Source organism: Lepisma saccharinum, chromosome 3, assembly GCF_977018435.1.
Source record: "Lepisma saccharinum chromosome 3, izLepSacc3.1, whole genome shotgun sequence".
Lineage (NCBI taxonomy): Eukaryota > Metazoa > Arthropoda > Insecta > Zygentoma > Lepismatidae > Lepisma > Lepisma saccharinum.
Window position 1 is genome coordinate 37,358,122 of NC_139231.1, and position 60,948 is coordinate 37,419,069.

Below are 60,948 nucleotides of genomic sequence, written 5' to 3' on the forward strand. Positions count from 1 at the left end.
TTAAGTGTTCACCTGGCTCTAAACAGAAGAAGCTAATGATGACTCTAGAGCCAAAACAGGATTATGTCATATATTACAAAAACCTCCAGTTCCTGATGAATCATGGTGTTCAAGTGACCAAAGTTGGCAAAGTTTTGAGGTTCAGGCACTCAAGATGGTTGACACACAGAGCTTCGAACATCTGCAATGAGCCAATTTGATAAGACCTTGTTCAAATTGATGGTAAATTCAGTGTATGGCAAAACCATAGAAAATGTCAGAAAACATACTGATGTTAAATTAATTACTGACCCCAGCCTGAGCAAAAAATTGATTGCAAAGCCTAATTTCAACTACAGAAGAATTTATGATGAAAATATGGCACTCTTCAACATGAAAAAAACAAAGATTAAGTTTGATAAGCCTATTTATGTAGGGGCTGTGATATTGGAATTGGCCAAATTACACATGCTGGAGCTCTATTATGATGTGCTGAAGCCTTTTTATGGTGATTGTGTAAAACTGATGTACATGGACACAGATAGTTTTATTCTTGATATTCAGACAGAAGATGTTTATCAAGATATGTCACAGCCTGCATTGCTTGAATATTTTGATACCAGTGAACATTCAAAGATTCAGCCCCACAACAAAAAGGTGCCTGGCAAGTTAAAAGATGAGACACTTGGTGATGTTATTGTGGCATTTGCTGGGTTAAGGGCCAAGATGTACAGTTTTGAAGCATGTGGTGGTGCTGTTGTCAAAAAGGCCAAGGGCATTGGCAGAGTAACTGTGGACAAAGAGCTCCAATTTAAAGATTACAAAAATTGTCTCAAATCATGTAGCACAATCAGAACATCAGAATGCAGAATTCAGAGTGAGGATCACTTGTTGACTACAAATATTGTAAGAAAAGTGGCTCTGGACCCACATGATGATAAGAGATGCATTTTATCATGTGGCATACATACTCTACCATGGGGGCATTGTGATTTGAAAAGTGGGAATCAATGCGCAATTACAGAACATGATTTGAAATAAATAAACATGCCTATGAACTTATTTGGGTTCAAAAAAACAGGCTATTATGGAGCTGCCAACACCATCACCCTCTTCTGATATACAATCTGTAATATCTAAACTAAGTGGTTTGTTAATTATTCATCTGAACAGCATACTTACAGATGTTGATGATGAAACAGGTAAAACATTGTACATATTTAACAATAATTTAAATCATTACCAATTACCTGTAGGTGGTCAATTACAATTTATTACAACTCCCGAGGGTGATGTCAAGGTTTCAATAGGGAGAAATATTTATAGAATTAAGCACTCAAACATGATTTCTGGCACTGTATATACTGTTTCTGCTGGTGACTGCTTATATATTGAGGTCCCAGGATCCTATGACAAGCTTATACCATTTTTTATAGAATTAAGAATTAGATATTTTATAATAAATAACCACTAAAACAAAAATGCCTAATGATATATTTGGCCATACAAGACATGAAGATCACAGTGATGAGATTCTGATGCTTGATCAGAGTCAAAAAATTAAGAAGTGATTTACAAGCTTTACAAACCACACTGAATGCCAGTCTTCAACTAGAAATTACAAATTTACAATCACAATGCATGGACCCTCTTCTTAAAATTGACTCAGAACTCAAATTGCTTAATAGTTTTTCTTGTATGTACGCATTGCTTGCATTATAGAATTATTTTCCTGTAGTTTACGGTTATTACAAGCATAAGAAAACAGTTTTTCTTTGTGACGTTTCAGGAGAACACACGCTCCTTTCATCAGACATTTATTTTCATTTTGACTAAAGATACAGTTATAACAATGGTTAGTAATTTTTAAACAAAAAGAATCTGTTATATAATGGATGTTGTCAATGTTACATTGTTGTAATATAGCAACTTAACTGAAAAAAACAGTCTGTTTTATTTTTATTTAAATTATGAATCCAAAATATCATCAGGCAATTCAAATTCATCATTGTTTTCACAAATTGCTGCTTCAAAAATATACTGACTTTGCAACATTGGATAATTTTCAAAGTTTAGAGGAAGCTGTAGCAGTTCTTCAAGCCAAATTTAAGACCCAGGCCACCAACTCTGAGCAATTGAAACAACAATTGGAAGAACAGATTAATAATGTCCAGACACAGCTCCAAACAATTGTCAAAAGCATAAAGTCACAAGAAGATTTTGATCTAGTGATTTCCACTCTAAAGGAACAGATTCAATCACTACAGATACCTAATCTGGACCCCTTGAACAATGCCATAGCCGAGGTTAAAGAAAAAATTGAGACACTTGAAAATTTTATGAACAACTTGCCATCTTCTGATGCTTTGAGTGCTATAACTCGTAGTGTTGCCAACATCAAACTGCAACTTGAAACATATGAAGATTTTGGAAAAATTCAGAGTACCATAACCCATCTTGAAGGTACCATAGCAGCAGTGCAAAGTGATCTGACAAATGTACAAGAATCTCTAGAATCCCGCTTGCCTGGTATTGTAGACACCCTTGTCAGTGTCCAGCAACAGATCACAAAACTTGAAAACCTCAACACTGAATCTGAGCTATCTCATTTTCATCACTTGATCGATGATATAATAAATAAAACTTGAAATTTTACAACAATCAACACCTACTCAGGCAGACATAACCCTGCTCCAAGATGCTATGCAAAGTGTGGCTGATGCTTCTGAATTAAATAATGTGAAATTGGCACTTGAATCTTTGCAGAATACTGTATCAAATCTGCCTACATCACAGGAACTTAAAAATATTAAGAGAGCTGTGAATCGCATATTGAAATCAGAAGATATCAAGAATATCCAGACAGAGATCAAACAACTTACTCAGACAGTGGCCACTCTACCAACTAATCAACATATTAATGAACTGCATGCCCTGTTTGAGGATATCAGAAGACAAGTCCATGATCTTACTGCTCAAAATTCAAAATTGGCAATTGTTGAAAATTTACAAGAAATTATAACTAATATCAAGCAACAGCTAGGGACCATGGAATCCAACCAAGCAAATGCCCTGTCTGTTTTTGCCACCCAGCTTCAAGAAATTGTGCAACAATACAAGAAACTTGTTGTGGACATAAAGATCAAGCCAGGCCATGATGATGTTGTTAGGACTATCAATGAGCATCTTGAATCTGTAACAAGTAGATTGCTTACAGCAGAAAAAGAAATAACTGGCATAATCGAGAATCCTAAACATACAGTAATTCTTGAATTGTACAGTATCCCCAACAAAGAATATGATTCACCATTTACACCAGGAGGCAAAATATATATGCTGTCGCCTGCACAATTTTATTACCAGTTTTTTGTTGGGGGCACACTGAGACCAATCAAGATCAAATATTGGCTACAACCACAGGCACACCACTACCCTACCTTATCAATAACAAATGCTGACAACAAACCAAAAATCACCAGTGTAGAGTTAGAAGATTTTACAGATCCCAATACATTAGAGACATCTTATGCTGAAGATGATGGCTCTCTGGAATTTAATATACAAATAGGAGACAAACTGTATTTAGAAAATCCTGTAGTATCAGCTGCTGAACACCCTATAGTTGCAATATTCTTGTTTACATACTATGTCTAGACAAATTATTGTTGATGAATTACACAGCAAAGCCAGACATAATTATAAGAGACTGCCAGTGGTTACAAAAGGCATAGATGATTTATGGCAGTGTGACTTGGTTGAGATGGCAAGTGGACAGCTGAAAAACTTAGACAAGATCAACAAGGGCTACAAGTATTTACTCACTGTCATAGATACATTTTCAAAATTTGCCTGGGCTGTGCCACTCAAATCCAAGACTGGAAAATGTGTTACAGAAGCCTTCAGGACAATCATCAATCAGAGTGGAAGATCACCGCGCTATCTGCAAACAGATAATGGCAAAGAATTCTATAATTCGGTGTTCCAACAATTTATTAAAAGCCAGTCAATACAACATTACTCGAGTTACAGTGATCTCAAGGCCTCTATTGTAGAGAGATTCAACAAAACCCTAAAAAATCATATGTATAAACAATTTACCCTCCAAGGTAATTATAAATGGCTCACAATCCTACCAGAACTTCTACATAAATATAACAACTCGGTCCATTCCACAATCAACATGAAGCCCTCTGAGGTAACTTCATCTGATGAGCAAAAATTGATCAGTACTGTTTATTATCCTAGATACCAGCCAACAACAAAAAAAGCCAAATACAAGATAGGTGATCAAGTAAGAATCAGCAAATATAAGCACTTATTCAAAAGAGGCTTTACCAGAAACTGGAGCACTGAATTATTTACAGTGGTTCAAGTTAAACCTGGGACCCGATACACATATATAATAAAAGACCACCGAGGAGAAATTCTCAAAGGCAGGTTCTATGAAGAAGAACTCAGCAAAACTAAGCAGCCTGACACATATCTCATAGAAAAAATCATCCGTAGAAAAGGCAACAAGATACTTGTCAAATGGCTAGGACTCCCAGAACACAGCTGGATCGAGGCAGACAAAGTGATACTATGAACACCTGGGATGTTATAAAGAGACTGCCAGAGCCTGAACAGCAGAATAAGAGAAATGGAAAGCTGCTGCCTGATAATATTAGATGTCTTATTGTTGGGCCATCGGCTTGTGGTAAAACTACACTAATGATTGATAATTTTTTATTGGCACCCAACTGGTTAGACTGGAAAAACAGGCACTTGTATGTCTTCTCTAAGAGCTTGGAACAATTAAAATATCAGCAGCTGATGAAGCTATATGATGGACTGGATATAGCCACTTTTGAATCAGATGTTAAGCCACTCCATGAATGTCTGGATAACTCTGTTGTTGTGTTTGATGACATTATACTGGATAATCAAAACAAGGTTAGAAATTTTTTTTACACAGGGGCGGCACAAAAACATAGATTGCTTCTACCTGGCACAGACTTTTTCTAAAATACCGAAGCAGCTGATCCGAGACAACAGCAATTTTATATGTGTGTTTCATCAAGATCATACCAACCTCAAACACATACATGATGAATATGTAGGTGGTGACTTGAGCTACAATGATTTTTCCAAGTTTTGCAGTAGGTGCTGGAACCAGGACAGCTATGGGTTTGTCACAATTGATATGACAAGGAAACCCAATAGTGGCAAATACAGAAATAAAATTAACAATTTTCTAGACATTGAAACATATATAAATAACCATGAAAAGGCCAATCATTGATGATCTTAAATTAAGAGATTATCTTGTAAAAAGATTTAAGGGATGGAAATCAGAGAACCGAGGAATCTATGAACAACACAAGTAAACAGAACAGCCTATTATTGATGCTATTAGTGAATTAGGTAAAAATATCAAAACTGTTACAGAGCAAAATCAAAATTTGATCACAGAGCTTGTACCTGTAGCTGCTAGGAACATATTAGATTATCCAATCACCCCACTTTCTAGTATTCATACACCTAGTCCTGTTGCTCCTCGAAGAATTGAAGCTACTCAGGATCCTATTGAATTGGGACTTATTGCTCAAAAATATTTAAGCACACCTAAAGACAACAAAGATGAGGTCTTTGGCTTATATGCTGACACAGAGCGTGATGGTAGCATCATATATAGAATTGGCAATTTCAGAGTAACATTTATGGGAGATGATCTGATTGTATATTCAGAATCTCATCTTGGAGAAAGGGGTGGTTTTGTTAAGTATCCTGGCACACCTGGATTGTGGGAACTGATGACTAGGAAGAGGCCTGGCAGCTATACAGATCAAGATTATGAGCATTACAAAGAAATATTAATAAAATCAGATGCTCTATACCAGAACAATGATCCCACACAAAAAATAGTCAAGTCTAGCAGTGGAGCAAAATACAACAACTTAATCAAGCCCATATGGTCACAGATCAAGACAGGTAGTGGAATCAAACAATACAACACCCTGCCTAAAGAATTTGTGTGGGTTGATGATGTCAGGAAACTTGTAGATAGGTTGCTGGTGATAGCTGGGGAGGAAAATGCTGGCAACCACAATTTTTACAATGAAAAGGTTGGAATTATAGACATGATAAGCACAAAATTGTCTAATTTTATAGTGAATGACACTAAGGGGATTGGATATCTTATAAAAATTATTAATACTCTACCACCTAAATTTTGGAATATCTCTGAGGGTCGGGGGCTGGTTAATGACATCATAAACAAGCTGCCATTTGAACTACACATTCCAGGCTATCAGTATTGTGGTCCCGGTACAAAATTGGACCATAGATTAAACAGAGGTGATCCTGGTGTTAATCCCCTAGATGCTGCTTGTAGAGACCATGACATAGCATACAACACACATTCTGATCTTGATAGGCGACATGTTGCAGACAAGAAATTAGAAGAGGCTGCATTTGGTAGATTTGTAAGCAAAGATGCTTCTTTGAGTGAGAGAATAGCAGCATTGGGGACCACCATAGCTATGAACACCAAACAAAAACTGGGGTGGGGGTTGTGAATATATATATAATAAACCTACAATGAAGGCCAAGGGTGTTATGTATCAGATACCTTATGCAGGTCTTAAATCTCTTAAAACTATTGATAGTCTTTTAACCAAAAAGCAGCGCAAGAAGAAAAGTTCTTGTCTTGCCAAGGGCCATGGTATGAAATTATTACTTAGTACCCCTCAATTAAAAAAATTACAGCAATCTAGAAAAAAATTGCATACAGGTGGCTTCATATTTACTATCCCGGCCATCTTAGCAGCACTTGGGGCTGTGGGGAGCTTGGCTGGGGGATCAGCTGCTATAGCAAAAACAGTAATAGATGCCAAGAAGAATAAGGCAGAATTAGATGAATTGAAGCGCCATAATCTGGCTATGGAAAAACAAGGCAAAGGTGTTAAGAGAGCCATGAATAAGTTTAAAAAAAACAAGAGCCGCTTACAAACCAAGATATTGAAGATTTAATCAAGCCACTGGGCATCAAAAATTTTAGAGGTGTGTACATGTCTGATTCTTTACCAGAACAACCACTCAACAAAGAGTGTGGCATAGTTAATTTGGATAAGTACAAAAATCAGGGCACTCACTGGATCTGTTATCTTAAATATTTAAAAGATGAGGCATTTGTGTTTGATTCATTTGGAGGCATTCCACCTGAAAATTTAGTAAAATATCTAAAATCAACTAATCTTTATTACAATAACGCCCGTGTTCAAAATTTCAAAGATGTTAATTGTGGACATCTGTGTTTATCTGTTCTTAGATATCTGTCTCAAATAAATAAACCTTCAATTGAAGATTTTCAAAAGGCCCTGTGGTATCTGAAACATCATGGGAGTATTCCATCTCACCAGCCAAAATTCAATATTGAAACTTAGATTACATGATAATATAGTGTATCCCAAAACAATAGCTCTCAGAGCATTTTATGGCATGTACTTGATCCCTAATATTACACACCACAACAACACAATTGCAGTTGGTGATCAAAACATTGTCATCACTCCAGGGCAATATAATCTGTCTACTTTAAATGCTCAGTTACCTAGAGGTATAGTGTTAACTCAAAATTCTGTCACTCACAGAGTAGAGATTGTGTCTGCTACAGAAACAGTGGATCTGGGTACTATAGGAGAGCTGTTAGGCTTTGAGAACAACACAAAACTTGAACCAGCCATCAAACACACTGCTATTAATATACCTAAATTCTTAGCCATAGAAACTCTAAATATTCACTGTAATGTGGCCGAGGGTATGATCACCAAATCAAATGGCATAGGCACTCACAAACAAACTGGCATCATTGCAACATTCATACCTAACTCTGAATTTATGGAGCCGATCATCTACACTCCATCACCAACATTATATTTTCCTGTGTGCCATAATACGTAGAATAGATTACATTGAGTTGATGGTCACTAATGAAAAAGAAGAATTAGTTGATTTTGCTGGAGCCACAACAACTGCTATCATAGAGATTAATATTTAAATAAAAATACATACAAAAAAAAATGGAAAATATTGAGAGTTATAAGTTACAATCATTCCCCCCAAACAGGAGGACCTTTGCAAATTTAAATCAACCCAACACAGAGATTGAGGTTGATCTTGATGTAGGGGATGGCTTTATACACCCCCACAGAGCAGATCTATACATCAAATTTGATGTTGTAAAGCTCGATGGTACAGATTATCCGGCAAATTCAAATATAAGATTGGTAGACAATTTTGTGCCACATCTGTTCTCTGAAATTGAGATCAGAAAACATGGTGTTGTTATAAACAGAGTAGATTACCCTGGTATTACTTCTACAGCTTTGGCCACACTAAAATTATCCAAAACCGAGGCTTCTTACTACAAAATAGGTGGATTTGAGGCTGGTGATAAAATAATATCTAAGAGCCACACAGTGCTGTTTCCCATGCGCCTGTTGCCAGGATTCTTCTCAGATTACAAAGATATTATGTGGAAGCGTGGTTTAAGAATTACATTTAGAAGAGCTGCCAATGATAATAATGCTTTGATGAGGTACAGTACATTAAATTCTACAGGGGAAGCTCTGCCTAATACCCTACCTGATGAGGGCAAGTGAATTATTCAGACTATGGAGCTAAGAATTCCAGTAGTTGAATATGAAGCCAGTTATGCTCTTAAATACAAAGCAGATATCCTAAAAAATCCACAGGTTCCTTTACAATTTTATACATATCAATGTGTGCAGAAGCCTGCCACTGGTACCTATTATGAATTTGATGCTACAAACTCATTCTCCAGTATACAATATGACATTCCAGATTTTGTGGTGGTACTGTTTCAGACTGGAAGACACAACAATCAGGAAAAAAATTCAAGTAAATTTGATAACTGCAACATCAAGAACATATATCTTAAAAATGGCAGAAATGAGGTGTTCCCTAGAGAAAATTATAATTTAGACATGTCCAAGGATGATTTTCTTAAATTATATGAAGCATTTACAGCATACAAAAGGGTCACTACTGGCAATACAGACATGTATTACTCACCAGATGAATTCAAAGCACAGAGACCCATGTTTGTCATCAACACTTCAAAAAGGAAACAAGTTGTGGTTAATGACAGGACAAACATTAAAATTATCTGTGAATTCCATGATACACTCCCTGATGACACCATATGTAGTGTTATTCTTATAGGTGAAAAATCATATGTTTATGATGTAAGAAATGAGAGAGTCACAGAGCAATTCTAGAAGGCCTCTGCATATTGCATTGTCTTAGTACTAGATATGTAAGTTGAGGCTGGTGTCCAATTAAAATATTGAGCATATTCCAGGTAACATATTAACATAACAGCAACAAGTATTTAAGCATATATTACATTATACTACTGTGTAAGCAAAAGCTCTTATGAGAATTTTTGGCTTAGTTTTAAGTGTAGCCATAACAATATCAAGAATACTATATCTTTAGCAGGCTTACAGACAACAGACTGAGAGATTCAGCCTTTGCACACATGGCCAAATCTGTCTGTTGAGGCTTCTTCATTTGTACACTAGGGCTCAAGATTCTTTAGATTCAACTGTGTCCACACTTGGCCGATTGATTCATATAGACATCTTGACATTGTTTTAAGTATAGCCGAATCAATCTGTTTAATCATATGAGCTCTTCATTTGTACACTGTGTGATTCTTCATTTGTACACTAGGGCTCAAGATTCTTTAGATTCAACTGTGTCCACACTTGGCCGATTGATTCATATGGGCATCTTGACATAGTTTTAAGTATAGCCAAATCAATCTGTTTAATCATATGAGCTCTTCATTTGTATGATTTTTGTCCTCATCCTATAGCCAAACACACTACTCATGCCTCTATCACATTAACCTGTGACTAATGCCTAGTTTCAGATGCAAAATAATATAATACAGTTATTCTTAGTGGTTTCTATTCTTCCTGAGACATTTTGTCCTGGTTCCCCACAGAACTTCTTGGTATAAGCTTGAAAAACCAGGATGAAACAAAGGAAAAATAAAAACCACTAAGCATAACTGTATTATATTATTTTGCACACACAAAATGTAGTTATGCGAACCTTTAAGAACAACAAAAATACACTAGTTTCATACATTTAGGGTGTGTGAACTGAAGCCTACATCCTCACCCCCTGATCCTCTCATTGACTTCTTAGTGGTACTTCTAATTTGCAAAGAAACTTCACAACGAATTCACATTTTTATTTGTGTATAGTTTCTGGTTAGTAGCTATTCTGTATAATTAAAAATACATTAAAAGTTTTAGATCTTTATTATTTCAATGTAAATAAATAACAGCTTAAAAACCTGCCACATGGTTGCTTCTAAGCCTTTGCAGACGCGGAGTATTTACCACTCTTTTCTGTGAGCTAGAAACACTAAGAGAGTTACAGACAACTGATCGAGATTGACTCGCACAAGCACTTTGCGACTCAAACAGGTCCACATCACTTGGACAGTAAGAACTGTTATTCGTAGAACTATTTTCTTTGTGTGCATTAAATGGTCTCAGTCGAAACCACTCATCCAATTTTGGCTTCTTCGGAGACTTTGTGCTATCCAAATTTGTTTCACTAGGCTCATCATTGGATGGTTCTGAGCTGACTGTACCATTAACAGACTTTTCCACTTTGGTCGGTTCTTTCCAATGTTTAAGAACCTTTGTGGCAATAAAATCCGTGTACTCATTCATATCTTCTTCTGATATCTGCCACTTATCAGAATCAGAATCAGAGTCAGAGTCCTCATTCTTAGCTTTTTTGGATATCCGCCACTGCCGCATACGAGCAATTCGTTTTTCCTTCTGATAATCACGCCCTTCAAGCACTTCATTGTTCACAACTGAGAAGAAACAAAAGCAGAAAGGGAAAAATTAATTTCACCCAATTTATCTTGTAGTTGTTACAAGCATAAAAACAGTTTTCGTTTTGACACTTTGGGAGAACACACACTCTCTTCGTCACATTTATGTTTAGTTTGACATATATACGTGTGTGCAGATATGTACATATTAGGGCTGAGCTGACGCCATCGGAAAGTATCAGTTACATACTGCCAGATATAGTACTTTCCCAGCATTTTGGTCTTTCATTGCCACACAACACTTTTGAGGAGTCTAATTGTCCTGGAAGTTACACAAAATTCAAAGTTTCCTTTTATTTTGCACGAAGATTGTGTGAAAAACTGTATTGTGATTACATAACAGCTATTTTAATATTCTGATGTAATTCTTGAATATTTTTAGAATTTAGAATTTCTTTATTCATGGGCGAAGTTCAGCCTGTGGCTGCTCTTTCTGGCTGCCAAATTTCTGGTAAATTGATATGCAGTGGAACCCTGATTATACATTTAATCTTGATGGTCCCGACATAGCAAAATAGCATAACCTTTTCCTCGATTTTACATTTTCTCGCATTTAAAGTTGTTTTTTTTAGTTCGGTCCCTTGAAAAACATAACATCAAGATTCCACTGTATATAATTGGAGAGGAATACCCACTCACTAATATTAATCTATATTTTGAACAAGCTTTAATAGTTACAATTTTCATTCATCAGTGGGAATTAGTAAGAGTATCAACATTGGTTCAAAGTGGTACCAGCTCAGCTCTAATATCTTTATTTTTATCATTAACTCGCCAATGTCCATATTTTCTTCAGCACACTCAATCAGGATATAATGCTTTGCTAAAAATAAACACACACATGTCTTAGTAGTTACAGCAACAAAGGAGAAGTGTATTTTTTTTTCCACAAAATATTGAATTAGACCTGACAAGCATTTAGAAAGCCTCTCATATCTTGACTGAGAAGGCACCAAGATTTGAACCCTATCAAAAATCTACGGAACTACTACTCTGACCACAAAATAAGGGCTGATGTAGACTTCTAACAAATCTAGCCAAACTTAAGAGTGGCTTCACAATGATGTCACCTAAGTCAGTATACTTGCGGAGTTCAGCTGGCGAGATATATGCAAGAAAGTTCTGTTAATTTGGTGAGATTTGTCCAATGTTTATGGAAAGGAGAGGAAAAGGAGGGGAGGGGGACAGAGAGAGATATTTCTTCCTTTTCAGGACTGGGTCCACAGTTCAAGTTGGGCTCTGAACCAGTGTACAGTGTACCTCCACCAGAAATCAAGCTTGTGATCCCTTTGAAAACAAAGTGACAGAGTTAGTTAGTTACCACTGAATGTGAGAGTGAGATAGAGAGGGGAAGGAGGGATTACAAAATACTATCCTCCCAAAAAATCTTTTGAGAAATTGCCCATGTTATTGCATTTATAAAACTAAAAATAGCAGTGAAATATATATTTAGAACTTTTAATAATAATAATGAATCTCAGCATTTCAATCTTCTAAATAAAGGTCACCAGGATTAATTACTCTTTTATCCTTCCCCACCTTATCCTTTTAACCCACCTGCATTACAACATTCTTGATAAATTGATGATGTAACTTTGCTCTAACAAATAGCACAGTATGCCAGACACTGGTTCAAGTCTTAGTGAAGCCTACCTTTTTCACTGAAATTTCTGTGGTAGATCTCCTGTATGTGCAAAATCATAAGGTAATATACAGCTCTAACCTGGGAGAAACTAGGCACCATTGATGGCATTAGTGTTTCAAAGGCAAAAAATACCATTGTGGTAGCAATGGCATTCTTAATAAAATTATTTCCTTCAGGTTGTTCCTCTTGTTTTTATTAAGTATTTCTGCTAAGATTTTACTTCTACAAGGATTGTTCAACGTTGAACGAGACATTTGTGCATAAAGAAAGTTATGAATAGCTGGAAAACAATAAAATTTCCAAAGGATGTACCTTCATCCTTAGGGAGGATTGCACCTTCACCCTAATAAGTTGACGCATGTGCAGTACTGTCAGCAAAAATGGTGACTAGTAGTGTGTCTGTAGCTGTGGTTTCAAATTTCTTGTGAAGGAGATGATGAAGACTGAATTTTTGAGAAGATTGCAAGCACACTATGGGAAACAAACGGATTCAGGAGAAAGAGTGTGTGAATGATGTTACAGTTTGGCGAAGAACAACAGCTGCCGATGAATGAACAACATGGACACATTTGTCTGACTGGGATAAGCAAGGTGTTATTCATCTGAATTTTTTGGAGAAAGGGTCAGAATTAATGCTCAATATTAATGCACATTGACGAAGGTTGCCGTATGAAATGCCCTTTGCAAGAAAATATCGGGGATGTTATCTGAAAAATGTCATTCTTCACCATGACAATATTCAGCCTCATACGGTCAATTTGACAGCAACAACTCTCTCCGAAATGCCCTGGGAGGTTTTGCCCCCCCTATACAGTGCAGACTTGGACCTCAGTGATTATCAGTTTTGTTTGAGTCCCTTAAAGAGCATCTGGGAGGGAAGAAATTAAAGGCAGACGAAGCACTGACAAAAGATGCCCTACAGTAGCTATGACAGCAGCCAACTTCCTTCTATACCGAAGGAATCGGAGAGCTTCCACAATAATGGCAGTGGTGCCCGAGTATTCATGGGCAATGCTTTAAAAAAAGTAACAATTTGGTGTTCATAGGACTTTCATTTCCTTTCCTAGAAATAAAATCCTTGAATTTAACAATCCCTTCTGTTCATACTCACTTTTCATCAAATTCACTCCATTCAATATGGTCGAGACTTTGAAGGTAGGAACCTCCTTTTGCATAATTTTGCTTGCCTTCCTTCCCCAACGTGAAAATTTCTTGAAAGCTGGTCCCTCTCTTTCGTGGCCCCACACAGGATCCATACAATAGCTGCTCACACACAGTTCAGATGTTGCATCCCTTCTGCGTTCAAGCAGACGAGAACAAAACAAGTCCCCTGCTGATGTTTCTGTGAACACAAGAACCGGATTCCTTGCACAGAAGTCTGGGACCACACATGTAGAACCAATCAGACTCAAGGATGTTCTGCGCTGAATGTTCGGATCAAGCCACGATCCATGTTTCCTTGCGAAGTCAGTTGTGTCTTTCATGGAGGGTATCATAAACGGCAACGTCTTACTGACGGGAAAATCACAGCTGTTAGAAGAATCAGATGAGCTTGGATCAGAAGACCATTTGTTGATAATAATTTCAATTTCTTCAGGTTTTTGGCTCGATATACACAAAAATTCTTTATTCTCACTGCGGGTCACACAGCCATATGTTGGCACTGACTGCAGCATGTGTGTCCACCTTATATAAGGCTTCTGAGGTGAACGAGAATCCATCAGGAGCATGAGATGGTGAGTTCCAACATAGCAGAAATTGGCAACACTGCTTTTCACTGTAAGTGAAATTTCTTCACACTCTTCCAAGAAGCCAAGTTTTTTCTTACACATAATGTTCTGTACCTTCCCTTGTGGATCCTGTAACGGAAGAAAATTAATTACAAGATGTCATATATTGTGATCAACTGAAAATTGGCTTTTCATGTATGGTAATTTAATTATGAGGCCGTTTAACCAGCACACTAATGGCATGTTCATATAAATAAAAAAGGTGGGACTCTGAAGATAACCAACCTCCCCCTACATACATTCAGGAGTATGCACTTTCTACCCCGGTGGCTTTAAAATAAACCTGGGTGCAAAATTCGTAGAATTTTGGTTCTCCCCCTTTAAGCCAAATCTGGTTAATGTCTCATGAATATGGTGGATCCAAATTGTTTCAAACATCCAGGTACAAGCTTGGTTTACAGGTAAGCTCTTATTACTAGAAATTGATTAGCAGTTATGGCATCTGCATACTAATTAGTAGAGAACTAAGGTTGAAGTGTGTCCTAGCATTGTTCATGATGGCTTGAAATAAGAGGCCAGACGGTCTAGATTATATTTATATTTTAGAAGAATATTAATCCGATTTCAGTCAGTTTTGGGAATGTATCCATGTATCCTACATTTGGCGCATTTATCCTCCATATGGAATATAAATATTTCTTTGTTATATCTTTTAAGTTCTTGGTCGAATTTGCAACACCTTCCTATGTGAGCTTTTGATGGTCACAATCATTGGCTATGAATGTTGTTTTCTTTTCTCAAGGGACTGGTAATCAATGACACTTGTGTATATGGAGAAAGTTCCACAAGAAATTCACAGTTCCAGTATTTTCAAAGTAAAATCAAAAAGTACTTACCAGAATGGGCCCAGTAATGGCTCGTTACACTCTCGATTGCATCAAATATTTGTTTTAACCACCCTTTTGGGAGGTTTTCAATATTTTTTTTGTAGTGACTTGATTGATTATGCATCACGTCACCAGCCAGCATAATAATAATAATAATAAAAAAACTGGTAACATGCAATTGTAAAAAGCTGTTCCTTCTCTGCACATTCTCAACCTTGGGCATATCGGGGGTGATGTGATTAGCAATATGCTCTGGCCATCTTTAATTCCCTCCAGGGTTGTCCCCACGTACTCATTGATTAAGAGGCAGGGTGAGTCCCAGAGCCACTCTATGCAGGGACAGAAAAAAATTCCCACTAGACACTACCCATCCAGGGAAACGAACACTAGGTATTCCATGTGGAAATCAAATGCCCTAACTGGACCACCATGGTACTTAATATGCAATTGTACTGTGCTGATATTTCTTTGCTTCTAAAATTATTTTCCCCTCTCTTTCCCTTTCCATTATTATCTTTCAGTATTTCCAGTCTCCATCTGAATAAGCATGTAAATCCAACTTCTCAATCTTCTCACACTCCAGCACCTCTTTTTCCACCAATGACTTCATCTTCATTTTGGCCTTTTCCTCACTCCTTAAGCTGCGTAAGCTTTACCTGGAAGTTTTTTCTGGCCATATCCATTCAGTCTTAAAAGAAAACACCTTATCTTTGCATGATCTATGGTCATTTAGATTCACTAACACCACTCCTTTGAATAGCTTCATTCCTTATTCTGCCTTCACAAATATACTCCTTAAAGCTTTGTTTTCAAAATTTCCTTTCATTTCGAAAAACTGCCATGGTATTCCAAATTCTACTTAGAATTCCTTCTAGAGCATTCATATATTTTTAACGTGATTTACTTTCACTTTTTTGTGCCTATTAAACTACTAAACTACTATGAATATCTAGATAACAGCAAAAGCAAACTATATGGAGAATCATATGAATTATGTACTTTTTTCAGAATCTGCAATACCATGGCGGTTTTTCAACTGCAAAGGATTGATTGATTTGCTTTATTTTACTTCGTTTTTTGTGCCACTTTTGGCTAATTTGCGAATATGGTGATGAGGGATGATATGATGAATGGACACTCACAAACATCAATGCCCAGCCCGGGATTCAAACCCGGGACCCCTGGTGTCATAGCAAGATGTGTTAACCACTTTGCCACAGGGGGCGGCGACAGGAATGGAAATTTCGAAAACTGCTTCACTGGCATCAGCCAAAGGTCTAGCTGAGCCTTGAGAATTTCATTTCCACTTACTCCTATCTCTCTCCTCCATTGTCCCAGTCTCTGCTTAATACGTAATCATAGGTACATAGTATGGTTTGTTAAGAATATGAAAACCAATGTGCATTATTTTCAGAGATAGGAAACCCACCCTAGTTATCCGGCCATATTGTTTGAGTTGGTGTTTTAAGTCCACTTTATGCACAGAAAGGCTAATTGGGACTGGACCTACAGTTTAATGTGGGATCCGAACCACTATGTGACTCCACTGGGTATCGAACCCAGGACCCCGTTATTATCTGCCATATGGATTACAAATCTTTATAACATATACACATCATATTTCATATCAGATTGTCACATTCTTTCATAATTTACAGATCCTTACATTTCTAACACAATACCATAGTGTACCAGTTAAAAATTCCCATCATGCATCTCTCTCCCAAGTGCTCTAGCTTGTGCTATGGTATAGTTGAGCAAATTATTAGAAATTTCAGTTTTAAAATAACAATGCTGTAACAGGGTGACCACTCTAGGACTATGATAAAATTCAAGTGTAATTCCAGGTTTTCAAGGTGAAATTTCCAAAAATTCAAGGCTGCAAGCAGATGTTTTCTCTATTTCAACCTTATGTAATATCACCTCTCCCCACCCTCACACATACAAAGGTGAATATATTAACAATATAAAGGGTCTACGTGATCCCAATGAGTCCAAAAGTTCTAATTCAATTTAATTAAACGGTATATATTTTTAAAATATTAAATTTAAAGTGCGGAATTTACATTTGCCATTTCACATACTCAGACTCGAAATACGAGGCATATTCGTAAAGTAAGTACCGTTTGCAAATATTGCCGCTGTAGCGATGCAGTCACGACCGTGTGAGTTCTCGCTGACGTCCTTCATCTGTTAGTTAGCCACAGGCACGCGTGGGAGCAGGTCATGCTTTTTCTTCGTAGTTTTCTGAAGGTTTGAAATGTTCAAGAAAATTTGATTTGTTTTCTCAATGCAAGAATGGTTGAATTCTTGCCTACAGGACAGACCACCAACAAAGATGCCTGCTGTGACACATTAATCCGGATGAGTCGTGCAATTCAAAAGAAAAGATGTGGAATGCTTAGCGAAGGCATTGTGTTTCTTCACGACAATGCTCGTCCGCATACGGCCCAACAAACTCAAAATTTCATCACGTCAATCGGCTGGGAACAATTGTTCATCCGCCAACAGCCCTGAGTTGGCACCAAGTGACTACCATCTCTTTCTTCATCTGAAGAAGTTTCTTGCTGGTCAGAGTTTCGACGAGGATGACGACGTCGAAGCAGCAGTGCATGGATGGCTTTCGTCACAGGTGGGAACATTCTATGATGATGGGATAAAAAAAAACTAGTGCCACGCTACGAAATGCTTAAACAATGGTGGAAAATATGTAGAAAAGTAGTTTAAGGTCTGTAGAAGTCAATGCAAATAAAAAAAGATACGAAACTATTTTTTACACCCTTTCGGTACTTACTTTTCGAATATATTTGTATATCTACAAACACAAGTCACAAATGTTACGGGATATACTAATCTACGAAAAACTGTTAATTGTATAAGAATTACTCTCAAATGTTAACTAATCAACTTCTATGTTATCTTGTAATAATCTTCCGTCTGTCAGATAGACTGTTCTGCAAAGGACACTAACAAAATAAACGGATTGAGAGAATTCTGTTTTATTCTCTACACACCTTTCCTTTCATGATATAATAAAATCTAATCTGTGAAAAACCTAGCTCAGGGCATTTATAATTATGTATTAATTCAATGGTATTTTGATTAATAAAAGTTGCAATTTTTCACGTCTACAGAGAAAAACTCACGCACAATTCCCGGATCCAATAATTCATGCATAATTCCTGGAATTCAAGGAATTCTCAGTGAGTAGCCACCCTGTGTAAGTAAAGTTCATGCAAAGTACCAATCTCTGTAACAAGTGGTACCACCAAGTGCCATATAAAGAAGAAAGTGGCAGAGCAAGATATACAGTTTGACTCAGGGCAGAAATAGCGCATGATTGCAGACGACGAAGCATGGCCCAAATGCAGACATTTTCGATCCATAACGTCCCACTTATTTTTATGCATGCAGACAATGTTATTTACATTGCATAGCGAGTGTTATAAGAGTTGTTCAAAGTGGTGACCAACTGAATTCACACATTCCTGGCATCTTTTGATTGGCACGACACACTGGCTGAAGCTCACATTCCAGGTGTAATTGTTGCTTGCTTATCAGTATAGTTCTGTTCGTTTTAGCAAGATGCAGTGTAATTTCACTCTGTTTAATTTCAGCGTGCGTGTGTGGGCATTTCTCCAGTGTGATAACTCTCTCACAGATAACATACTTTACTTTCAGTGTCAATTTTTCTATATGAGCGTGTGTGTGTTTAATAACATTGTGAGATCATTGAAATGACAGCCAAAACGTTCACATTGGAACAAAGATTTTTTATGTATGACACTTATGGGTCATTCCATAAATCAACCAGTCTGACCCTTGACATCTCAGAAATTGATAATTTTTGGTACAGTGGTACTACCAGTAAAGTTGACAAAAACTGCCAAACTTCAAATTTTTGGGCTTATTGTTTTTGAGTTACTGACTTTCAAGAAAACAAAAATCCCAAAATTTGAAGACATTTTGAAATCTTTAAACAGCTGTAGATCAAAAACTATTTGACCTAGAGAGCTCAAATTGGTGTCATTCTCTTCTGCCTTTTATGAGTTTTAAATTGAAATGCAACACGACTGTGTTACTTGAATTTTGTATATTTTTCAAAAACTCGAAAAAAGTTTTTTTGAAAATCTCAAAAAGACCCCTTTTAATTATTTTTTTTAAAATTATATGTTTTGAAGACAACAATTGACTATTTGTGTGCAAAATTTCATAATGGGATTGTAATGGATTCCTATGAAAAATTTTTTGTGTTGTAAAGTGTGTGAAATTTGTTAACTCCATGTTTAAACCATAACTATAAGTTGACTGGTTGATGTTCAAGACTTCATATTAATCTATTTTATAATTTTTGGACTACAATCAATTTGAAAATGTATAATATTTATCACTTTTATTAATAATGTAATGGTACATGTTGCATAAAAATCTCATGGCATATAAACAACCTTAATATATAAATGTATGATATTATTAACATTTGAGGAGCTTTCAGACCAAAGTGACATGCAACAAGTGACACATATTGCTTGTCCCTTGCATGTAGCTCGGACTGGGTCGTTTTCTCAATAACATGCATCATGTCGCCTCGGTCTGTTGACCGCCCATGCTTAGTGAATACTTGCTTGTAGACAGAAGGGTCCGTGTTGCATTTTTGTTTGTCACTTCGGTGTGAATCCTCGCTGCCGCTTGTCACTTGCCACTTGTTGTTCCAGTCTGAAATCCCCCTTACAGGTATTTGGAGAATAAAAAGTATTTAAATCATGTCTACAAGTCTCAAAACTTTTCAACGTTTGCAGCGGCCGATGGGTTGAAGATGAGGGAGTAAGGAAGTGGAAATAGAAATTTCAGTTCTCTTTGGTGGAAGTCTCTACCTGAAACCCTTCAGGCTGTCGAAAAGGCTGCTGAGTAGCTCCTTCCAGTCTGCCAGCTTATCATAGTGGGATGAAAAGCACGTGAAAAAGAGTGTCACTGATGAAATCTGCCTTCGACAAGACAATAAATACTGCGATTAGATTACAAATGTGAGAGCAATTGATCTATCATTGCTAGACTCAGTATACATCAGTGAACATCACAAATTGTTTACTGCAATCTAGTCAGTTGTCTTTTGTGAAATGATCAGTGAAGTACTGTGTTTTATACTCTCTTTAAAATTAAATGGTATTAATTGGTATGAATTGTTATTAAAATAATGTGTGGTTGATAAAAATGGTTGTTTAGTTTATTATGAATATTATGTAGATATATATATATATATATATTTTCGATATTAAGACCTTGTATTTGTATCCTATTCTAAAATGTAAACACAAATATACCTTTTTCAATTTGCTTACCTGATATTAAAAGTGATAAATATTATAAATTTTCATATCATTTGTAGTCCAAAAATTATAAAATAGATTAATATGAAGACTTCAACATCAACAAGTCAGCTTATAGATATGATTTAAACATGGAAGTGAACAAATTAGCATTACAACACAAAAAATTTAATTTTCATAGGAACCCATTACTGTCCCATTATGAAATTTTGCACATAAATAGTCAATTATGTCTTCAAAACATATAATTTGATTTTTTCAAAAAATAAAGAGGGTGTTTTTGAGATTTTCAAAAAAACTTTTTTTTTCGAGTTTATGAAGAATTACAAAATTCAAGTAACACAGCCATGTTGCATTTCAAATTATAGCTTATTAAAAGCGAAAGAGAATGGCACCAATTTGAGCTCTCGAGGTCAAATAGTTTTTGATCTACAGCTGTTCAAAGATTTTAAAATGTCGTCAAATTTTGGGAATTTTGCTTTTTTGAAAGTCAATAACTCAAAAACTATGAGCCCAAAAAAATCTGAAATTTGCCAGTTTTCGTCCTCTTGATAGGTGCTATGAATACACAAAAAAATCTTAAAAATCTGAATCCTAAAGGTTCAAAAATATTTTTTTAATGGTTGATTTGACATGGAATAGCCCAAATCTGAAAACCAAATCATGTCAAGACGTTTGTAGGCAATTTTCACATAAATTCCCTGGCGTTGCAGCTCTAGGTGGAGAAACATTTAGGCAATTTTTTTCTGAGATTAAGAGAAACAGAACTTACAAGAATTACAAAAGAGGAACTCTTTCGTGTCAATCACTTTGACACCACTTTAGGCAACTACTGTATTTACGCGTGTATAATACGCACCCTCGTTTTTGATAGGGAAAAGTAACAAAAAAAATATATCTCGTATATAATGTGCAGTACAATTCAGGTCCCAGAAATAGCTTTCTTAGTGTCGGACTAACATATACGTATTTCATTTAAAATTAATCAGTAGATCATAAAAACGAGCTTTTCCTTGCTTTCGTAGCTGCTGCATTCACCATGCGACCTTGAACTTATGTTAGGATTTTCATAGGAGAGGAGGGAGCAAAGTTATCAACCGCACATTCAAGGTCGCAGTGCGTGATGCTTACAATAGATGGATGACATCAACGCAGCATGAACTCCCACCAAGCGGGAGGGTGAAACGTGTGTCGCTGCCGATTGTTTGTGAATGGGTTCGTGAGGCATGGAACTCCATCTCACTGTAAATGGTGATCAAAAGTTTTAAGGTAACGGGAATATTGAACAAGATGGATGGAAGTGAGGATATTTCAGACAGCTTGTATTAGTAACTGGGAGTGAATGACGAAATTAAGTGTAAACGTTATTTATTAATTTACGTGAGTGAAGCTGCAAAGTGCAGTAAATATACAGTAGTTATTTCTATTTGTTAAGTGTTGACGTAATTATTTCACCTTCATATTTGTTACACTCAACTCTCGATACAACGACCTTTCACAGTTCCCAGGGAAAAGGTAGTTATTTCGAAGGGGTCGTTATTGGAATTTGCACCAATAACGATTATCAGCAGATAATCGGGCAGAATGAATGTTGGATTTAATACGGGTCTACTAGAGCATTGTCTGTTACAAGATGAACTTGTAAGATTAGATCTCTCGGAAGATCTTACCTTTCAAGGTGTGCACAAAAAAAAAAAAGGCTGTAAATTTCGTTCTGGTTCGGCTGTGTAAAATACATCGTAAAAAAGTCACGTTTTCTTTCCTTCGACCAACTTCTAATTCACCCCCTCCCCCATTCCAGGGAGCAGTCCATACTCTTCCTCCTCTTGCATTGTAAGCCAGCCTGAAAAAGGAAACATGCAACTTGCGATCTGTTTGCACCCAATGCGTATTCTAAGACACATTGAACAGTGTCACACTCGATAATCATTTTGGTTTGGAATTGGATTTCACTAAAGTGAAGCTGTATATTTAGTCCCGATTAGCCCAAAAGCATAAAATGAACTCAAAACAAGCTTTATGAAACCTGCGCATTTTCAGATATCAAAATGGGAGATTGTTATTTACCCTCACCTTAATCGACAGCTTTGTTTATCAGAAGGTGCAGAACATGAAGTTCTTCTAACTCTTGTTTTTCTTTCTGAAGATCAAATTTCGTTATCGTCAAATCAAAACAGCTTTGCGAGCTTCAAAACAATGACTTTTGCCTTCGCGCTGGATGAGTCATTGCTGTTATCCGCAAGCGACAACTTCGCAGACCCTAGACAAAACACTGCTGCCAGTTGCGGAGTAAAAACAAGGCGACCGGCTGGAAGTTCGAGCAACAGGTGGTCGAAGGGAAAATCCTCCGTATTTCAAAGATAACGCAACTGTCGAAGACGGAACTTTTATCAGCTGCGTGAAGAAAAGAAAGAAATGACCCTTTCTTTACGTTTTACCTTGCAACAGACAATAATACGGGCAATATTTCAATAGCATTAAAAAAAGAAAAAAAATAGGACCTGAATTCTGCAATTATTGCATTGCCGTCCGTGCAGACCAGTGGCGGAGAATGAGCTTGTCCTATGGTTTTTGTTCGATTTCAAGAATGCATCCAGAACTGGTTGCCCATTTAGAAGTCAAAGGAAAGGAAGAGCCGTCCACTTCCACCCTCGCCTGTAATCAGCCTGTGTGCACACACGAGCATGAAAACAATCAGCACCCCCCCCCCCCCTAAACATTTCCTGGGAAGAAAAGCGGGAGAAGTCGCTCTGTCAACGGAACACTTTTATCAAATATTAGGACATCGGCACAGTTATGAAAATGTATGAAGTGGTAAACGGGAGTTATGATGCACATAAAATCGAAGTGAACTTTTGCGGAAACCTATGCCTATGTGGCTTTCATTATCTCTTAACACTTTTGTTTCTTTATGAAGTGTTACAAAGAACAAAGAACACGTTTTGAATGAAAGCAGTTACCGGAAGTTGTCTGCTACAAGGTCGATTTAAAATAACATCCAAGCATATTCTATATTCTATCTCTTCTCGCATATCCAAGAGCAAACAAAATCACAATGGCAAAACAAGCCAGGCATGTTGGGTAGCGGCAGTCGGCTGTGGGGTAACATTGGTGCGCTTGGGGGAGGGGAGGGCAGAGGTCAAGTGCTATTGGATAACACTGAAGTGTGGTCTGGTGTTTATTTTTAGATCAGACCCACTTGCGAGCGGTAGAGTGCTTCTGAAGGGAATGAGTGCGAATAAAATGAGTGCAAAAAATGTATTTTTCACCCGATCTCTGTTCATGACCATTTCTAAGGCGAAAACAATTTTTGTGGAAGTTATTTCTCTAACGAAAAATACCGCTTGATACGCCTCCCGTGTGGTGCCAGAACGGTGCTGCTTTTCTTGATGTCGCAAAACTTTCCAATACTAAGTGAAATCTCATGGAAAACGGCCATTTCGCTTTTAAAAGTATTTTTTTAAAATTATTATTGCTAAAGAAAGACAATCTGTAGATATATACATGTTATACGCAGTGACATAGTGAAAAAAAAAATGTATGATTTCATTTTGGCTGTCCGAATTATTCCGTGCATAATACGCACTACAGATTTGGGGGGCAAAAATTGTGGAAAAAAGTGTGCATTATACAAGCGTAAATAAGGTATTATAACACAGGTTAGTACTCGTCTTGCAATATAAATATAATTGTCTCAATGTTAAACATATGCGTGCAAAAATAAGTGAGATGTTACAGATTGAAAATACCGGCATCTGTGCCATGCTTCGTTGTCTGCAATCATGGGCTATCTCGGCTCCGAGTCAAAATGAATACACTGTATTTGCTTCCTGCAAACATCTCAATGTATTAGCACAAATGCAAGGAGTGTAAATATTGGGAGTAACTTTGACATACATACCCTCACGTCCAACAAGTTGACACAACATCTGTCAGATTCTAGCAGTAGGTTAGGATTGTCCCCAAACTGGACGCTACACCAATTGCTGGAAAATTCGCCCGTTTGAGAATATATTTTTTTGCTGCAAATAACAGAAAGCTTGAGTGAACAATTATCACACTGACTCTCCATAGTATCCAATCATTTAAGGTATTACAGATGCTCATGATGTATTTCTAACATTACCTATATTTCTGTACAGTAAAATCTTGTTAATCCGGACTAATGGGGGGATAAGTTGACAGGTTTAACGAAAGTCCAGATCAACTGAAATAACCTAAAAGAACAAGTAGGAAGTGAATTAAATCTCAATTTATAGCAACAAAACATGTTTCAAACTTCACCTTTACTGAATTGTAAGTTATATACACATACATACACAGGATTCCAGGTGTTTCCCAATACATTTCTAGATAATTCTGCAGTTTTTTTACCTTAGTTGAACTCTGTTTATACAGTGTACATCTTTTAGATTTTCATTTGTACGAAATGCCACATTTTCAAGTATTCCTTTTTTACATACGAACAACTTTATTTAACTCTAAAATACTTTGTGGGTTTTCTTTCTCAACAATATTATGCCAGACTGCCCTATCTTGTGCTTTCATTCTTCACTCACATAATTTGTATGTCTGCTTCCATTTCATCTTGCCATCTTAAGTACTAGTTTCTCCATATTTATATACTACCACGTGTCTCTTTTCCCAATTATGAATTGCCATCTTAATTTAGGTATTCCTTTTGACTTTCCATTTAGTTGTGTTGGGTCATTCTATTTCATTCAAATTCCATCAATTTGTTTTCTGCATTCATTCTGTATCAGATTACTGTCCATAAATTAGGTGTTACCAGCGGTAGACAAATACAGGGTGCCTGAATTTTCAAATTCAGTTCTAATTATCTTAAATAATGATTACAGTACAGGTTTTTTCATGTTTGTGTTTTATGTGTGGGGCACTACCTCCACATCCCCTACATGTGCCTTCATGGCATGGTGCTATATGAACAGGAAACTTTACCTTTGCCTTTATGTTTTAAGGTCAAATTTCATAACACGTAGCTTTATCTTAGTTGGAATTATGGCAATCTTAGTCCATATTTGTAAAAAAGTATATGCAGGCTAAGAAATGGGGCTGGCACCTGAATTATTTTTAATTTTGTCTATCCCTGGCTGTTACCAGTTTGAACTAATACCCATGCTGGTACTCTGATTACCACTAATACCAATGCTTGCAAACAGACCTGTACCCAGGATTTTTTGAGGGGGGAAGGGGGCACATCCATAAGCAGATCTAGAATTTTCTCTGGGGAACACAAGCATGTGCTGTAAACATCCCCTCCTGCAATACACACACACACACACACACATACAGTGTCTTTCACGGTTGAGTTGTCTGTGGAGCAAACCGGGCAGCAAGAGAGCATCTGCCGGCAAACTAGATGCAACATCCACGTTAACTGGGACCACTAGCTATGTAATGAAATAAGCTCCTACAATTACATTGACAGTTACAGCATGTACCTTGTTACAAGAAGTGTTGTCTTCCTGCTTCCACACATTTATGGATTTTTTTTAAAGGAAATTTTCACTAACACGTATCAGTCCCTCTTCTGAAATTAATTAAATTTCTATCCTGATGTTTTCTTTCAATTCTTCTAATGTATGGCTTCAGGTTTAAAAGTTTGGTAGCTCGCCACGCAGACATCATGCAAATGTCTGTTTCTTGTGAAAGGCACCGGAGGGATTCTTGAGGAGTGTGTTCCAATTGTGCTCAAACATCGTCCAGTTTCTCCTCTGTAAGTACAAGCCGTTGTTTCACCTTCGCTTCTTATCAAGAACAGACCCTGTTTTCCTAAATTTGTTCACAAGTTTTCGAACACTCTCTAACTTCTCTAAAAATAATTCATAATGACATAAGGCGTAAATAAAAATTAATTGTTTTAAATTGTACGTATAGCATGGCATTATTAGACTCCATAAAAGCACCAATAATACCCTGTGAACTAGCCACCGCTCCAAGGCCAACTCGACGGTGAAAGGCACTGTATATATTATAGGGGAGGGTGTACAGGTGTAGATAAATTACTGAAGACATTTTGTTTTACACATATTGTGTACTATATAATCTTTTGTTGACTTCTGTATGTTTATAGACAATATTAATGTACTCTTATTATGTTTTGCTAATTTCGATGGTATGAATCCTCGAAGAATAGCATTTCTAACACATGACAAAAATTCATAGTTGACACTGATGTAGTGTGATAAACTACATCACTACTTCATAGATTCCTATAGACTATAGGAATCTGTGAAGTAAATATATCTTAGAAATCTTGCATAATCTTTCTTTGAAGTTAATATCTTTTAAAAAACTTACATAATCTTCTTTCATGCAAAGGCATCATATAGCCTACAATAAGCAACATGTTGTGTGTGTGTGGTGATAGATGAGAGTTCACACCCACTTTGCAACACCAAAGTGCCTGATTTTTCCAGGTATTTTTCAATAACTTTCCAGACTATTGTATTGTGATTTAACTTCCAGCTGCCAGATATAACACTGGGCAGCAATACACAATACCGACTGATGGAAAAGGAGAGGAGGGGAAGTAAATGACAGGTGTTCAATGAAAAAGTTCTTCAGCATTTTAAAGATAAGTTTTTATTCATAATTGAAAAAAGAGAGACGCGGCCACTGAAATTAATCGAAAAATAAAAAACAGCTTCGCGCATAAAAGTGAGTACTAGTTTCTCCGTATTTATAAGTTTTTAAGTACTGTATTCAAAAGTCCTCATGAACGAAGTTGCAGAAAGCAGAAGCAATACGATTATTGCTGCATGTTTTCTTATGCTATTAATGCCACAAACACATGAGTGATATTTCCTAAGCAGATAGCTGCATCATGCGCCAGTGGCAGAATCATGAACCCCCATGAGGATGGCTTTTTTTACTTGTCACTCCATAGGTTCATTGAAGGTTTATTGCCAGTTTTAAATCCTCTGCTTAATTTTAGACGGCAAAGGAAACGAAGGGAGGTGATCATCTTTTGCTCTTACGCTAAGCGACAACTTATTGCTAGAGACATGCATATTTCGTTATTGACGAAAACACTAAATGTGAAATAACATTGTAATATTAATTTTTCATGTTTCTGAAAGGTTTGAGGTGCATTTTCCTAACCTGTTGTGTCACAAAATGATGCGAAATGAACTGCAAATGCGAAATAGACTCTTAAAACACGACATTTACCGTTTGTATACTGACATGACACTTTCTGAAGTATGAAGTATCCTGTGAGTTATGCAATTTACGGAAAATTGATTAATTCTGCTGCAAATATTTGAGAAGCAAAAATGGACCCCTTTATATAAGAATAATTTAATATTCTGGTAATGATTTAATGTGCTATTAGAAGGGATATGTTTATTTTGTGTAATAGTGCAGTTTTTATATCAAATTTCAGATTATATTCACATTTTTAAAACCAAAATGTCATTTTATATGCTGCATTTTAACCGCTATAACAGCGAAATTTCATTTTATTTACCACTTTTAAACCCAAAATTGACTCTGTTTTTGTAACGATTTTTTGCTTCTTTTATTATTTACCAAAAATATGTGCCTCTACATATTGTTTGTCCTGGGTGGGTGAAGGGGGCACTTCCATCCTTAATCTGCACATGAGCAAGAAAATCAGAGCTGAAACACTTGACACTCTTCAGTGATAATACATCAGCGATGACAAGAGAAAGCAATGAGGACTAAGCTGTCCCCAGCAAACAAGAAAAACTAATTAGACATACGCTAGTTAGTAACTTTTTCCACAAAACTTACTTGTAGAAGTTCTACGAGGCGTATTCGGAAAGTAAGTACCGAAAGGATGTAAAAAATAAAGTAAAATAGTTTCATACCTTTTTTTATTTGCATTGAATTCTACAGAAATTAAACTACTTTTCTACGTAGTTTCCACCATTGTTCAAGCATTTATCGTAGCGTGGCACAGGTTTTTGTATCCCATCATCATAGAATGTTCCCGCCTGTGACGAAAGCCATCCATGCACTGCTGCTTCGTCGTCGTCATTCTCGTCGAAACGCTGACCAGCAAGAAACTTCTTCTTCAGATGAAGAAAGAGATGGTAGTCACTTGGTGCCAAGTCAGGGCTGTTTGCGGATGAACAAATTATTCCCAGCCGAATGACATGATGAAATTTTGAGTTTGTTGGGCCGTATGCGGACGAGCATTGTTGTGAAGCAACACAATGCCTTCGCTAAGCATTCCACGTCTTTTGTTTTGAATTGCACGATGCAGCCAGATTAATGTGTCACAGCAGGCATCTTTGTTGGGGGTCTGTCATCTAGGCAAGAATTCAACCATTCTTGCCTTGAGGAAACAAATCACAGACCGGACTTCACAGACGGCGGGCCAATTGATTTTCTTGAACATTTCAAACCTTCAGAAAACTACGAAGAAAAAGCATGACCTGCTCCCACGCGTGCCTGTGGCTAACTAACGGATGAAGGACGTCAGCGAGAACTCACACGGTCGCGACTGCATCGCTACAGCAGCAATATTTGCAAACGGTACTTACTTTACGAATACGCCTCGTATTAATTTCAGTGGCCTCTACCACCAACCACTAGGGAACTTGTTGCTTCACTGCTGGGCTGGCTTCTGGTTCTTGTTGTTTCTATGCATTTCGCTAGGATCGCTAGTGTAGTCAGTTCGTCTGCTGCATGCACTGGGTTTAAGTTGTTGAAGTAGTGGGAGATACATGGTATGCGTCTGACTGCTGTCAATGTTCAGTTCATATGGGAAGTGCATAATTGTATGCATCTCTTTGATTTTGATGTCAATCAGTGTGTGCGGTGTATGTTTTTTGTGACGCTGTGTTTGTTGAACTTGAAATGCTTTGCTAGTCCAGTAGTTGGTGTGGGATTCTTTTTTGCATCAGATAAGTGCTGCTTTACATATGAATTTTTGCATAGATTTAGATGTATGCTAAATACCAGAAAATATTGCCACAACCCTTGTGCTTCCTTACTCACTATCTTATGGTGTTGTCTTGCCTAACACCAATGATTCGTGTGATCAGTGTAAAAAAATTGTTCCTGCAACTCTATGCTTAACAAAAAGCCTAGATCAATAAATAAACAATTCCCCATTGATAGGAAGAGTGTAGTTCTTATCCAATATTACAAAACCAAGGTTGCAAATTTCAGAATAACTTTTTCCCAATGTTGCCAGCATGGAGAAAGAAAAAGTTTTCACATACCTCACCCACCAACACCACATTCAATGTTTTTATTGTGTGTAATTGGTGCATTATTCTGATATTTTGTCACTATCCTCATAAACATGATGGTAAAATTCATGTAGCCTTTTTGAATCTCTTAATGAACATTTTTTTAAAACTTGAAACTTATCAGTCGTGGCAAATGAAATGATTTAGTCCTGGCTCTTCTTGACAAAATCTTTGCCTATTCTATCACATCAGGATATAATGTAATCAGTTTTGACACTATGTTCAGATTTGGGTAAAAAAAATGTCAGATGTGTATGGTGATTTTAATGTAAAGAGAGAGATGTAATTCTCTTACCTGGCTTCAATGTCCCATAGGGTAAATTGCCTATTTTGACTGGCTGTACAATATCTCTGCCCATCAGGATACACATCAATGCTGTAAAATATCTCCTCACTATGGTTGGAATGTATTAGATCCAAAGAATCATCAGATTCTGCATGTTTTACGAGTGAACACGTGTGCTTTTGTCGAATGCCAATCATGTCTAGAAAAAAAGGAAAGAAAAAAATCCAACAGTCTACAAAAACAAAATGCAGTTAATATATACACAACACATATGGCTTACAGTACAGATAAACATTCTCTGCATACTGCAGGTTGGCTACCCCTGTACCATTCAGAAATGAGAAAATGTCTGCTATACAGTGAGGATCAATTCAAAAGTACCTCACATGCTAATGCCGAGTGTAGTTTGGACCTCGTGTATTTTGTGCCGACTGTGTTTTGGCATGTATATACCATACTGTTTTTTTAAACAGTTCTGCTCAGTACAAAAACGTTTTCATTAATTTTGCTCACAGGCAAAATCAGAAAAAGGAGTACTGAGAAATAACAATAAGAATCCCTCCTACGATCACACTCACCACTGTAAAAGTACTATGTGGATCAGAGGGGTTGAAGTAGTGCTTAACATTCCTTTCTCTGATAGCTAAGACTTGAGTGAAAATAGCAAGGACAGTGACAGGTCAGGTGACTGCAGTAAGTGTTGTTTGAATTTATATTCTCATCTTCTTACATTGATTTTCTGTAACTTTTGGCTAATTGTGATGACTCAACCCCAGGAACTTTGGTGGTGAGATCAAAAGTCCACCACTTAACACAATTGCCCACCAGTAAGTGTTGTTACTACATAAATAAAGACATTGGTAGTATTCATAAGGTTTGTGGTATTAATGAAGAATAAATTGTTATAAATATAATGACTTATAGTAATCTAGAATATAAGTCATGCTCCATCCTATTTTGGGTAAAAAAAAAAGTGATGTACATGTGTTAATACAGTGATTACGGAAGCTTCCTTTTTCAGGTCTTCGTCAGATATTTACTAAGTTGTATGAATTTATACATTCTTGCCTTCACAGCTTGGTTGCTCCACAAAGAGTTTTATCCAGCATACACATGGTTCCTGCTTGGAAGGTCACCATTCAACAAGTGAGGGAAGGACAACACATTAGATCAAATGCAGTTTAAGCAATCCTTTCAATAAAAATAACAGGAGTTTTTGCCTTAAGGTGAAATATGAATACTGAGGAGTATGGATAATACAATACATGTGTTTAATTTATTGTGGCAAAAGTGTGCATATTTGATAAACATTATAATAGCAACCTAAAAATGACAAAACTAAGAAAAACAATCATGTTTCTGAACATAAACATTTTATATTTTGGGAAATGAGAGATGCATTATTAAAAAATACAGAGAAGCTTAAGTACTCACTTTTCCATGTTTTTTTTGTTCTATTAATTTCAGTTCACTGCTACCATCCTCATTGGAACTTGCTTGCAACATTACAGCAGTGAACCAAAATTAATAGAACAACAAAAAATCAGCTTAGTGGAAAAGTGAAAATTCAAGTTTCACTGTATTTATAAACACTTTAATTATACAATATGAATTTTGCAACATTAAGTAATAAAATATAAATTTACTTGTATTCTGAGCTTCCACGGCTGACAGCTGGAAAATAGGATTTTTGGAAAACTCATAGAGAAAACAATTGGTTGCGTCAGCATGTAGGTATGGTTCCGTCAGCAATACATCCTTCAAAGGTATAGTATCTGTAAAAAGAAGAAAATGGCACATTGAATTCAATCCAGTTGCTCATCAAGGATGTTTGCTCCTAGCCTTGTTAGAAGAACAAAAAAGTCATGGTGCACACTAAACTGCGACTGAGATGAAGCAGTACTACTTTGCCGATAATTGATTTATTTTACTTTGCATTTCTGCAACTTTTGGGTAATTGCAAAGATGAGGATAAATGGTGATGAAATTATTGAAAGGGGCAATCACACACACACTCGGACAACACATCGTTTAATTGCTTGCGAACTTCATCCAAGCGATTATTAAAGTTTAAAAAAACTAATACCCAATAGCCATCATGTAAATGCACAGCACAAATCCCATGCAAGTCCCATACAGAATTACTGACTGTGAGGACAGATGATAGATTCTCATTAATCTGGAAAGGTAAGTCCAAGGTGTACTATGTGGAAGTGAGGTTAATATTTGGGTCACGCCAAGGTGGTTTGTATTAAATCTAGTGATTTCTTTTTTTAAAAAAAGCACTGGTTTAAATCACTATAAAAATATCACATTTCAGTGTTAGAAATCAATATAAATTGCAAGTTTAGATTCTACTGCCTTGTGAAGTTCGATAAAAAGTAAGCGAAAAACAAGGGAGGAAATTTGGGATTATTGCAGTTGATGACAAGTATATTTACTGTTGCTACACTATCTACTTTTGTAACATTGGAAAGAACTAAATCAGGTACTCATTTCTCAGGCAATTTAAATGCATTAAGTTTTATAGGTTTGATAACGATATTTTAACACACGTGCGTAGTAGTAACGAGAGTCACAAAAACACACATTTTTTCTAGTATTTATAAAACAAATTACTTCTGTTGCAAAATATACAGTTTACTTGTTTCTATAACAATACCACAATGAAAAAAGAGCAATATGTTTTTCTTCTTTTGTTGGAATTGCCTAATATACAGCAAAAGAAGTTGTAACGAGAGTCACGATGTATATGAGGTTGGCTAAACTATGGTGCGCGTGACATGCCTTTGTGCTTCAAAAACGAATATTACTGTTACATCCCTTATTTATAACTCGCAGAGAAACTATTTTTGTTAACTTTCTTAGCTAATACTGAGTAATATGTGTAAATTACACTCTGTTGGCCATCTTCACCAAACGAAATATTTCACACACGCTCATAAAGAAGATAAACATACTCACCCTTGTCAATGCACGTGGCCATTATAAATTTGAGTAGGCTAGTTTTACCAAACATTCACCACTTATACTGTATAATTTGTGTTGCACTTGTTTTGATTCCTGTTCCTTGAAATTAATGTTCTTATCTCAGTATTGTTACTGTAATTCAAAATGTTTCTTTTTATTGCATAAATTGTAATTCTTTACTTTCATTCTTGTATTTTGTGAAGTATCTTTATATTATATATAAGTACATTATATAAATTGCAATTCTCCATTTTCCTCACTTGTTGAAATAAGTATTATTTCATTACTGTTACTATGTGACTCTACTATGCTACTCTTGTAACTTGTGAGAGAGTAATTCTACCCTGTAATTATGTTGTTGAGTGGACTAGATAAACTGAAACTTGCCTACACACTAAATGTAACACGAGTCACAATTCTTTGTAACATGAGTCACTAATATTTTTTTTTTATTTAAGGGTTCCTTTTGCATACATGTATGTATTATATTTATTTGTGTGATTGATGTTTATTGCATACTCTAGTAGAAGAGCATAGTTCCAGTGAAATGTAGATGTTGACGTATCGGGTGTCCACCTTAATGTAGATATTGACAAAACGGCTGTCTACTTTAATTATAAAATCTACATTCTTGCGAGTTCTATTGTACCAAGGTATATATATGAGTAGTTATACCTAACGTTTCTAATTGCTGACCTAAATGTAACACAAGTCACATTTTTTTGTAACCTGTGTCACATCACATTTATTATCATCAAAGGCCAATTTTTGATTCTATTATTTATGTGTTTGTATGGTAACAGACATTGATGTTTGTTGTATATTTTATAAAAAAAAATCCTAGTTATAATAGAAGAGCAGAATTCCAGTAAAATGTAGGTGTTGACAATTAGGATGTCCACTTTAATGTAACACGTGTTACAACAATTTAAAAAATTATACTAAATTAAAAAGCCACATTTTCTGCATTCTATTGTACTCAGGTTATGTAGCCTTAAAGGAGTAATAACCTATAAGGAAGAAAGAGTTTCATAACTTTTATGTGAGTGCTAGACGAACTTTTATTTTAAGAATATCATGCTTCTAACTGTAACGTGAGTCACATGGAATGACAGAGTTTTTTATAGGCATAAATAGCAAAATTTTGTATAGAATAATATACAAAATACTAATCATGTTAAACCGTAAATAATGTCATTATCATTAAGCTGTAAATAAGGATGGCAGTTGATATTTTGCAAAATATCATTTTAAAAAATCACCAAAATTCAGCTAAAAAGACTACAAAAATTATATTAAGTTAAAATTATATAGTACATCCAGAATGTTTTACTTTCACTGGAAGATTGATTGATTTGGTGTTTTAAGTCCACTTTATGCACAGTAAGGTTAATCGGGACTGAACCTACAGCTTAAAGTGGGATCCGAACCACTACGTGCCTTCACCAGGTATCGAACCCGGGACCCCTTTATTGCAAGGCAACGATTCTACCACTGCTCCATTGGGGAGGCCCTTTTCACTCAAAGAAAAGTTACTGAAATTATTGGGGCTTCACTGACACACCCAACAAACATTTCCATAGTAAATTCATATGTACAGTATCAGCAACAGGAAAATGATATTTACATATAATATTTTACTTGCTTTAATCAAACTGTTCCAATATTTTACAGGGTTGTTTACCAGAAAAAGCCTTTGTATATAAAAATAATAAATGTATCTATAGATATGGTGCCAAAAAACATGCAAGCAATTTTAAGTGTGTGTAAAAAAATTAAAAAATTGATTTTAATAAAAAAGTGTCATGATTTCTTAAAATGAAAATCATGATTGTTATACAACACTGAGAAGCTCACGAACCAAAGTAGCCAGTCATTTGTTTTCTCCTCACTTCTCTTTTGGTTGTGCCTGAATATCCATGTCACTTGCTTTGTTGTCATAAACTTGAACATTAAATATTATGTCCTTGCTTTAATCCTGTTCAGTTTTCTCCTTCATGATGAAAGAAACACCTCGCTCTGGATGAAGGTGATGACGATGTGTTGAAGAAACCTGCACACTTTAGCAACGAAAGGGCAGGATCACATGGCAAGTAACTGATTGCATTGCTCATGCTGCTCCCTTCTTGCTTACTTCTTTGTTGAGCTGTATGCAGCTCGAAAGTTTAAGAACCCACTCATCATTAACACCAGTCAGAATTCCATGCTCAAGTAAAAATGCAAGCTAGCAACGTGGCTTTGAAATATGGGAATACCAGAAGGTTGACATGTATAGAGGCCAGCCAGTTTGCATTTTTTAAGTTTTTGAAATACTCAAAAGACATGGTGCCTCATCCTCTGGTCGTAAACTCTCGCTTTGTGATTTGGAATCCCTTAGCACATTGTAGTTGTTTTTCATTCAGAACACTTCTCCACTGCTGTGATCCATTTTGATGAATACGATAAGGAATTCTGACACATTTTCTTTTTGCCACACACACTACCAGTTTCACTCTAGTTTCCCAAGTGTTAGCACATTTCTACTGGTAGTTATACTTTAAAACTGCAGCGTTTTAGAACCAACTGAACCTTTACATAACTTCACAATGATAGATACAGAAATACTTACAAAGACTGTTATTTTCTTGGCCTCTGGTACAAAACAGTATTGGACTTCCATTCCGGGTGGACTGTGTAAGGCAACCTCCACTGTAATACCAGTTGTATGTCTGAAAATAAATATTGTAATAATAATAATACAACATTCTGAACTTTACCCAATCTCATCTCCCAATACCCATGTTACTAATTTTAAAATTCTTGGTCACCTTGTTGATGCAGTAAAATACTTGCTATTACTTTAAGCTTCGTACATACAATTAAAAATATCCATGTTCGTTTTATAAGTTCACAACAAAACAAAGAAAAAAGCACTCATTTCTTCCCACAACAAATAGATCATTCCAAAAAAAATCCGAAACTCACAGAAAAGTGATACGAACCTAGTTGCACACATTATTGTTCATGGGATGTAGCGTAATTTTTATATGCAAAACCAACGCGTAAAAATTACGTACAATTTTGCTTCGCTTCAGCATGCCCTTGCACGCTGCAGATTCCTTGCGATCTATTTGCTAGTTCTTGCATTCTCCGCTAGAGGGAAGCGCTGTACACTTTTAGCTGCTATCTCTGCAGTATTCTCCCCCAGTACCATTCGATATTCGTCCAGCTGTGGCAACGATCGCTTGCTCCCACGACTCGGCACATAGACAACCTCATGTAGCGAAAGCAAGACTTGAAGCAACATGAAGTCGACCATGTTGTGTATCAAAGGAATGGAACTGTAAATTGGTTTGTACGATTGTGATTATATAGTGATTTTAGGAAGTCTTGTATTACCAGTGAAAATTAATATTGACACGAAATATTACGTAATTCTGAACAGATGCACATGTACATTTTTGATGCATGCTTTAGCGACCTCGTGGTTGACATTTGAATTTGACTGCTCGAATTAATTATTAAGTGGAAACCTGCTTCCATTACTGATTGATTGATATTTTTGCGGACGTATAGTTGAAACCACGATTATTGATTAATACTTTGATGCAGGAAACTTAGTTGCCTTTTTTGACTCTGTTGGTGTGACATATTATAAACTTCTGTTTGCTCATTTGAGTTGTCTGAACTAGTACACGTCGAGATTATTTCACTACAAGCAATAAAGAAGTGGGGGTGGACAAAATTAAGTGAGCGATCTAAATGAATTGTTATTAATTACAACCTTAGTGACAATGAAGTTCGACCAGTCACAAATATAGGAGTGCGTTGTGAAAGAAGGAGAACACATGCATATGCTGAACATATTTTATTCAGCAGGCTACATGGAACATAGGAAAACATAAATTTCCGCTGCAACGCAGCAATGTATGGTGTCCACACAAAATAAAACATTTTCGTCCATCTACACGTGACATTGAAGTTCGACCACTGTTAGAGGGGATCCTGTTTACCATGGTGTGACGCCGCCCTGTCGGTGAATAACTGTGGCAATGCGTCGGGGCATGCTGCGGACGAGTCGTTCAAGGTATTCCACATCGATGCGGTGCCATTCCTCCTGCAGGCAGGCGATAAGAGCAGCCACTGTCGTCGGTCCCCTCTGTTGCACACGTCGCTTAAGAACATGCCACACATTCTCAATGGGCAAGAGGTCGGGACTCGATGGTGGCCATGGCAGAGTTCGCACGTGATGGCGAGTCAACCATTCTCTTGTCAGCCACGCTGTATGAGGCCTGGCATTGTCGTGTTGAAAGATGAGACGCCGCCTGTGGAACAGGTGCCTTCGCACTGTGGGAAGATGCCGCTCCAGTATGCGTGTATAGGCATGTGCATTCACAATGCCCTCACAGACGTGTAGTGGGCCAACCCCAGATGCAGTCATGCATCTCCATACCATCACCAACGCAGGTTTCTGTACCCGACGTCCATAACATTTTGCTTCATTCTGTTCCTCCTTCCGACAAATGACTGTTTTCCGTATTTTCCCGTACACAACATTGAAAATGGATTCGTCCGTCCACAAAACCCTGTTCCACTTCCGAAATGTCCATCCCCGGTACATTCGTGCCCACCGTAGTCGATTGCCTTTGTTCAACATGGAAAGGAAGGGTTTACGTTTCGCCTTGTACACTCGGTACCGCATGGTTCTGGTTGACACTTCAATGTGAAAGCGTTCTCGAGTCCACAGTCGTAATTCGGCCACAGAAACATGATTGTTGGTCTGGATATAGCGCCTAAATATCCGTAGGTCACGCACGCTCAGCAGGCGTTTTCGACAGGGGGCCTTACCTGGCTCTGTAGTACCCATATTTTGGTGGTGTTTGATGATGCAGTGGACGGTTGACTTGGGTAAGTTCAGTTGGCGCCCTATTTCCCGTTCACTGAGTCCATCCCGTTGAAACTCCACCACTCTTCTCCTCACGGTGTTGTCAATAGGTTTGCCCCTAGCTATGGTGATGATGCACTGCGTTTCCTCGGTGCACAGCACGCGCTTATATACGGCGGACTCCCTTATCGTGTCCGTGACATCATGCTTCCGTCGAATGCGCCACTATCTGGAATTTTCCGTATGGGTCTGGTGCCTGGTCGAAGTTCAATGTCACGCGTATAGTTCCCGTTTTCGTTCTTTAGGTGACCTTGGGTGCAACATGACGGGATCACGATTCTTGCCTGCTCACACGCCTCCTCTTACACACATGCGTCACTTCTGTGGGTCACCCATTCCACCGCCTATGCCTCTGAGCATTTAATCACGTATTCCTTTCTGGTCGAACTTCATTGTCACCAAGGTTGTAATTATTGCTCGTAAAAATGCATGGCTTAAATGACTTGTCTTATTGTACACGAACAACGTGTAGAGTAATACGGTTAATCAGTAGTAGCATATTGTGTCATGATTCAAGTTAATATTTTGTGAGGGGTGCTAATGTTACGCGCAGTGGCCCATGTTATATGAATGAATATTAGTTCACTTGCGTTACACGAGAAACCAGTAGTTTGCGAATGCTGGGATTGTTGCTTTAAACTGAGTCCTCGACAAAAAGGTGGTAACAGTAAATTATTGTTCTTTATATGTCCTCCAACGTCCCTTTAATTAACAATGATGATGTAAAGAGTACAAGAAAGTAAAGAATATGAAAAATGAAACGTAAATTATGAAAGGTTTGAAGTAAACAAAGTCAAAAAAGTTTTGCATCAGGATGGAATATGACAAAAGATATATGAAGCACAAGATTTATTGACAATGACAGTGGGAATACAAAAGAAAAGATGAATAACAAGACACGTTGAATGAAAAGGGAACAAAAAACGTACAATTTTCTCAGAAATGTGTTTAAACCGAAAATGGCACAATTCATGATGGAGGCGAAAAAACAAAGAATTGTCACAAGAAGACTGTTCGTCATAGCGGATACACCAGAAACATTGTCTACCACCTGGTGTGTCCTCCCCTGGCTGCAAGAAGGTCTTAACACGCTCTGGCATACTGAGGATGAGGATGAGGATGAGACGATCAAGGTGATCTTACAGTAAGCGATCCCATTCGTCCTGTGCCGCAAGAAGAACTTCACGAAGATTGGTGGGAGCCACAGAACAGTTTGGAATGGCATTTTTTTTAACAATGCCCATGCATGTTCGATCCAATTCATGTCGGGACTTTGCGCTGCCCAGAGAATGCGACGGATATTCGATGCCTGCAGATAATCGTGCACCATCTGTGCGTGGTGTCGACGGGCATTGTCATCCACAAAGTCAAATTCGTCACCAATGTCCTGATGAAATGGTTCCACGGTCATCTAGAGAATGTCCCTGACATAACGAACAGTTGTTTGTCCCCCTCTTATTGGAATTGGGGGCGTTTGACGTCCGAACATGATTCCTGCCCACACCATGATTCCTCCTCCTTGGTATGGATGGACACCCTGGACACCACGAAGCTGCTCCTTCAGTCCAGGGCCTTGCCACACCTGTCCTCTTCATGAATCTGGCCTTAGACAGAGCCTACATTAATCGGTGAAGAGCACATGAGCCCAGTGATCGGGTCCCCAATTTCGATGTGCATGGGCCCAATACACACGGTCGCGCCGATGCCGTGGCAATAGGTAATGCCGTCGGAGAGGTCTTCTGGAACGTAAACCACTTTCTCAGAGTCTGTTATGGACAGTTTGGTTTGACACACACACACACCAGAGGCTGCCTGGAGGGTATGAGTAATGTTCCTTTCCGTCATGGTATTCTGTCGCCGAGCTGAGAGTCGTAGATAGCGGTCTTGTGCTGGTGTTGTGACCCGTGGACGACCTGTCTGTCGACGATCGGCTACTGTTACTGTGTCTTTATACCGTCTCCGGCCCTACAGACATCGCTTTGTGCCACTCCAACAGCCCTAGCTACAGCCCGTTGTGACATGCCAGTCTGCAGTAGCGTGATGATCCTGGCCCGATCAAACTGCACTATCGTACACCTAGGCATGCCTTGCACACAGCTGCACTCCCTCGCCTTCGCTAACTGGATGCAAGGAACACCTAACTAACCTTTGCCGACTACCGTGGTGCTCCGCTAGAACACACGCATGCGCTTGCTGACTCCGGTAGTCGTCTGTGGTGATCGGTATTGCACGTCAACCGCGTTACTTCCACAATGAACTCTGCTTCATTGTTTCTTGTCTGCTTCGGCATGTTGCGGATGCTATTTTCATCACTTCTCGGGTGATGCAAAACTTTTTTGACTGTGTTTAGTACAAAATGTAGTTGTTTGACCACGTAAAATTTGGAAGTATTTTATGGATGTGATTAAATAATTATGTATTATTGAAGAATTGAGTTAAATTCACGATCATTTATATGTATACAAAGTAATTGTAACCAAAGAGGCATACCGTACGGCAGTGCATTGTTCAATCTACTGTTCGTTAAATATACTTGTTGCTTGTTTCACATAACGACAGTTCATTCTCAATTTCTAGAGAATTTGTTAATTATTTACAAGCCAGTTAATTGTTAATAAACATTATTAGATTTGAAGTAGTTCTATTGGTTGTAATTTCAAAATATATTTCCAATAGGTTATAAAAGCATCGGCAACTTCCCTAGTATGCCTTTAAGTATCATATGGTAACACTAGACATTATGACACGTACAAATGGTAAGACCGCACGTGGTTAGTAGATGGTAAAGTAGATAAGTGCATTTATTACTGTGTTTCTTATGTTGCAGCTGTGTATTTTGGAAGGGTTACGTATGTTGCGAATGATTGCGATTACGGGCATAATATTGTTATTTACGATCTAGTTGTCACTTCTGCATGAACGAACCTATACATCGTTACAATCTGCTTTAATCGACTTGTATTAGTTGACAACTCATAAGAGTTATAAGGCATCCCACAACAGTGGTGCACTTTTCGATCCACGGGGTAGCTTCCAATACTTTACTTTCTATGCCCATTAACCCAAGCGACATACCCATCACAGGGAGAGCAAAGGGAGTAACGTGAAGCTTAAAATTACATTCAGAAATTAGGTTTGGAATCATAGTCATTACAACAGGAAAAGAATGCAACAGTTCATTTTCTAATAATGTTATCATATTGAAAATGGCATTTCAGGTTTGAAAGCATTTAGGACTTAACTTTTATGCTGTTTGCAGATTTCAAACCTTGCCTTTATTGAAGGGCAAGGTTCAGCCTGCAGCTGTTCTGCCACCTAACCCCTAACCTAGGTACCCACCTAACCTTATTATTAATTTAAAAAGTTTCCTCCAGATACCAACTTTGTATGACTCTGGGTAGCTATGGAGCCATTTGAACAGGTGGAAAAAAATCCTGGTTCTCCCCTGCATGTGACTGAACCCGGGTCTCTCGAATGGTAGCCAGATGCCCTAACAACTGAGCTACCGTGGCTGTCAACCTAACTATTAACCCCTTAAGTGTGGATGGCATATATATACACTCTCCGCATTGTGCTGCTGTAGTGGGGAAGGCACATACAGGGTGGACACAAAGTCACGTTCCCCAAGTATTTGATTTCTTCATTTATTGGTAAGACTTTGTGCCCACCCTGTATATACGCCATCCACACTTACGAGGTTCAATTGAATTTGACGAAAAAACCTACATTTTCCAACTATTAACCCCTTAAGTGTGGATGGCATATATATACACCCTCCGCATTGTGCTGTTGTAGTGCGGAAGGTGTATACAGGGTGGGCACAAAGTTGCTTTCCCCAAGTATTTGATTTCTTCATTTATTGGTAGCGACTTTGTGCCCACCCTGTATATACGCCATCCACACTTAAGGGGTTCAACTGAATTTGACGAAAAACCTACATTTTCCAGTAGCGACTTGTTCAACAAATTCCACACTTGAGGGGTTAAGAAGCCATGTGAATTTATTTTTAATAATTATGTGTTTCTAATGAAGCCACTTATTCATATTCCAGATCATGTTAACATTATAGACTATAGAATTGCTTTATGCTAACAGTATCTCACTCCGCTGGGCTCAGCTATTTTTGAGAAGCTTTAAATACCTAGCAGGCTGTACTTTTCTTCAAGGGTTGAGGATCAGCTTCCACACAGATTTCACCCTTTACCATGTGATGCTTCAGGTGTGTTGGTTTCTCGTATAACGGCAAAAGCAGAGCACCTGGTACTTGCCACAGAGCTGTTAAGGGAGTGTGCGGCAGTGAAATCGAGTGCAATGGAAACTAAATAAGGCAGAAAACATTAAGTACATTACGTGATATTTTAATAGTACAAGCAGTACTTGCATTGCATGTGTTATATCTTCACCACTGCACACTATCATTCTTATTACAACTTTATTTGGAGTCAAATCATTCCAGAAGGCTCTGATCCAACATTGGAAAAGTGCCTTGTAGAATGGTAGACCAAGACAGAGGTTCATAATATTATTCTTCATTACTCTTTCAGTATTACCAGAATACTTTAATTACTGATGGTAAAGTGAATGAAAAAATTGCAATTTCAAAGCTAATCACTACTTACCCCAGCGAAATTGGAGTCCGGATCCTGGGCCAAATGTTCAACATACCTCAAACAGTTTTCAGGAATTTCACACTTTTTCTTTCCCTTACTCATTGTCTTCTCAACGTTTCCCACCCATGCAGCTAGATGAAAATAAAACAAAATATATCATCCATTAAAGTATTTACATCACTATCTGCAACTATATTGCAGCACAACATGTAATCTTTCTGTATCTTCATTCAATACTAACAAGTTGGAGTGAGGCAAATACTTGCATCACCATACATTGATGATTGTACCCATTGTGTGACCAGTAGGAGTAAACTTTTTCAACTGTCTTCATTAAAACTAATTGACCATTTAAAAAAAAAAGGTTTTAAGTTCCCTTTATGTACAGATACACTACAGTCCTGTTTAACTGAATCCCGATTAACCGAACCGCGACCGTGTTTTATGTGTTTTTTCCCTTGTTTTAGTTGTACGGCTTTTTGTACCAGAGCCTTAATGTTACTGTAATTCATGTTGTGAGTTAAATGACTACGTATTATTGTAAGCTTTTTGTTTATGCCTATATGATGAAATACATATCTACTGTATATCAAAATACTGTACTGTATATCAAAAAAACCTTTATTCCAGTTTAACCGAATTTTCGTTCAACCGAAGCACCATCGGTCCCATCAAATTCGGTTAAATGGGACTGTAGTGTATGTTAATCAGGACTGGACCACTGTGTACCTCCACTGGGTAGAAAACCTGGGAACCTAAAAACTATTTTATCAGACATTTAAGCACAATTCTATTATAGGTAATGGCTAGCAAAGTTCTTCTATAATGCTAAGTTGCTGTACAATAGGTTGCATTGAAAATTTTTTTCATTCAAAAAAATATTCACTGCACAAAAGTCTCTGTCTCAGAATAAAAATTGGGAATTTTAATCAAATTCTCACCATGCCTCTTCAAGCTTTATGCTTAACTTTTTTAAAATTCTATGATTGAAATTGCACTTCACTGAATCAAATTCAACATATGATTGATTGACTTGCTTTATTTTACTTCGCATTTTGTGCCACGTTTGGCTAATTTGCGAAAATAGTGATGAGTGATGATATTATGAAACTGATTAATGGACACTCACAAACATCCATGCCCAGGCTGGGATTTGAACCCGGGACCCCTGGCATTGTAGCATGATGTGCTAACCACTCTGCCATAGGGGACGGCAAATTTAACATATGCATGCGTTGACAGCATGCTTCTACGCAGCTAAAGGCCAATGCTCAAGCTAAACCGAATGGCCTGTACCATGTATTTCTGTGCGTGACTGCATACTTCAAAAGCATACATCAGAAATACTTCCATCCACTAAAGTTCAGCTCCTTACCTTTTATAACGTTTCAAGTTTCTAAATCTTAAACAAATGCATGTGTGGAATGTGGTGAGAGTTAGGCTGTACCTAAGTGCATACTCATGTTGCTGGTATTTTAACATGTTAACTACCACCATCAGTTTTATGTAAACAACAATAATATGACTAGGTATACGAGATGCAAGTATGTTTCTAAAACTTAACAACACAATAACCAATAACTAATATATATAACTTTGGGTAAAAAGAACCAAGATTAGGAATCACTAGCATAAAACAAAGTAGAAAATCTTAATATTATTATTTTTAAACCTTAAACTTCAAATTCTGATACTCTATACTTACTCTTCCGTGTTGCGCTGCGGATAAATTTTAATTTTATCTCCTTTTTTGAACTCCACTCTAATTTCTTCTGCACCAGATCCATGCAAGGATCATTCCAATTGGCCACTAAAATAATGAAGATGCAAAAAGTAACTCAATGGGTATATAAATAAAAAAAACTACAGCAATACAATATTTCTTATCAGTCTATCCTTACTTAGATCTAAAACAGATAAAAAATGTGGGGGGAAATCATATGAGCACACATGTGAGAATATGCACTTCCCTCTTCCAACATTTATTTTGTTTTTCCTCTATAAAAGCACATAAAAAATATCATCTTCAACTTTTCACCCATCTCTCTATACCTGGTGTTTTAGAAAAAAAGTGAGGTTACCAAAATTTATTACCGTTAATGAAACCAATCGGGAATGAACGAAGAAAGCAGTTTTTTACACCTACAAATGTGAGCACCATGGCTTGACATGACACACATCGACAAGATAGTCTAGTTCTTGTCACACTCGCTTCAACATGAGCCTGTCGATAGTGCTACCTTAGGTCTGCTATATCACATGGCATTGGTAGGACGAATACAATCTCTGATGAAACCCCACAAATGGAAGTCATACGGTAATCTTGGGGACCAAAGCACTGAAAACTGTGGGTGATGTGGGTATCACCTAGCAGTTTGTGTCACCTCGTGGCAGGAATGTGAACTCTCAGCTTAACAAAACATACATGCACAAACAGTTTGCGTTCCTAGTTTGTTCTGGACTGGTTTAATTAATGTAAGTTCAATAGTGTGCTTGCAATAATTTTTGTAAGCCCTCAATTATTTCTGAACCACCTGGTATATCACATACAGTGGAACCCTAACTTTACATTTCCCTGCATTATGCACTTAATCTTAATGGTTCCAATTGTGTAAAATTTTATAAAAATTTCCCGGATTTGACAGTTTTCTGCATTTTAAATTCTTTCACCTCAATCCCTTGAAAAATGTAAAAACGAGGTTCCACAGTATATAAGCGTGTATGAAGGGTGTAGAAAAAAAACAACTACCATTTAATAATAAATGCATATTACGCTCCAATGATATCTTCCCTATCTCTTTCTCCAAAGGTGTTTTATTAACTTTCAATTTTCTTGAAATCTATACAGATATACATCTGTATATGTTACATTTTACATAAATTTTCTCACATTTATAGACTATTTCTGTAAGAAACTTTTGAAAGTAAAAACAAAATATAACATTGTTTAAAAGTTACTCAAAACATATTTTGAATAGATAATATAGAATTAATTAATAAATAGAACCCTATTAGGACCAAAATCATTACAAACTGTGAAATCCGAAATAGAATACTTGTAAAAAAATACCACAATGTGCATATAAATTATTCAATGCTCTTCTCAAGAGTATATAAAAGAATGCAACGTAATTCGACACAAGTACAAGTAAAATTCAGCAAGGACAACATTTAGCAGTTGAAATTTCAAGCAGGTGGTTACAACACATATGCACAACAGGCGCAGTGCGATTATAGCCTATCCTTCATTCACAAAAGAATTTTAGAGTGAACAACAGGGCATGCTGTCCTCCTCCTTATTGCACAATAATTGAAGACTAAAATTGGTAAACGCTGTAAGTGCCAAAATAATTCAAACACTGTTTTCCATGTTAAACTGTGAAGTGTGCCATGCTTTATAATGTGGTAAACGTGAAATGTGGCTGGTAGCTCTCTAAGTAGTTCAAAGGGCATGTAAAGAGTTCACTAGTGTGCATGTTCTTACGGGCTGATGTGCACAGGAGAGGGTTTTTTCTCAACAATGATGCTATTTCCCAACACTTTCGCTTTTGGCACTTACAACGTTTACCACTTTTAGTCCTCAATTGTACGATGGGTTATACCTTTCACTTGTCTGGAAAAGGTTAAAATCTGCATACAATTTGGAAATTTCATAGTTTCACTTGCAATTGACTACACTAAAAAGGTACAAGAAATAGACAATGTAAATCTACCACAAACAATGAATTGGATAAATCTGCCTAACGCTATGCCCAACGTGGATACGGGCAGCGTGGTGCGATGCGAGCAACACGCAGTCGTATCCGATCAAACCTGTAGTCAGCAATGAGCCCATCCCACGTAGACATGTGACGCATGCAATTCGTCCACTCGCAACGTTTGATTTTCAAACATGTTTGTTTTGTATCGCATTTGCCGTCTGGTAGCCAGTCACCAAGAAATATGGAAGGGCTTATTGCAGACGTGCAAAGAAGAAATGTGTTGTGGTATAAAAGAAACCCTCGTTACAAAGATCATTTAATTATTGATAAGGAGTGGGATTCCGTAGCTGAGAGTACAGGAATTGCAAGTAAGTAATAATGGAATACACATACAGTCTTCACTTTTTACTTATGTGAAAGTTGTGAGTGGATGAACAAAAACATTAAATTGTATTCACTGAGAAGTAATCACAGAATACAGTTTGTACATTTTATGCTGCTCTCGAAGCGCGGTTCTTTGCCTTTGAGAGCTGTAGGTTCCTGTCCATCACATTTTCTTCCAAGACGTTTACAAGAGAATCTTTTTCTATGTCAATTATAACATTATGCAGAATGCAAATTGCTTTAACAATATGAACAGCATGCTGTACACTAGTTTCAATTGGTTTCAATAGGATCCTAAATTTCACAGAACTTATGCCGAAAGCACACTCCACTGTCATTCGAGCACGCGATAAACGGTAATTAAAATATGAGGAGGCTGCATTGTTTTGAACTCTTCTTTTAGAATATGGTCTCATAAGATATGTTCGTAATGGAAATGCCTACAATCACAAATGGGGCTTTTTGATGGAAGTTGGGCAGCTGCAACTTGGGACAACTTTCCCATGGCCTTTTTGTATTACTTCAAATATAGCATGATTTTGGGGGAAAATTGTTGAAAATAAATTGAATTGTTATTCTCACTTTTTCAAATGAAGATGAAGTTACTAGAGAGAGGAGTAAATCTCAGTACAAAAACATTATTGTGAACACTCGTATGCGAACTTCACGCGATGCCACTGGTATTGCAATGCAATTTGGGAAAGTAAGGTTAACTATGTAAGAGCTATGGGGTTTGAGAAGAATTTAAATATTGTATAAGTTGGAAACAAGTGGATGCATTATCTCCACAACCTTTTACAGTTGTCCGCAACATGAAGTGAGACAGATCAGAATGAATTGCATAAGCATATTGATTAGCTTGTTCAGACGATGCTGATTTGTAATGAAATGTTGTACACATTTATTAATACTCACAAATGCAGAACAATTCATAAAGGCAGAACAATAATAAATAGGTTTAGACAATGCAATTAGAGTTAGTTAGTTCCTTAGTGAGTATCTCCTCTTTTGATTTCAGAGGATTAAGCTAGAAAGAAATGGCGCAATTTACAAGACCAATTTGTGAAAGAGTTTAAGAAAATTTCAAAATCCAAATCGGACTGCTCCCAAGAATGTGCGGCAATATATCGTGGAAAGTGGCGGTATTTTACGAATCTACTTTTTCTAAAGGATACAGTAGTCCCCAGAGAAACAGAGGGAAATGTTTCATTACAGGCATCAGAAGATAGGCAGGTGTCTGGAATGGTGAGTGACTGTCATGAAGGTGATGACTTGGAAGAAGATGCAAGTGTCAACGAAAACACAAATACTGAACTTTCTCAGGTGAGTTTCAATGAAACACAAACACCATCTACTCCTCCACAACGAACAACACAATCTTCCCCATCCAAAGCAGGTACGTTTCGTCTAAGGAGGAAGAAACCACATGAAGAGACAATTAATTAGAACGCAAACTGCTGGATATTGAGTCCAAAAAACATATTTTCAAAGAATGAATCCCATCCAGCAACTACGAGTTAGAACGAAATTTCAAGAAATATTGATGCAAGAGCTCTCGCAAACTCAATCAGATAGTTTCCAGACTCCTCTTTCAAATTATTCTTTTATGAGTTAAACTACTGCTGCATCGTCTGTTCATTCTAATTTTCCACACATGTCTACACCTGTTTCTCCTGCCAGTTTAGCTTACCCAATACTTCGTCGCCATATTCCTCTGCAAGCTAGGGATGGCCAGATCTGGATCCTAGCGGATCCGAAAATTTTTCGGATCCGGATCCAGAATTTTTGGATCCAGATCCGGTGCTCTCGGATCCAGATCCGGTACTTTCGGATCCGGATCCATTTTGCCATCCCACATGCGCTTCTTTGGAAAGTAAGAATGTGCTTATAACATATTGTTACCTGCTAATATACATATACATACATATATATATATATATATATATATATATATATATAATATACATACACACATATATATATAGTGTGTGTGTGCACGCGTGCAGGATATGTAATTAATTAATACACTTACAAGGGAGGTCTAAGTCTCCCCCTCCGATTTCCATGAAACTTGCAGGGCCCAAATGAAGAAATACGTGTTTTTTTGTTTCGGCAAAAAATTTGTTCTACGGGGCAACCACCTCTCAAATGTTAAGATGAGGACAAATTGAAGTGGTGATCTGGCCCCTGTGTTCCCCTCCGATTTGCATGAAACGTGGCAGGTGTATAGTAGGGATGGCCAGATCCGGATCCTAGCAGATCTGAAATCCAGATCTTTTTTTTTTTATTTGTAGAACTGTAACTGTAGAACAATTGTATAATTTTTGTATAACATTTCTATCTTGTTATATGTGTCAAAGGTTTCATCCTGGAATGGAATGTCTCACATTTATGTGTGTTTTCATTCCCCCCCCCCCAAATGTCAAGATGAGGAGAAATTGAAGTGGGGATCTGACCCCGAAACCAAGTAAATATGGAATAGGAAGAAACAGGGGGCATACAGCCTCTCTATACACCTGTCAAATTTCATGAGAATCTGATGGGGACACAGGGGTCAGATGATCCTCACATCAATTTGTCCTCATCGTGACATTTGATGTGGGTTTTGCCCCCTAAAACAGTTTTTTAGCCGAAACAAAAAAAAAACACGTATTTCTTCCTTTGGACCCCTCTATACACCTGCCAAGTTTCATGAAAATCGGAGGGGGACACAGGGGTCAGATCCTTACTTCAATTTGTCCTCATCTTGACATTTGAGGGGATTTTGCCCCCTAAAACAGATTTTAGCTGAAACAAAAAAACACGTAATTCTTCCTTTGGGCCCCTCTATACACCTGCCACGTTTCATGGAAATCGGAGGAGAACACAGGAGTCAGATCCCCACATCAATTTGGTCTCATCTTGACATTTGAGAGGAGGTTGCCCCTAGAACAATTTTTTTGCCGAAACAAAAAAACACATATTTCTTAATTTGGGCCCGTTTATACACACACCTGCCAAGTTTCATGGAAATCGGAGGGGGACACAAGGGTCAGATCCCCACTTCAATTTGTCCTCATCTTGACAATTGAGTGGGTTTCGCCCTGTAAAACCGTCTTTTTTAGCTGAAACAACAACAAAAAAAAAAAACACGTATTTCTTCTTTTGGGCCCCACTACACACCTGCCAAGTTTCATGGAAATCGGAGGTGGACACAGGGGTCAGATCCTCACTTCAATTTGTCCTCATCTTGACATTTGAGGGGGGTTGGCCCCTAAAACAGTTTTTTAGCCGAAACAAAAAAAGACGTATTTCTTCATTTGGGCCCGTTTATACACACACCTGCCAAGTATCATGGAAATCGGAGGGGGACACAGGGGTCCGATCCTCACTTCAATTTGTCCTCATCTTGACATTTGAGGGGGTTATGCCCCCTAAAACTGTTTTTTAGCTGAAACAAAATACATGTATTTCTTCCATTGGGCCCCACTATACACCTGCCTAGTTTTATGGAAATCGGAGGGACACAGGGGTCAGATCCTCACTTAAATTTGTGCTCATCTTGACATTTGAGGGGGTTTTGCCCCCTAAAACAAAAAAAAAAACACGTATTTTTTCCATTGGGCCCCACTATACACCTGCCAAGTATCATGGAAATCGGAGGTGGACACAGGGGTCAGATCCTCACTTCAATTTGTCTTCATCTTGACATTTGAGGGGGTTTTGCCCCCTAAAACAGTTTTTTAGCTGAAACAAAAAAACACGTAATTCTTCCTTTGGGCCCCATTATACTGCCAAGTTTCATGGAAATTGGAGGGGGATACTTAGATAACCTACCTTCCTTTTTAGTCTTACACTTTGTAATTATTTAACACTGCATATATTATAATGTTTTATAGAACAATTGTACAATTGTATAATTTTTGTATAACATTTCTATCTTGTTATATGTGTTAAAGGTTTCATCCTGGAATGGAATGTCTCACATTTATGTGTTTTCATTTCCAATACATTCGAATGAATACATAATCGTTTCAATGGCATTTACAAAATCACCTCTGACATGTGTGCACGAGTGTGTTAGCCGATGCATAGCAAAGTATTATAGGAACAACACTTGAAAAAAATTCTTGTAGGCCAAACGAAAAATTTCTTTGTAATCGAAGATCATAATACCTTTTAAGGTGTGGTAATATTATAATGGGATTGAGATACGAAACTCTCGGATCCGGATCCAGATCCGAAACTTTCAGACCCGGATTAGGAACTCTCGGATCTGGAACTTTTGGATCTGGAACTTTTGGATCTGGATCCAGATCTGGAACTTTCAGACCCGGATCCGGAATTTTTGGATCCAGATCCAGATCCGTAACTTTTGGATCCGGATCCGTTTGGCCATCCCCACTGCAAGCCTCCCTTCAACTCATGCTACAAATATATACTTTCCAGAAAACAATTAACTCAGCAGCATTCACCAAATGTGTATTCTCAAAATGTATTCCAGCAATAGTGTAATAAAAGTTTCATAATACTAATAATTGAAATCTCAGTCACTTTCCTCAAGGTTAGCAGCAACTTCTCTTCTACAGATATTGGTCTTTGAAAATTTGTGGTGTAATGATAACAAGCACCATCCAATCTTTTCACAATATAGTCAAAGGTGTTTATTGTCATTCTTGTGTACTGATGAATTTCATCTACTCGTAGCCGCAGATACAGATGATGAAACTCTCCATACGACAACCTATTCCTGAAGATTGTGTGCGTCTTTTGTCTGTGACGTCTCGTGTGTTCCTTCAATATTTTCATTTTAATTACACTACTTTCCATTAATAGCACGGAGCGCACCGAACTGGAAGCCAGGTTCGTCGCTGCGTAACGTTGGACACTCCCAGCATTCACACACATATCTGCGGTGCAGTGCTCGCATCGCACGCACCACGTTACGCTGCCCGTATCCATGTTGGACATAGCGTAACACCAACAACTGAGTCCCTGATGTTACACACTGTGTTGGCAATTCTGTTATGCCTAAGTCAACCTTGCCTTTTGTATCATTATTTGAGCAGCTCGGGAGTAAAAATTGATACTGTTCAAAATTAAGTTAACATTGGATGCACATGCTGCACACTAAAGTTGCTACACACTAGTTCCTTCAGTAGCTGCTGATAGCCAGAAACACAAGGGAACATCTAGGTAATCCAATGCAATGGAACTGGATGAACTTTCACTTGTGTTTCTCCTCGGTTTCATACTTTCTGGGTTATCAGATTTTACACCCACGCCACTCCTTTACAAAACGAACATAAATAAATACAACTTTAAAATTTTCAAGAAGTTGGAATTACTGCTTTTCTTACAACTACCTCTTACCTAAAGGAGATGATTTGTTTGGTGGAAGAAAGGGCAAGGGTAGTTCACAGGTGAATGGGAAAGGCTCAAAGAATTCTTGTACAGAGGGAAAATCCCCATTTCTTGGTGTAAATATTTTGTCCACATGATAATGCAGATTATGGGTCACTGCCACATCATGTGGAAAAGTATCCAGAAATGGACGATCTAGCTTTCCTGTGAGGTTTATAAATAAGTTGCCAGCCATTTCATCACAAGTTGTCCTGGAAAATACAAATAAAAAATATGCTTGTTAATTATATATTGATAAAATTGAGTGAACGAATCAATAAACACATTTGGTTTTGAGAATGACTTCCTAAAATGTGAGACATTCAACTAAGGAATTAAATCATTGTGTAGTGTTTAATAATATTTTTCTTCGCTAAAAATCAATATGCCCCTGTTTTCTTACATCAAACAGATGAATTATGCACCACCTGGATTTTCCTTCTATCTCTGAAACCCCAGGTCTATAAACTACACCACAGTAATCAAATAATGACCGCAATAATAGGGTTATCAGACCACCATAAGGAAAAAGGAAAAATGTAGAATACATGTCATTCACAGTAAACATTCCATATTATTAGAACATGTTAGCAAATAATGTAAAATTGACACATTTTCAGTGTAAAAAAATAACGTTTTTGAATGCTTTCCTAAATACAAAATTCCAAGGAAAAGAACCTTCAGCCAAAAGTCTCCACGCACCTTCCCCTCCATTGGTTCAACTTTGGCCATGAGGAAGAATGCTTCACACAACCCCTCTCCTCCAGCAGTAGCACAATGCACAGTCTCATGGTCTACAGAGGCTCTTTTGCCTGTGGTTCCTATATACATGTGTTTTTATCTGTACTTTCCACAGGAGACAACTCAAAATTTTAGGTTTAGTCAAAATATTCTTTGAAACTATGAACAGTCAAACAATTTTAGATACTCTATAAAAGTAGTCCCCTGTGCTTTGGATCACGCCATGAAGGCCCCACATTTTCTTGACCACGGCCGAAGGGGATGTGATCAGCACCATGCGCCTGGCTGCCTTTACCCCACCCCCTCTCCAGTTTCCTCCAGGTAACCACTTTATACAATGCTGGGTGGACAGGGGAGTCACTTGAACCGGTAGAAAAAAATCCCGGTTCTCCCCTGCTGGGGATCAAACCCAGGTCTTTTGCATGGTAGTCAGATGCCTTTAACGACTCATACTGTATATGAACTTTATTTCTCTGAGCAGTCCATTGTGCTGACAATAATGCAAATACACTCTCAACATTTGCATTATGACCTGGAATGGCAAACAATATTCAGCAATTAACATAACTTGAGGCAATATGAAAGCATAACCTGCAATGGTTATGAACTTTCATTTGGAGTGGTTTGTTCAATAACTTTGTTCAGTATGAGGACTGATCAACAAAGAGTGAGACTGATTTTTCTGTGCAGATGTTTATTGCTCTGGTGGAAGGGTTACATTACATTTTTCAAAGCAGTCCCCTACCCCCACCCAAATTGAATCCACTTATGACAATGTTTCTACCAATCTGCAAACACATGATGTAAGCCATTATTCGTGAGATCTTGAGAATCAAGTCACATTTCTTCAACACTACTTGAGTGTCCACAAAACAATAGCCCAGCAGCTTTGACTTAAGTGCAGGGAACAGAAAAAGTTACAGGGGCCCACGTCTAGGATATAAGGTGAATGTGGTACACAGGTGATGTTCAATTTAGTCAAATATGTGTGCCTTGATGTAATTTGCCACATGATGTTGCGCATTGCCATGATGAAGTCGCCACGCCACCCATTTCGATGAAGTTGTGGTCGTTTCTTGGCAATGTGTCTCCTCAGTGTCGTCAACACTGACGTGTAGTATTCTACTGTAACATTAGTGTGTGGATGAACTGTGTGCTGGTACACCATTCTCTTACAGTCAAGGAAAGTGATCACCATTCCCTTGCGTGCAAATGGAACAACTTTCGCCTTTTCCACTGATGGAGACCCTGGCAATTTCCATTCTGTGCGGCTTGTTTTCCTTTTGGGTCATAGTGCTGCACCCATGAGTCATCACAGGTGATAACTGATTCCAGAAAAACATCACCTCCATCACTAAAGAGATGTGTCCATTTGATTGTTGCATACTGCTCCTCACCTCCATTATATGTTATGTGAAACGCATGCATTGCCTAGAACAAAGAGCGTTGCTGCCAAGAAAAGTATTATGTATGAAACCCCACTCTTGTCCAACATGCACATTACAAATTTGTAATGATACAGAACACTATGCAAAAAAATCAGTCTCTCTCTTTGTTGATCAGCCCTCAAATACCTGCTTCAGTGGTTTATGTAGAATATTCAATTTGGGGGTGCAACGGTAAATTTACAACCAAAATAACTGCAAATTGGCCATTCGTGAAAACTTTTAGGGGCTGCTGAGGAAACTTTGAGGGAAGTTGGGGTGTGTGGATAAATCACTGCTTTGCCTTACAATCAAAATATTAAATAACAATGGGAAACACCTGGTATTGAAGAGTGTCATCAACAGAATGTGGCCTCATAACTTTGTTCTAACAGAACACACATTTTTTCCCCCTGGCAATGTGTTAAACAAAATAAATTTCACTATTGAGTTTGGAAGTGCAGTCCACAGACTTGTACTTACATGATATTTCTGTGTGATCTCTTTGTTCAATCAAACCATGTATTTTCATAATTATGTGATGCTTCAAAATGATGCCTGGTAACCCTACACAATAAGAACCCAGCAAGTTTTAGTTTAACCTCTTCAGACATAATTTTGAGACCTATATCAATCCTGAGATAGAGAATACTTTTCTACACAGTCCACTGTGTGATGTGTTCAGTTCAAGAGAACTGTCAATAAAAAGAAGAAGAAAAAAACAACAGGTTTTTATGTTGCAGTATGTTCCGTGTATTTTCAAGACCATGTTCATGGATTTGTTCGGATTTCCTACCAGATCAGTTTATCTGAATCACACCAACTGCAATTTTTTCCCCAATTCATCATTCAACATATTAACATGATGTCTGTTTTTGGAGTAGTTGGTAAATATCACTGTGTCATCATAACAGAAATAATATATACACATTTGTATTGCTTTAACTAAATCTGAGGTAACATAATTAAGCCAAGTTTCCATATTAGTTAAGTTCTTCGTTTGAGGAAGACCCTGACAGAGGGTAGAAACATTACATATAAAAGTGTTTTTAAATCTTAATAAACTGCTTTGGTGAGCAACTTTAGTGTTTTTAAAACTGAGGTGTATAATGTAAACAATAATGGTCCTAATTTTGTTCCACGAGGTACCCCAGTTTTTACTGGTAGAGATTCTAAATATGATTGTGTGGTGCCAGGCATTTGTACTCTGGCATCTGCTTGTAAGATATGAATTGAACCATTTTATTGCGAATGGGATGAAATTATAACAACAGAGTTAAGCTAAAAGTAGATCATGACTGTGAGAGGTTCATCAGAGGTGAGGATGACCCTTACACAATGACGTCACAAAAGCCCCAGCACTAGGCAACAACTTCCCCAAAAACACAACTGGCTTTAAAATAATTATGCATATGGTGTGATAACAATGGGATAACCATTAACGCAGAAAAATCATCTGTAATTGTGTTCCACAGAAGATTACACTCTCCAGTTGTGTTAGACATTAATGGATCATACATAAAACAAAGTAGGACATTCAAATTTCTTGCCATGATGTTGGATGATAAAATGAAATGCCCATGGAGGACACATGGAAGTAAAGGTGCTCAAGTAATTTGCCTCACAGTCAAGAAAGATCCTAGACTACTCCACATTGTTCACAAGCAAATGCTAAACTCAAGAATAGTATATGGCTCTTTCTTGATTAACAATAACCTAAATTGGGCATTTGGAAAAATATTCAATACAATATCATAGTTTATGTAGAATCTTTGGTCTATGGAAAGGGACACCAAAACAGGCTACGTTTGTAGAACTAGGAGAACCACCATTTCATCTAGGGGCACAATATCTTGCGAGAAAATTCTTAATGAAAAATATATCTTCCATATAAAGTCCAATAATAACAAAATTATCAATTTTACAATCCTTAATGTCATCAAACCGTACAGCTAAATATAAATTAAATCTTCCATCCTTATGCACAGCTCGATTAAGGATTTCGCACCGAAAGTTATTAGATTTTCAACGTCTCAGTGCTTCACGACAGACTATTTTAAATTAGCAACAGTTCTTCTCGTTCACTTTCCTCCATATCCAGATAAAGATACACGAATGTCAATGCCAAGTATGGTGAATAACATATTCATGGAATATGCACATTCTGTAATTTCTATGCTACTGCTTATACTCACGAAATAATTAGTCGCGATGATTTATGTGAGGTTAAAATGTTGGGGAGAAGTGTAGAAATTGTTCATTAACGTGTAAAAGTTGTAAAATACGCTTTCCTATTCTCACAATGATTCTCCGTATACAAGTATGGGAACAATATTTGTTGATATGAACAATTGACGTTCGCAATTAGTTACACTGTCTACAGCGTTGCCACACTGTTGATTTCATACTTAAAGAGCATGGATCGTGTAAGAATGGCGGACTACAAGTAAGTTTGGCAACAATGCATCAATTGTAAAATTGCAGGATACAAAAATTGCATCTTCGATGCAGAACATTTGCCGTTAAAGTGCTACGAAAATAAGATTTTTTATCGGTTCGTTATCACAATTAGCACAAAACCATTCACGGATAGCCCCACTGACCATTCTTGGTAAGGTTAGGTTAAGCAAACATAGTTAAAATTTGGGGTCGTAAAACCATGCACAGGTAGCCCCACAAACTATTGACGGATAGCCCCACAAACCATTCAAGGTAAGGTAAGGTTAGGTTAGGCAAGCATAGTTAAAATTTGAGATCGTAGTAATGTCAGGAATATATATTTTGTTCCTTAAGTATTCGAAACGCAAAGTCTTGTGATAAATAATGAGCAATCCTGCATTGTCGGTTGTGATCACGGATCCCCTTATTTTTCAATTTCTACACGTGACCCCCAAATATTAACTTCAAATTCGTGATTAGGAGGCCTGAATTAGTGAGTATGCAAAATATTACAAAAATCGAGGAGGGGTTCGTTCTTGTAAATTCGCTCCGAAAATTTTATTTATATATATATATATATATATATATACAGATGCATCAAAGTTCGCAGGTGGTAACACTGAAGCTGCAATATATGCAATCGTATTGAGACAAACTTTTACTAAGCGGGTGAACCTCGAAATAATGGCAACTCTCTTGTATTTGGGTTATAATGACCAGTGCTCGAAAAATTTTCTTCAAAGCTAGGTGCCAGCTCAGAAAATCAGGCACCAGGAAACCACCTATTAGCAATTGTGCATACTACGTACAGTATGTTTCAAAAATTGTGAAATCCAAACTTTGAAAATATATATCATGAAAATCGTAAGAGATATTTACACCGGGTTTTCTGCACTAAACTAATCCTGTAGGCTATCACTGGGTTCATAAATTTATGTTAGCATTTACCTAAACAAAAGCAATTATTATTATTTTAAAAATCATTGTTAATTTGCTGAAAACATCTGAGAACTGATTTTCAACAATAAATACCAATTCAAACAATTTGTGGCATCATTTGTTGGTGTTTGACTGGTTTTAAAACAGTTGCTTTGTGAGGCTTTATAATGCAGAAAACCCGGTGTAAATATCTCTTACAGTTTTCATGATATACATTACCAAAGTTCGGATTATGTGACTTTTGCAACTCTCTGTATAAGATTCTGAGCATCACGGTATTCAAAACATCGCTAAATTATTTGAGAAAGCAGGAAATGGAGGACAAAGGGTAAGAAATTGTTACTGACTCTATGGAATGTTCACAATGTCGATAAAAAAAATATAATAATTTGCTAACTTACGATGTACTGTAATTTGAACTTAGAATCATAAAAATTTCGTACATATTACAGCAAAAGATCAGTCGCCAGGTTAAAAATTTTAGTCGCCATGGCGACCGGAATTTTTCGAGCCCTGATAATGACCTAAAAGACTGCAAAGGCAAGGATGGCATTAGAAAAGCATATTACCTGTCTCGCTCTTGAAGCGTGGATCGAAGAGTTTCTAAATTAACTCTCACTCACTTGTTGAAGTTCGTCTCTTAAATTGTCTCTCAGCTTCACAGCACTTCACTCCCAAACTAGTTTCTAAAACTCACGTTCACTGTTCATAAGCCAGCCTGAATCTCCTTCAAAATCAACCTCACTCTCCCCCTCCCAAACACTCAAAACCCCTTTTCTTAGTCCCGAACCACTCTCCTGTTCTCTTCCTTTCCTAACCCCAAGACCAACTCTCTCCTGCAAGATGCAACTTGCATCCACCCTGATCAAAACTCTCCCCTTTTTCTCTCTCTTCCCATTTTCCTCTGCAAATACTGGCGAATGCTTTTCGCTGAGCTGGTGCTGAAGTTAACACATTCCTTATATTTCCTGCCAGGCTACCTAGCTAAACGTAACTCGAATATGAAAATGAGGGATATGTAACACAATAATCTAATGAAAAACAAAATCTACCCATTACCAGCAGAATTTTCAATATTCATGGTGGAAGCGCTTACAGGAGGAAAAATTGAAGAGGGTAGTGATCACCACTGATTCAGTGTTAGTCTTATACTTTTTGGAGTCGATAACAGCCGATTACAAATGTAGACTGGTACATTGATAAAACAAAAATTTTGTATCACAAAATAACCAAATCAGGTTACAGTATTTATTTTGTCTGACATCCTGGGTATACATCCATAGAAGGAAACCACATAACAGACACAATATCCAAGTACACAGCTGAAGAATCAAGTCACCGATTGATTCGTATTAAATTTTCTGCAAAAGCGCTAGTCACATGCTGAAACAGAATAATTGAAAACTTGGAGGAAACAATGGCTAATTACAGGAAAGACTAATGGGGAAAAAATACTATTCAATTCAACCACTTATACCAAAATTACCTTGGTATCAAGACATTATTCTTTCAAGAAATTCTTTAACATCTCTTCTTACACCCTAGCCCCTAAACACTTGTACACTAGGAAGATTGTGTAATCTTCAATCTGTCAGTATGGTTCAACTGAAGAAACACCTGATCATCTTAATGTAACTACGCATGGTTATTTCGGTAAAAATCTGATAGTCCCCGGACACCTATAATTTTTCTTTTCGTGATTTTTTGACATTCGTACTTTACCCCCATCTGCTTCGCGGAACATTCTTGAAGGTGCATTCACGTTTTTTTGATGAAAGTAATTGCAATTTTTTTCTAAAAAAAAAAAAAAATTTGTAACTGAAGAACGTACGTTTCCGGAAATGGTTTTTAAGAAAAGTAAAAAACTCACGGGAATTACACACATCTAGATATGATTATTATACATACATATTCAAAAACATATACTTATTCAAAAGTTATTTACATGCACACCGTATGTTACCTTTATAATAATGCAGAAATCAACACATGGAGCAACTTGAACTTGAATGCATTACCAGGGGTCTCTGTTATCGCACAACACTTCTGCAACCTTGTGTTGTGACGTCAGAAGAAGTTAAGTTAAGTTAGGTCTGTTAGGTTTGATTATATTAGCATAAACACACTGCAACTTTATTTATTATTCTAGGAGAGCTAAACATAGCTAGCCTGACCTAACAACTTGGGCATTTAGCCCAAAAATAAAATCAGTCTCAATGTTGTGAAAGTGTTGTGCAATAAGAGTGACCCGAACCCAGCCTGGATGGATCTGTCGATTTAGCGCAGCGGTAGAGGCATATCGGCCAGATGGTTATGCCTGCGTAGTATAATCGTATAATCTGTGGTTATGCCCTTCCTTGCTTTTCCGTTTTGACTAGGGGTCTGGAAATTTTCGGGACGGGAAATGTTTGAAATTTCCCGAAGTTCTGAAACTCTCGAATTCTACAAGTCATTTTCAACTTAAGTGATTGTTTTTGCATTTTTGGAATAAAAACAAACAATTTCCGATAAGTTCCAGACATTTGCATAGCAGAAAACGTCGAAAATTAACAAGTTTTTAAACTGACCATTCGGTATTTCCCGACTGCTCGGGATCCCGCACACCCCTAGTTTTGACCCTTGGCCAGCGCCTGATAACTTCCCGCAGAAAATAATGGAGGGATTCTTGACATCCTATGATCTTTGGTTAATATGAAGAAAAAAAACGCAGAAATCTTCCTCCTGTTTTTTTATCCTGCTGCGGGAAGGAATTAGAAAGTGGAATTGCTCATTGAAGTTGATGACTATGGTAGCAGTGTTGCCACATGAAGGGAAATTTCCCTTTTTGAAGGGAAATGTGGAGCTAATTTTAAATGAAAAGGGAAATTCGATTAAAAATAGCGAATTTTCAGGGAAATTTTAAGACAGACTAAACATTAATTGAATGGCTTATTGCAGAAAGGGACCTGAGTCACTTTTGCACAATTCTGAGAAAAACAAGAAAAATTGTATAATATTGATTGTGTAAGAAAGAAATGGGCCGTTGTTGGCTCAAATATTCAGCATAAAGAAAAGTTAATTTTGCAACTCTCAATGCGCCCCCCTGCAGTTTGCTGCTAGAGACAGTGGAGATGAAAAGGTTGTGACTCCAGTACCTTTCTGCAATAAAAGTGGAAACTTTGAGAAATAAGATGAGAAATATCCTACAAACGCCCATTTGTCGTTGCCGCATAAGCCAGGTTAGGTTAGATTATGTTATATATGCCACAGAAAATTATAGATTCATCAATGAATGACAGTGTACTGCACTTTCTGGACTTTATTGCCGGTGTTTGAAGTACAATAATGTACGAGCTCATACATGCATGTGTTACTCTACATCTGAGTCTGTTTCATTGCCATGTGTAGTGGGCCACTGAAGAATAT

General features: G+C 37.4%; 1 protein-coding gene across 1 annotated transcript; it reads right to left on the bottom strand.

Moving 5' to 3' along the window:
• Positions 1-10,297: 10,297 nt before the first annotated feature.
• Positions 10,298-59,590, bottom strand: TAF1C-like (TATA box-binding protein-associated factor RNA polymerase I subunit C-like). The gene is made up of 10 exons (XM_083119813.1): positions 59,507-59,590; positions 51,971-52,212; positions 44,239-44,343; positions 42,543-42,664; positions 35,608-35,707; positions 31,676-31,804; positions 30,039-30,228; positions 24,397-24,517; positions 13,663-14,410; positions 10,298-10,885 (listed from the first exon to the last, which is right to left on the bottom strand). Exons 2-10 carry the CDS (start codon positions 52,194-52,196, stop codon positions 10,344-10,346), a joined length of 2,283 nt encoding a protein of 760 aa, XP_082975939.1. The 5' UTR covers positions 52,197-52,212; positions 59,507-59,590; the 3' UTR covers positions 10,298-10,343.
• Positions 59,591-60,948: the final 1,358 nt, after the last annotated feature.

What these genes read in the sequence shown, in the direction of transcription:
- TAF1C-like (XM_083119813.1), bottom strand. Translation starts at nt 52,196, where the DNA reads ATGGCTGGCAACTTATTTATAAACCTCACAGGAAAGCTAGATCGTCCA. An exon ending in CCGCAGCGCAACACGGAAGA is followed by an intron (nt 42,665 to 44,238) that starts GTAAGTATAGAG and finishes ATTTTCATCTAG; the next exon opens with CTGCATGGGTGGGAAACGTT. An exon ending in TGGAGTGAATTTGATGAAAA is followed by an intron (nt 10,886 to 13,662) that starts GTGAGTATGAAC and finishes GTTTCTTCTCAG; the next exon opens with TTGTGAACAATGAAGTGCTT.